Source organism: Rhamphochromis longiceps, linkage group LG6, assembly GCF_057381845.1.
Source record: "Rhamphochromis longiceps isolate RC_006_pf linkage group LG6, R_longiceps_female_GT1.1, whole genome shotgun sequence".
NCBI lineage: Eukaryota > Metazoa > Chordata > Actinopteri > Cichliformes > Cichlidae > Rhamphochromis > Rhamphochromis longiceps.
In genome coordinates, this window is record NC_140562.1 from 13,144,691 (window position 1) to 13,216,563 (window position 71,873).

Genomic DNA, 71,873 nt, shown 5'->3' on the forward strand with positions numbered 1-71,873 from the left:
GTTCAATCACAGGTTTGGCGTTTTGGTTCCCAGTCTGTGCACTTGTCCATGGGTAGGAAAGTGAAGCTAAGTCCCCAGCTTCACATTGTGTCACTCAGTTCATGGCAAGTGTGTAAACAATTTGGGTACCATGACAGAAACAGTGATCAAAGTATCTGAAAACTGATTGTTGAGCAGGACATACACAACTTTCTCACCGTCTCGCTGTCTTTGCCGAGCAGTTTCCTTCATGGTTTTCTTTGATGCTCTTTTTTAAATGAAGATAAATACACTGCATCTTAGCCTGCATCCATGGCATCTACTCAGTTCTTTCCTTAACTGTGAAAAATTGGTTTGTAAATAAATCCTATTGTGCATGATGACGCTTCTCACACTGCTGCAAAGCCAGTATTCACGGCTGAGTGAGCGCAGTGAAGATGTTTTAATGTAGCAGCCCCGAGGACAGCAAGTTAACTACTGGATTGAGATTAAGTGGATTTCATGTTGCTATGGACAATGTTATTACTGCACACCCACACCCACACGAGCCTTTAGTTATACCTACGCTATTTAGTATAGATTTATTTTGGGTTTGACCCCATTTTTAAGTGGCATTTGATACTGCAGCCAGCAATAGTGGTTTGTGGTTTGCGTGTTGGCACATATAAAAGCTTCCAAAGAGTGTTTTGTTGGAATGTCCATGTATTCGAGACAACTATGTAAATATCAGGTCTTAGTTTTCTCTGCTCTACTTGTGCTTTTGTGAAAATTGGCCAGCTGGTCAGAGTTTGACATGGTTGTTCAGCTGTGCAATGTAAAATGAGAGCTATTAGCTCATGTTGAAGTCAGGGGGGTTCACTGGAATTGCTGAGTCATTTAATTCTGTCACAGGGCGTTTTCATACTTGGCCTAAATACTCAAAATCTCCATCCAGCAGCATTTCTTTGGAAGACAAAGACAATATTAGAGGTTTTACTACATTTATTGGCCACTTACTTAAATATATGTGTTCAACTTCTCCTTAAAGCAAATCTCTATATGTAGTATCAGCCAGTCACATGGCAGCAACTCAATGCATTTAGAAATGTAGATGTGGCGTGCTGACGTTCAAACTGAGAATCAGAATGGAGAAAAAAGGTGATTTAACTGACATTGAACGTGACATGATTGTTGGTGTCCCTGGTGCTGGTCTGAGTAATTCAGAAACTGCTAATCTGCTGGGATTTTCCCACACAGCCGTCTCTGGGGTTTACAGAAAATGGTCCAAAAAGAAGAACGTATCAAGTGAGTTTCAGTTCTCTGGGTGAAATTACCTTGTTAATCCCAGAGGTCAGAAGAAAGACAGATCACCCTGTTAGCACCTTCTGTCACCACAGGACACTGAGATTACAATCCACTCAATAGAAGAATGGAAACATAGCCTGGTCTGATAAGTCTTAATTTCTGCTGCAACATTCAGACTGTAGAGTCGAAATGAAAGTATGTATCCACCCTGGGTGCAGTTCCCCCCTCCAGGGGCAAGGGTACCTAGACCCGGTTTGTAGAGTACGCTTGGGGAGTGTGATTGTGTGTACAGCGTCTCTTTATGTCTGTCTCCACGTTGGTTGAGTGTGGAGTAAGTGCATATGAGAGCATGAGGGTGGGAATGGATGTTTGTGTCTGTGTGTGTCTATATGTCAGGTTGGGTGTCAGGCGCCACCTCTCTGGGGACATCTCAGGCCCTCCAAGGTTTGGAGGCCTATCTCCCCCTACCACCACTTCCCCTGCCAGTGGCGGACTCCCTCAGACATCGGTGCGTTGGTGGTTCTTTGTGTCCGGGGATGGGGGTCCAGGTACACACCGGCTCACTCCTTGGCGGCCGCTTATCGGGGCCTGGAGCCTGGGGCTCGCTCGGGCCACTTCGGAGGTGGGGTGCCCCCGGCCTCTCGGCCTGGGGCTCGGTCACTCAGGCACGGCTGGCTGCCGGCGGAGCTCACGGGCGCGTCACTGCAACTTCCTCTGGCTTCTGCTCCGCGGCTGCTGAGTGAGCCCTCATCTGGGACTCTCCTCAGCTCTTTCTGGGACAGTGGCGCAGCTGCCCCTCTGTTGGTCTTCCTTGGTCTCTGGTGTTCTGGGGGCCTCTGGATGTCTGGAGTTTTGATCTCTCCATACCTGCTTCATGCCCTGGAGGACGGGGCTGTGGCCTCCCCACACCCTCTAGCAGATTATTACATGAAGGAACCTTTAAAAAAAAAACAAAAACAAAAACAAACGCGTCCATGCTCACAGGTGTACACACGGGTGATCACACCCACAAACTACACCCTTTTTGGCTCCTACCTCAAAGCACACTGTGTTCTGTTGATCTTATGTGCTGCACAATAATGTTTAATATTTAGTATTTACTGTCATATTCCCATATATCATTGTGATGTTGTTTATTCTATTACTCTTGTTCTCTTCTGCTTGTTTTCTTTTTTTCTTTCTCAGCAGGTGACCCAGGTGATTGATATATGCATTTTTTTTTCTCTGCCCGTTCTGTTGGTTTTTGTCTTTTGCCCTTCTCCCCCGTCCCTCTTCTCAGCTGTTTCTCTTTCCCTCTTTCTTTCTCCCCTTCTTTCCCCCAGTCAAGTCTGTCCCGTATTCAGTAAGTGAAAATAAAATGAACAATAAAAGGTGAATCAAATGGACCATTACGGCAAGGCTGGGATGGTCAATTTGGTAAAGTAAATCCGTTGGGCATCTTTCTTTGCCTTTAGACAACAATTCTGATGGCAAAAGAGCCAAACGGGACAGGCAAAAAAAAAAAAAAAAAAAAAAAAAAAAGTATGTATCCACCCTACCTTAAATCAACAGTTCGGGATTCTGGTGGTGTAATAATCATTGTTTGAAAATGTTTGAGTCATTTAGTACCAACTGAGCATTGTTTGACTGCCACAGCCTACCTGGGTATTGTTGCTGACCATGTCCATCCCTTTATGACCACAGTGCATCCATCTGGGCTGCTTTCAGCAGTAAAACACACAGTTTTGCATTATCGATGTGCAGTCAACAAGTCTGCAGCTATCATGTCAGTATGGACCAAAGTCTCTCATGAATGACCTTACTGCAGCAACCTTTCTGAATCTCTGTAAAGAATAATTAAAATAGTTCTGAAGGGAAAAGAGGGTTTAATTTGGTACAAGCAAGATGTAACTGGCAAAGAGATTGGCGAATGTAAGTGGTAATTTATAAATCATAAACCAAACAGCTGGAATCTATCACAGTTAAACTCAGCTCTTTGTTGCAGACCCAAGTTACTCTTTTTGTTAGCCAACTGCAAACTTCACATTATGTTATTAAAAAAACATCTTATATTGACATTGGCACAACAGCAAGGAGTTGTTGCATCACACCTATTTTCATACTCAGTATTCATTTTGATCCCAACTACACACCGGTAAAGTTCGGTGACTCCGTCTTGTACCAATGTCTCCAGCATTTGAACATTACAAAAAACACAATTGCATAAATTATCACACCCAGAACACTTTGATTATCATAACTTGCTGAAGCAACGGGTAGAAGTGCTGAGTGTTAATTTTGCAAAGTGTATTCAGAGAGATTGAGCATGACAGAATGAGAAAAATATGTGGACGTGGAGGAGCCTGCTCACAGAAAAGGAAGAGAAGAGTGTGGTGTGATGTAGCAAGAGAGGGCAACAGAATATAGGAAGTGCCAGGAGGATTGCCATGATTTATACATTGGGGAAACCAAATGACCTCTGGCGAAGTGGATGGCACAGCACAGAAGAGCTAACTCATCAGGGCAAAGACCTCGGAGTCTATTCAGACCTGCAGGCCAGTGGACAATCTTTCAATGATGAGGAGCAACGCTGGTTTGAGCTCGTCAAGGAGGCCCTTTACCTGGTTTTTGGGGATGTTGCTAACTCCAGGTCTGATAACAGGCACCACACCCGCAGTAGATGCGCTCGGTGTGAGGTCTCGCAGCAAGCTATCAAATACAGCGCATTTCTTGGCTTAAAAAAAAAAAACAAAACGCTATGCGTCGCCAGGTGTTTCATCGGATTCGAGGTGTTACCTCCTTTGACAGTATCACAGTATCAGCTTAAAGCACTTGTTGCAGGCTGCTGAGTTTGCATATTTTGCTGTGAAGTACAGCCTGACTTTTGACCGCTTCGCCTTGGGCATTTTTAATCTGTAGCTCTGCTCTAAAAGAACTACGTACCTGGGCCCGCCTACTATCCTCGGAAACATAAAATGATTGGCTAGAAGTGTATCACAGCTCAGGAAAAAAAAGCACCGAAATAAAGCACCAAAATGTGCGCTGCTTTTCGGTCTGGTTACTACCGTTTATGTCAGAACGCACCGGACACCGGTACCCATCCCTACATGTGTGTTTATATTTAATGTAAATATTGTTGCTAATGTCTCAAAAAGGCTCAGTACAGACAGGACACACAGTATGGTGGTATCGTAGTTGGAATGAAACGAACCCCATCTGTCCTCCTCTGACTGTTTTCGCAGGCAAAGCAAAACATAAGAGCAGCGAGATGGCCGATGTCCATAACTTAATCAACATCTCAGGCCAAGCGAGCTGGCCTGTTCTTTCAGGCTCTCTCATCTGATTTATGTCCTTCTACTTTTGAATGAATGTACTGGTTTCTTGTTCCTGTATACGGTATATGCTTAACTGTTTGATGAGCTAAGCATCAGTTCACACCTGAAAGTTCCTCAGCTTCTTTTTCTACAAATTCAGACTTTTGTTTTATGAGAATAAACATATTTTAAGAACATTAACAGACACAAGGATCTTATTTTGGGACCTCGGGGAGTTTGTGTTGTGTTATGTGGGAAAGTAGGAAAGTCTACAGGCTTTTTATGTTTTATCTGGTGTACACAGCTCACTAGATTTGGTATTTCCAAAGGTAGCAGCTGAGGAAAAAAGTCTTTGTTTTCTCAGTAGTGTGTAAAATTTGCAAACATAAACAGGAGACAGTCTTGAATTTTGATTATCTTGTCTAACTGTCCTTCTGTTAGTCTCTTTCTATGACACATCACTGTGAGTCAGCATCTCAGCGGCCTCAGCGTCTGGAGTTTGTCAGTCATGTTAGTGACATGTGTCATCACAAACATCTGATGAAAATGGGTATCAATTATGAGTCATTTTTTTATTCATCAATTAAATCTCTATTTGCCACTTGTGTGTAATGTCTCCCCCTAATGGTGGCCAGGATGGAATGATTGAAATATCATGATCTAAGAATCACGCAAACTGGTGTCATTTTTAATGCTGTACAAAAGTGAAATTAAACCTGTTTTATACATTCAAGACATCAGACATGATTGGCAGTCACCCTTTAATGCATGGGCTACAAAATAAATAAATAAAAATAAACAAAATCTGTGAAGGTCAATTATAAACATTATACATTATGGGGCAGGCAACACACCACTGATGGATTGTTCTTCGTGGCCCCCAAAGGCCTGTTTGAGCACTGTAGTTATGCTTGATAGAGCAGAACTGCTATTATAGTTTACAACCTGATAAAAGAGAAATTACACTGAAAATGGAAACTTCAAAATATTGAAATATCCCCCGAGGATCAGGGCTCATTTCTCAGATGGGCAAGAGACACAGAGGACAAGGTAGGTAGGTAGGTAGGTAGGTAGGTAGGTAGGTAGGTAAGTAGGTAGGTAGACAGACAGACAGACAGATAGACAGATAGACAGATAGATAGATAGATAGATAGATAGATAGATAGATAGATAGATAGATACCCTGCTGTGCTTACCAACAAAGATCTTTCCACCAAGTACTAAGCTGTGTTTTGCTATGGAGTCAAAATACTTATTTGAAAATCAATTTATAACTTTTATGTAATGTGTGTTTTAGGAGAGATGGTTGGTTTCTTTGGAGTGAGCACAATTACCAATAGACAGATAGATGTTAATATCTGTAATCAAATCTACCTTTTGAGAACATCGCCCTTCATCCGATTAAAAAGAAAAGATCACAGTGACTCATGAGAATCCAAGAACAGGGAGTTATGCCAAACACCTGCTCCCAGTCCCTTTGAGAATGTTGTTGTTATACATGATAAAATCAATTGAAAAGAAAAACCGTCTGTCATGTGAGAGCCCATTAAACCTTGCACCTGGGTCACTCCAAATAAAATCAACCCAATCTGAAACAAGTTGCCACCTGAGCTCCTCTAATCAGCAGAATTTTCCTTTTTTGCATGGAGTAGTTTCAGTACATTTAATGATGCCACACAATTAGGGGTGGTTTGAAATTTGGTGCATTTTAATTTACTTTGTTTTCTGAATATTTTTGAGCCGTCATCTTGTCTTAAGCTGAGGAGTTAGCCACACGACATTGTCATGTCTGCATAATCCCATGTGTTATATCACCATGTGGGACAGTTGTCTGCTCAAAACAAGGTAAACGTAAACGGCGCTTTCCTACTCTGTCTGAGCACTCAAAGCACTTTACACAACTAATTCATTCACTTCTTCAAAGCTCTATCTACCATTCACACATTGACACTACGATGCATGCATCGGAGAGCAACATGGGATTAGCATCTTTCCCAAGGATATTTGGCATACAGACTGGAGCAGACTGGGATCAAACCACGGATCTTCTGATTAGTGGCTGACCTGCTCTACCACCGAGCTACAGCCACCCCAACACAAATATCTCTTTGTACCTTATTTTAATACTGTGTTAAAATACGTAACTATTCCATCTCTGTCAAAATAACTTTCTGATAAAGTCATATTTTTAACACTTACGAATGTTGCTTATGGCAGCTCATAAAATAGTCCTGGTGTAAACCAACATCCAAAGTGTAACGTATGATATTGTATCTTGTACCTCCAAAGCATGAAGTTTTACCTCAGCAGGAGCTGCATGGAGGTAAATGTTGCTCACAGACATGTGCACTGTGTGAAGTGTGCATTATGTATTTGTCACAAATGGCTTGAAAAAAATATTAACATTTTTTGTATATGCAACTCCTACATGATTGCTATGGCTTCCCCCCACTTTTTCTCCAGAATGATCCATCGTTTAACCAAAAACTCACTTTTCTGTGTCCTAATTAAGAAGGCAACCGTAACCCACCTGCTTGTTATTGTAATTGTGTCTCTTAAGATACTTTAGACACTATGAAGTTTAGATCAGGGGTGTCACACATAAGGCGTGGAGGACATCTTTAGAAAATCTGAAAGAAGTCATAGATTTTAACTGTATTGTCACAAGTTTTAATTTTTTTCCTGACTGTTATGCTCCCAAGGTCACACCAAAGTAATCTATCTACTATAGAAATTTCTGTTTCTTACCAGTGGATCCACAGTAAAAACACTCCTATGTCCTCCCAAAAATAGCAAAAACACTGGACTTCTGTTAATTAACCAAAAAAACTTTCAGTTTTATACTTACAGAGTGGTCTTTGCAATGATCTACCAAAACATTTCTGTAATTTTAAACATTTATCTCTCACAGTTTAAGCTGAAAGAGTTGTGCTGACAGAGTTTTCTGTAGTGTAGAATAATGGCAAACTGTAGGGCACTGAAACCAGCTTAACATCCCTTAATTAGATGATCTTTTCTTTCTTTGGTTTACGTTTTACTATGTTGCAATTAGATATGCAAAGACCATATATGAACAAAAGCCAAAACTTCCAGGTCCAAAAGGTGCAGCCTTAAAACAACATTCTTTCTAATAACCAGCAGGGGGCGCCTTCTCCGCTGCAAAAACAAGTTGGAGTCTGCAGAAGTATAGGAGTCTCAGTCTCCTCCAAAGTACCCAGCTGGAGGCTAAAAGTACTAAAGGTATAAATAGACTCACGCAGCGAGTATCATGACTGTGGACTTGTCTTGTTACACATATTTTACATTCATTTTAAATCAGAGATGCAAACACAGAATATGTGAGGCTATATGTGAAGTTTATTATCTTTCAAATGAGGAAGATTCAGCTTGTAAATGATTTTTGCTGGGTACAATTTCAAAGCGTTTTTTTACTATCAGTTATTAGAGGCGTATCGTTTCAGTATTTCATTACTTTTGTTACTTTGGAAAAAAGCCTTTAACATTTCACAGTTGCATTGTTTGGATAAGAACCAGTCTCAGGTCATCTGTGAACACCTTAAGGCATTTTTTCTCTCTCTTCCGGTTTGGTGTTCTGGTGCAAGTATGACATCAGTAACTCAGGAGCTGCTGATGACCTGCTTTATCCAGTTGGTGAGCCTGGTGATGCGAGTGTAGACACCATAGTAGTCTGGACGCCCGCAGCCTCTACCCCAGCTCACCACCCCGGCCAGGAACCAGCGACCTGAAGGCTCCTGACACACCAAGGGACCGCCCGAGTCTCCCTAACAGACAAAGGTAACGTTAACGAGGCACAAATAAGACTGGGTCTTCACAGCACAGAGGCACCATAATAATTGACAGTACTTATAATTACTACAGTGACTCACTATATCATCATCATCAGGGGTTCTTAGATATGTGGCTTTTAAAACTCATTTTATAACATCGATGTGTTTTAAAAAAAACTGGGCTAAAAAGAGGAAATAACGTTATAGATTTTTTTAATATTTAAAATTTTAATCGGTTTCTCCTTTTTTGTGGCTTTGAGGACATCTTGACAGAGAGCAGGACTACACGATTCTAAGTGATACATAGAATTTTACTTTCATTGCATCATATCAACTTTAAAACACTGCAGGAACTTATTGAATTTAGATTTTTTTGTAATATTAGTTATGTTAAAGAGAGAATCCATACAAAATCAGTTTAATTTAAATCTCTGCTTTGATTTTACCTACAGTTTCTTGGCAGTTCTACACACACACTTGTGCGGTATCTCCACCCAGCAAACCAAAGCCTGGTCCTCTTTTGACTTGTTTTGTTCACTCTTCTTTTTTCAAATGTAGGTAAAGATGGTGAGATTGTGACAAAACAGTAAAAGTGCAGGCTGTAAAGGAAACAATGTGTAGAGCTGAGGGGATGAAGTGCTAAGTGTTGTGTTGGACATTCTGAGTTCCACTTGCTTTTTAATTTTTAGTCATTTGATCCATTTTTGCTGCCAAAGTTCAAAGCACATGCAGCTTGTATTTCTTTGTACCTGACAGGCATCTTTCCTTCCATTGCGGTAACCGGCACAAAGCATTCTGGGAGTAACCAGGTGTCCATAGGAACGGATGCAGGATTCCTCGCTAACCAGGCGCACATCAACTTTCTGAAGCACATTACTGGCTGTGCCTGGGAAAAGTAAGAGGACAGAGTGACAGAGGGCAAAAGAATATCCTGTCAGTCATAATGCTGTTGAGTCTTTGTGCACTGCTTAAGGCCCCAGTAACACCAGCTTAGAGACCCATTAGCAATTGTTTGGAAATGGCCAGCGATGAGGGAAAAACAAGTTTTCCCTGACTGCGAGTGCTTTTGGGAGGTTGTTGCAAAAAGGTATACATTTCTGCACTGACAACCTTCTTTTGATTGTTTTGGTTGTCATCACTCATAGTACGCCTGGAAAATGCTAACTAGCGTTCAGAGTCAAATCTGTGTCTTCTGAAACATGTTGGTTTCAACTGTAAGACACAACGTTTACCGTGAAGCCAAACATTCTCCGTTTTCACTTCCCATCGCACTTTTCAACTTTCACTGTTGACTTGTCTGCAGACAAATCAGCATACTTTCATGCAAACTGCAGCAATCTGCTAGCGAGAAAAGCAATCACAGAGAAGATTTTGGTGCAGCACCATTTGCAATAGATATCACCCAACAGCACTAATAACACTCTGCAACCTCCAGCGTCCAATAAACATTCCTAATGTGCCCTTTATGGACTGGTGTGAGGGAACCCATTGTGTGCTTGCCCATAGAAAGCTCATACAGGGGTCCTAAAGGGGCAAAGGTGCTGTGGATCCTGTGTGTGCACAGGTATTTGTCTAACATTCCCCGACACACTGTAGACTGAAGTATCCAGAGAAATTGATCCACCAACCTTCCAGCTGCTATATTACCCATGCTATCTAATGAGGCACAGCCACCCGACTTTGGGCCTACATGGGTATGTCTGCCAGCATATTACTTATATTAATGAAACACTATACAGGGTAATGAAACCACGGAACATGTTTTAGTACACTGCGAGAAATAACAGGAGACTGAGAAGCTGAGAGAAGGTGATTGATGCAGAACCTCAGAAACGCTGTTCCACGCTGCATACAGCTGGTGGCTGTAATGTACCACGGGGCACAGTTAGGCAGCCCTCTGTGATCCCTGCTACTGGTGTGAAATGTGGGGTACATCTGGGCAGACCACACTTAGCATGCTTTGTGTGGGCAGCTGCTGTTCCCCATAGTGTAGAACCCAGATGCACCCATGTTTGCTGGAAAGCCTGGTTGACGTGTCTTCACTTACTAATAATGAACAACAAAGGTCTTCCCTTACGGTAACAAGAAAACACTTTATTCCGATTATGATCATGCAAATGCATTTTAATGTATTCAAATTTACCTTCGATTTTTCTCAAAAGTTGTATTGATTCTTATGAAGCGTTGCATGCCAGTATATGTTCTCCCACACCTTTTCTCTCTTTCAGCCTTCAGTTTATTAAGTTCATCGTGATAGCAGAAACCACTTCCACCCACACCACTCCATCTCCTCCTGCCTTTTTGATTTAAATTAGGTTTTTTTTTCCATGTGTGTTTGCTCAGATATCAAAATAGCACACCCACTTGCCTCCACATCACCGTCTGCACAAAAACTCCCCATATCTCGCACGCACTGACAAAAGGATGTTTTTAAAAACCACACAGTCGTTTGGTTGTGAAAATGATGCATCACACTGAATAATACATAAGTCGGTAATCATTCTGCAACAGGAGTCAAACTTGCTTAAAAGAAAAACTAAAAAGTGAGTGAGTGCTCTTCTTTTAGAGTAAACCTTCCATTTTTAAAGCAGTAAATGTAACATCACTCTAGGACCAGTAGTGTTTATGAAACTGCTCAGTGGGATTTAAGTGTCTTTTAAGGTCTGTTGTTGTGTCTGTCCATAAAGCAGCCTGTAGCTCAATGTGATTTATGATCGTGGAGAATGAAAAATGACTGTTTTGAGAGGCAGGTAGGATAGAGGTCCCCAATCCATTTAAAATGTCAGAAGATGAATTTTAAACCTCCAAGATGTTTGATCATAGAGGAAACCAATTAAACTTTGCTCTAATAAATATGGATGGCCACTTGAGGCTGCCTCTGAAAGCAAGTCAGTTGCCACGGTCTCCTATATCAAACTGCCCAACTTTACAGCAGAAATAAACATGGGAAAAAAACTGGTCTCTGTGGCTAATACTCATTTTTTAAAGGTTTAAAGTTTGGGTTTATTACTGGCACAGCTGCTCTGAACAGCAGATGGCTAGGTCACAGACGGTTAAACCTTCTGTCAGCTCGTTCAAGTTACTGAAATGGACCTGTGTTTTGCAGTTTTATTTCAATATTTTAATGTCATTCCCAGAGAAAAAGTAGTCCAGATGGCACGATACACAAGGACAGGTCTCTAGTCCATCATAACGCCAAAACAGAGACAACCACACACTCTAAAATCTAACCTACAACAAATTCAAAATCACCAGTTAACCTAATACTCATGTTTCTGGACTGTGGGAGGAAACTGGAGTTTCTGAAAGAAGCCCGTGCAGGCAATGAGTGAACATAAAAAGCCCCAGCTCACCAGGGGAGTCTCACCAAGACCTGTCAGAGGTGCTTGCTTATAGAGGTTTGTCTGATTGTTGGGGTTTTTCTATACTATTGTAGAGTCTTTACTTTACAATATAAAGCAAATTGAGGTGATAAAGTGTAGCAGATATGGAGGCATTTTGAGAGGTCAAACCAAAAACTTGGAAATCACTGCCATAGCAGGTTTACTGGTTATTAAAAGATCTGTAATTTGCTATTCCATACTCTAGCTTCTTTGCACATCCTTCAAGCCCTCCCCTTCCCTGCTTTCAAAGCTCACCCCCCTCACGGAGTGCCCCCCAGCCAGTGACCCAGCAGAGCAGGCCTGGCTCCAGCTGGTGCGTTGGTGGGGGCAAGCAGGTGGGTCGAGCATGCCCAGCCAGCAGCGCAGCGGCGGGCCGGTCCAGCTTGAGCAGGGCCAGGTCGTAGTCGTGGGACTCATCGTCATAGTAATGATGAAGATGGATGCGTTGGACCCGCGCCACCTCCTCTGTAGGGCTGCTGCGGTTGATCAGAAGTTTGCCAAGGTAGACTGTCCACACTGAGGGGGAGTAGAGACTGCAGCAGGAACACAAAGAGGTCAAATGTGTTGTAGGGCCAATAAGAAAGCGTTTTTTTCCTGAGCTATTTAAAAAGAAAACACCCACACAGTTAGCAGTATTAACTCATGCCAAGAAATATCTGTTTATACTTTTTCAGCTTTTTTATCTTCCTCATCCACAGACTCTGAAGGCTGCTTAAGCTTTTAATCACCATGCAAGAAAATTAAGCAGAGAAAAATAGGTAATGCTCTAGAGGATGCTGCAGCTATAGTTTTGGGGATGGTCCAGATTGTGGGGTTGAAAAACACAAGTGTATACAAATCCATAAATACTCTGCCTCTGACTCAGACAGGCTGTCACAGTTAAACCCCGGTCAGCAAAGATGCAACCGAAGGACAGAAGGAGGAAGCTGCAGCAGAAATAAACTTGATTTATAAAACCACGACTAAAATGCTCCATCAAAGTCACGGCAGAGGATGATAATATTTTAATCTTTACACAACAGAGAGCCTTTGGTTGTCTTCTTATTAACATCACTTTCTAACATTTAAGTCATCACACCACTTCCTTCCTTTTTGTTTCCTGCCCTTACCGGTCGTCATAGAAACAGTGGGCAGCCGACACCACCCATTGACTGGCGATTAAAGTGCCACCACAGATGTGGTTACCCCGCACCTGCAGGCTGGCCTGCCATGGCCACTCCCCCTCTGAGGCGTCCGTTCCCCCAACGATGCGGCTGGAGAACTGCCTCAGGCCGCACTCTGGATACACACACGCAGGTATGTTTAAACACACTGATGTGCGCAGTGTGAGCTAATACTTTTCAAATAAAATGCTCGCGAGTTATTGAAACAAATTCTCTGACATAGAAGCACACAGAAGTCTCGAAATTTTAATGTGATACAATTAAAATAATGAGAATAAAGTTAGAATGTTAGAAGGTGTTAGGTGATCGAGTCTTCTTACCACAATGTTTCTCATCGGAGGCGTCAGGGCAGTCAGTGACAAAGTCACACTCAGGATTTGGTTTCTTCAGACACGTTCCGTCAGCACACACATAGGTCATATCTGTACACTGCACGCCTGGGCATGGACACAAGTATAAATTTATATTTAATGCAATTAAACAATAAAGTTTACATCATGGCCTGTGTCTGCTTCCCTCATCAGTTCAGCTTGAAGCTAAAAGGAACCAATATGCACTGTTACTGTTGAGATGTTCAGGATAAAGTCATGTGGGTCTTCCAAAAGGATGCAGGACAAGATAAAAACAGGCCACTACCTCACTGAAAACAGATATTCCTGATATGTTTTTGGCTGTCCCTGTGGCAGCAGACAGGCAGGGTTTGATTCTGCCGTGGGCGCTTTGCTGCATGCAACCCACACCTTCCTATCCCTCACCTTCATGCATCTTTCTAACTGTCACCTTCTAATTAAAAAGTCAGACACCTCAGACTGAATTGAACGACTGAATGAATCAATGATATAAAATGACGTCTGGGTGGTTACATCTTAAAGCACACTTTTTATAAGCTAAGCATTTTAAAAGGTGAATGGAGGCTTTGGTTATACAGCACACAGGAAATGTAGTGTTAGAGGCATCTGACCACATATATTCCAAAAAGGGGGATCGTAGTGATTTTTCCAACTACCTTTTGCCGACGGCTGTGGAAGTATTTTATGTGTGAAAAGAAGGACACTTGCAGCCTGTTACCTTCAGTGCAGTTCATCTCATCGGTAGCTTCAGGGCAGTCTGGGTGTTGGTCACACACTTTGTAGTAGTCCACACACTGACTGTCCTCTGGACATTTGTATTGTGCCACACATACTGAGAGACACACATGTAAACACTACATTCAGAACCGTTCACTGACAAAATATTGTAGAAAAACTCAGCCGTGTAACATGAGTTAGCCCACTGTGCTTCTTATTTACAGATTAAATGTATTTTGAGTGTGTCGCAGTACATAATTAATAGCTTGATTTAATGTATGCTGGATTATGTTTATTAGGAGAAAAGCAAAAGAGGAGTTTTATTAGAGAGTACATTTGAAAAAGTTATTAAATAAAGTGCTTTTGATGCTTTTGTATAACAGAAATATACAGTAAATATGTCTGAATTTGTGGCTAGCATATTTTACTTTCTGTAAATTAGTATAGTATTAGCATTAGTCTTTGCCATGAAGAAGTATTTGTCGCTTCCATATTTTTGGTATTATGTTTTTGCATGTTTGTCATAGTTAAATGTTAGATAACCTGAGTAAAATGCAGTTTTTAAATGACGATGATTTTATTTATTAATGGAAAACAGCCATCCAAACCTACCTGACCCTATGTGAAAAAGGGTTGGTGTTCCGATAAACCAAGCGGTCGTTCAGCCTGAGTGGTTCAGTGGTTCACCTTCAGGATCTTCGTGCAGAATCTGTGGTTCCTTCAGTTACAGCAAGTCATCGAGCAAAGCAGCCCAGACCATCACTCTACCACCAACCGCCATGTTTGACTGTTAGTATGATGATGTTTTCATGAAATGCAGTGCTAGTTTTACACCAGATGTAAACCTTGGCAAATGTCAGACGAGTCTTTGTGTTCTTTTTTTCTCCTTGATCTCTCCCATGGAGGCCATTTTTGCCCAGTTTCTTTCTCATTGTTGTTGAACTCTGACCTTAACTAAGGCAAATGAGTCCTGCAGTTCTTTAGATGTTGTTCTAGGTTCTCTTGTGGCCTCCTGGATGAGTCTTCAATGCACTTTTGGAGTAAATTTGGTAGGCCAGCCACTCCTCGAAAGGTTCACTGTTCCAAGGTTTCTCCTTTTGTGGATATGACTCTCACTGTAGTTTACTGTGAGTCCCAAAGCCTTAGAAATGGCGTTCTAACCCTTTCCAGACAGATAGATGTCACTGACTTTTTATCTCACCTTTTTTAGATGTCTTACTTCATCACACAGGGCCAGGAAGGTTTAGATAGCTTTTTCCCTTATCCCTGGTTATCTTTGTCTAATATTAAAATTCTCTTGATGATGTCTGCAGAACGTCAAGTCGTGGTTGGCGCTAAACTTTCTTTGTTTTAACGATTCTAAAACTGAAGTAATGGTGTTTAGACCTGCTTCCACTGCTGTTCCGTGTGTTGATCTGCAATCCCTGAAATCATTCTGTAAACCATCCATCCATCCATCCATTCGCTTCTGCTTATCCTTTTCAGGGTCGCGGGGGGCGCTGGAGCCTATCCCAGCTGTCATAGGGCGAAAGGCGGGGTACACCCTGGACAGGTTGCCAGTCTGTCGCAGGCAGGTAAACCAGAGTTTGTTAATCTGGGTTTTAAAATGGATCCTGAGCTTAAGCTTGAAAGCCAGATCGGGTTGGTTGTAAGGTCTAGTTTCTTTCATCTGAGGCAACTGGCCAAAATTAAGCACTTTCTTACGAGACAGCAATTTGAAACAGTAATCCACGCTTTTGTAACCGTTCAGCTGGATTACTGTAATTCTCTTTATTTTGGGGTGAGTCGATCTTCTGTTTTTCGACTGCAGCTAGTCCAGAATACTGCTGCACGGCTTTAAACTGGCACTCGTAGATACGAGCATATCACCCCAGTTTCAATGGCTGCCCGTGCATTTTAGGATCCATTTTAAGCTGCTTTTATTTGTTTTTAAATGTTGGTCCAATGCTGCCCCTGTGTACCTCTCTGAGCTTCTTCATCCATACATACCTTCCCGGTCCCTCAGGTCGGCAGACCAGCTCCTCCTGAGTGTGCCCAGGACTAATCGTAAGCTCAGAGGGGATCGGGCGTTTGCTGTGGCAGCACCAAAATTGTGGAATGAGTTGCCTTTACATGTTAGACAGGCACCTTCCTTATCTGTTTTTAAATCACGTCTTAAAACATATTTATTTTCCTTGGCTTTTAGCACAGCAGGACTTGTTGATGTCTCTTAATATATTTTCTTATTAATTATATTATTTTTAATTTTAAGATATTTTATATGTAATTTAAACTGTTTCCTCTCTGTTTTATATTTGTAGCACTTTGGTCAACATTGTTGGATGTAAAGTGCGTTATAAATAAAGATGCTATGCTAAAGATGCTATCTGAAATATTTAGGTCTTAAAAAATGTGCAAAAACAAAAAAATCAGGACGGGGATGAACATTTTTTCACAGCACTGAATCAATAGTGAACACTTGACCTTAGTCAAACCACTGAGAGCATTGTAGCTTGACAGGCTGCCAACACTCACAGGTTTTAAAATTAGAGATTCTTTCTGCCTTCCAAGTGCTTTCATGGGGTTTTTAAAGAGTAGGCCCATCAGATCAGATCAACATCACCCCTGGATTTAAAGCCAGGCAGCTTTCATTAGCAGCACTCTGATAAGCCTCACATATCTGATGTTTTTCTGGAACAGTTCTACTCTCATCCATGTCATATAAATCTGGCAGTTTTGGCTCTCCAGTGTCACAAGTGGCCTCACCAAGAGGGTGGTGGCTGATAGACAATAAATTCAACATTATTTTACTTAGAATGGGCACATTTATGTGTCACATTCAGTATTTGAGCACTTACTCTACCCTCTCAATGTGAAGGGAGAGTTATTTATGTTTGGAGTTCTGTATATACCACAGTTTCTCTCATCGAGGCCATTGGGACAGTCCTTGATTCCATCACAGATGGGCACGCAGAGACCATTCACAGTGCACAGGAACTGTCCTGGGCAAGCTATAAAACACAAATACACACAGAGCTCGAAATTATGCTGAGAAAAGGTCACAAAATGACATCCCAATATTTTCATCAACATTTCATGGCTGTCAGTTCCAGCATCCACAACTCACGATCTGACAGGTTGAAGACGCTGTATTGCAGCTGAAGGCCCGGCCCTGTGAGTGACACCTCAGATGTCATGAAGATAGTGGCTGTCGTAGAGAGCAGGAAGAGACGTTCGCTGTAGGGCTGCAGAGCCCTGGTGCCGCACAGCCTGAGAAAGGAGAGGGAGGGTGAAAGTGAAGGGACGTGTCCCTGAAGGCATCACCTCTCCACTTGTACAAGAAACTATTGATCGGTTTCTTCCTGATTAAATAAAGAAAGTAAGGGATTTGTGAGTTTATTGCCTATACTGGAATTAAAATGCTCTCAAACATAAGGGGATTTGGTTGGCTTGTGTGGTACAACACTGCCCCCTGTTGTTCAGTAGGGAACAAAATCCTCTCAGGGTCCAAATACTTTTTACTGAGGCTAAGAAGAAGCAGAACTCAGCACCTGTGCATTACACGGAAAGACAAAATCCTTTACACATGACTATTTGCTAAAAAGGGAACTATTTGAAAGCACGACCCGCTATATCAGTTATGATGAGGATTTGTGTTGTGTTGGGCTATCTCAAATGTTCTTTTTGTGTGTGTAAACATGTCTAATAAGTTCCAGAATAGGCACTAACGTTGCTTTACTGGGCTGAAAAAGGTCTTTGTGGCACAGCTTACCTGCGATTCTGGATGACCCACTGTCCCTGGGTACAGGCCTGGTTGTAGCTGGCTCTGCTTAGCTCATAGCCCTCAAATGTCAAACACAAGCCCATCCCTGCACTGGGCATCTGAAATCACACACAGGACAGTAAATGTATCAATCAAGTCATTTACTTGACAGGTTCTTTATTATAATACGAGTTACCTTTAGTGATTCAAAGTTTGACGTGGATCATTTGATGATAAATAAAATAATCAATCAATGTGTGGATCAATAAAAGATGCACGGCTGAAGGAGAGGCTTACAGTAAAGTTCCAGGTACAGTTGGTGTCAGGAGGGTAGTAGCTGGGAAAGAAGGGTGTCTTTAGTGTCCCTTGGACCCCTGATACTGCCTCCAACTGTATAGTGGAATTACAGTCTAAGAATGATGAAGACACAAAGCAAGAAAGATTGTTCAGTCCACAATATAATCATTTAATGTGAATATATACAGAAAAGAAGAGGGGGACTCATGAATATAGCAGGATCCACACAAGATTGATTTCTACCATGTCTTTCAGAACACAACTTGATTGATTCTTGGTTTTGTGAGACCAAGATAGATTGCCATAAAAATACATGAGGATATTGATATCTGCTGCCCAGAGACTAAATCCCACTCACTCTGGTCATTCCTGTAGCTCTTGCACAACTAACCGGTCAATAATTTCATTTACAGTGTGATATATCTAAATATCTACTGGACAGAATACCAAAACGTTTTCCAGATGATGTAACTTTTTGATGTGCCACCAAAGGTTGACATTGCATGTTAGGATGCTGACTTTTAGTCAAATTATTGTATGATACATTTTTTACCAGAGAGAAGTGCAAAACATTCAGGTAGGCTTACCCTGGTGTTCCCAAGCCTGCACAGACAAAGAAAAGGATTCCTTGTAATTGTATAGACCCTGTTTCCAAACCACTGTCATCCACTCTCCTGATGACAGGACACGGACCACGCGCTCATGTCTGCTGCAGCCATACACACTGGTAGGAAGGAAGGAAAGTTGCACAGAGCCCATAAATGATAGTGATAATAACGTGTTAGTATGAGTTTCTATTTTGGACATCTATAACAGGAACTATAGAGGCCTAGATATGTGTAGATCATCCTATTTTAAAGGTCAGGCCAAATATTGATTTCATTTTTGTGGTTTTTAAATATTCCTGTCACTTTACATTAATGCCTCACAGTGCTGTGTATCAGTCTAAATATACTTATATTGTTAGGAGAGACTCACGATGTGATGAGATGATTATCAGCAGGGGTGAGCGAGTTGTACACCAGCAGTCTGTCACTGCACTCTGGAAGCAGCCACTCCATATGGAGCTCAAGCTGGGAGCTTGGGGTGGTCTGGAGGTGCCACAGACAGGAGGAACGCTGCGTGTTAGGGCCAAGGAGCAGAATGGGGCTGCTGGACACCACCTTCTGATAGCGGTAGCAGTCTTGGGGCAAAAAAGGCAAGAATTAAAGTCAGAACTGAGTCTGTACTTTTGTGCACAGATGATGGGATTTGTAAATGTTAAACTTCAATGGCTTTTGCTTCTATGGTTTAACTTAAGCTGATAGGGATTGATGACATTACACTAAATATAAAGTTTTACTTTGACTTTAGATATGGAGCTATTACGTTAAAAGGAATTGTCTAAAAAGAAACAATTAAAAGATCAGACTAAACTAGAACAATGTGCCATGTAAAAGTATAACACAAGAGAAAATCAGTTTATAGAGTTTTTGGCGTCTGTGCTAATAAAGCTGTAGGTCAAATATGTTGTTAGCAAATTTAAATAATTCAGTTGTTAGTTAGTATCCAAGTTCCATTGTTTTTATCGTGTTATTATTATGCCCCTTTCAAAACATTTTAAAGTCATTTCAAAACTAAACATATAAACTACCTGTACTATGATGTAGTTAAACTCTAACCATGACCAATGAGTGCCCATCTAAGCAAGTCAAAAAATGGGTATTAAATGTTGCCAATTAAATAATGATGCGACCTAATAGAGGTGGAGTTCAAATGTCAAAATAAGGCTTTAAAATTTTTGCCTTTCACCCCAAAATCACATTTGTTCAGTGAATTATGTATACAGTATAATAAATTAAATTATACTGAGAAGCATGCTCAACATAAAATCCTGTTTACCTTTGTTCCCATGAGTTACTTTATTTCTTGTCTAATGTACAGTGGACTGTGCTACTTGTAATTAAAGTTCCGGTACATGAATTAATTAATACAAAACAAAAAATTATAAACAAACTGAAATAAAATCTGATACCAAATGAGGCTTTCAAAAGTTTTACAACTTTGGGGTCAGTTTCTGTAGGGAGCAGAACAAAAAGAAACAGAAATTAAATTAAATGTACATTAAATTTAGATTTAAATCTTCCTTTAACTGTTTTTCTGCCCATGTTCTTCCTCTCACCACTGACAGATAGTGTAGGGAGATGGAAAAGGTATCCATCAAAGCTGGCTGTCTCTTCCACCTTTGACCTGCTGTACCCCTTCAGCCCCTCCACCAGGCTCCTTCTGACCTTCTCCAGCGTGACTCCCTCAGCATGGCTGCTGGGTATATTCAGCAGTATCCAGAAGTGAGCCACAACACTTCCTTCCCTGCAGAGACAAAAAGACAACCAAGACTCGATGAAAGACCAGTCAAAAGTTTGGACACACCTTCTCATTTCATGGTTTTTCTTTATTTTCATGTCTATTCACATTGTACATTCTCACTGAAAGCATCAAAATTATGAATGAGCATATGAAATTATGTAGGAAACAAAAACGTGTGAAATAACTCAAACCGCTTTTTATATTTTAGATTGCTTTGTACACTCTTGGCATTCTCTCGATGAACTTCATGAGGTCGTCACCTGAAATAGTTTTCCAATAGTCTTATACAGTCTTATCCCCACACCATTGCGTTTGGGTTTAGTTTATGTGACTGAGGAGAACAGGCCATCTGGTGCAGCACTTCATCACTCTGCTTCTTGGTCAAATAGCCCTTACACAGCCTGGAGGTGTGTTTGGGGTCACTGTCCTGTTGAAAACGAAATTATGGTCAAAATAAAGGTAAACTGGATGGGATGTAATGTCGCTGCAGGCTGCTGTGGTCGCCATGCTGGCTCAGTGTGCCTTCAATTTTGAATAAATCCCCAACAGTGTCAGACGAAGAAGGCAAGAAATTCCACAATTGAACACTGACAAGGCACACCTGTGACATGAAAATGATTGCAGGTGACTACATCATGAAGTGCATTGAGAGAGAGCCAAGGGTTTGCAGCGCTATCAACAAAGCAAAGAGTAGCTACTTTCAGGAATCTAAAATATAAAACCTATTTAGATATATTTACCAACTTTTTTTCTACATGATTCCATATATCTTGCTTCATATATGATGTCTTCAGCATGTATCTACAAAGGTAGAAAGTAGTAAAAATAAAGAAAAACCATTAAATGAGAAGGTGTGTCCAAACTTTTGACTTCTAGTGTTTTACTGTCTTTACTGATTCAAAGTATTTGGTGCCTATGGCTTCATGTTGTCATAAGTATGCTTGTTTTTGCAGGTATTTGGTGAAATACCAAAAAGGACAGTTTCTTAAATAGTCACAGTGTTTCACTTGTTTGGGCCCAAAAGCAACTTCCCAGCTAAAATCCGCAAATTTACAGTATAAATAAAAAGAAAAAAGAAATGAAAAATAAAACAGCAACATCTGAACAAGGTGAATTTTGAACTCTACAATCAGTCTATAGTCTGTGGTTTATCATTTTAAGATTGCCATGTCGAGCTTTTTGTATACAGTCTATAGAAACACGCATGACCTGCAATACAGTTGGTACTTTTACCTCATGATCTTGGGTTGATTATAATCGATCGTGGCTCAAGAGTTGGGAGTTCGCCTTGTAACCGGAAGGTTGCCGGTTCGAGCCCCGGCTCGGACAGTCTCGGTCGTTGTGTCCTTGGGCAAGACACTTCACTTACCGCCTACTGGTGTTGGCCAGAAGGGCCGATGGCGCGATATGGCAGCCTCGCTTCTGTCAGTCTGCCCCAGGGGAGCTGTGGCTACAACTGTAGCTTGCCTCCACCAGTGTGTGAATGGGTGGATGACTGGGTGTGTAAAGCGCTTTGGGGTCCCTAGGACTAGTAAAAGCGCTATACAAATACAGACCATTTACCATAATATACCTAAAACTGTTGGTAAGATAAAGTTGATCATCTTCAGTTTTTGTCAGTTCAGAAAGCGGTAGATTCTGAACTTGTTGAAACACATCAGTATTGTAGCAGTTAGCATAAAACACTAACCACTATAAAGAAACAACTGGTGGCTGCTCCCTTATTGAAAACAGAGTAAAAGCTTACCGTATGTTAAAGCCACAAAGATATTTTTCAGAGGTTAGTTTTAAGAAAAAATGTGCAGAACAGTGTAGATTTTAAATTTTACTCAAAGCTTATCAGTAGAAAATATCCTCCTGTTGACAAAAACTTGAACTGAACTTGGAGTCATGATGGCACAATATTCACTACTTATCAACCTAGTTCAAGGCTCAATTTGTATTTTAGAATCACAGCTGGCACTTAGTCTACCACTAAACTACAGTACTGCCCCATTCCTGTTGTTATGACTCTGACTTATGACTATGTGAAGAAAAAATGTAATGTACATACCCAAAGGCAAACACAGTGGTGCAGTTGAAGTATCGAGAAAGAATCGAACCTTTCATAATATTCTCTACCTGAAAGAAAGCAAAACACTATCAGCTGTTCACATGAAATCATTCAGGTGCAGGATGGTAGTGTTCCTGTCAGTACACATGCACTATATGTACTTTATACTGCCAAACATAGCCTCCTGAATGCTAATTTAATGTATTATTTTTGCTGTGCTATGTGGTTCTTTATAGCGTAGTCAATCTGACTACAGTCTGCTCTTCTTTTGATTTGATGTACCTTTATTAGTCCCACAAGGGGAAATTTCATAAGGCTGCCGACCTATTGCACGTAATGCCGGCGCCATCTTACCCTCCGACCATACATACATGACACAAAACATCACATGGGGAAGACAGGTCAGAGAGGTATAACAATGGAAAATGCACCACATGAGGAAAGATAAGGAGAAAAAAAATAACTCCCCTCAGACTGAGCTCCAACAGGGAGATCAGTTTGAGAACAGAAAAAAAACACCTTTGCACATAAGAGCACATGAAAAAAAACAAAACTTCTGGACTTCTGTTCTGGTCTATGACTTACTAGTGTAATGTACGTTAATGATAACAACTGTTTGTGGTAATATCTCAGAATTATTATAATCTACAGCACCTAAACAAACTTGCTAAGCATTATTTGTTTCAGCCCCCTTTTTTGTTATTGTTTACTTGTTAAGATTACATTGTGAAAATTAGTGGAAAAACAGAAAGCCTTTGAAACTGACAGGATCACCTAAGTGACCTAAATTTTTAGGACATCTGCATCAGAGGAATTCGTGGTCCCTGCTCACCATACTCTCGACGCCCTTGGCTTCCTTCTTGAAAACAGGACTGTTGTGAGAGGACAGATCAGTAGAGAAGTTCCTGTTGAGGATGGATAAGTAGGCAGTGTACTGCTGCTGGACACGAGCCTCTAACACCCAAACCTTGTATTCTGTTACAGAAATGTGGACCAACACAGAAATTAAAGACATCAAAGAGTAACTGTGATGCTACATAATAATAGTATCATAACAGTGATCCAATGTTCTTCATCTGTCGTATGATAATGATCCATGGGACAGCCCATCTGTGCTAAGAATAGGCATGTGTTGGATTGTAGTGTTATTTTATGCCATGTTATACCCCGAATTAAAGATTGTGAATTATTATGTAGATTAGTTTGCATTATTCGCCTGAATTAGAAGAAGCTGATAACTATTGCATTAGTTAAACTGATTTGCATGACATTAAACTGCTGACTTGTTGTGAACGAATGACATTGTTTTATGATGCATTATACTGCTGAGTTATAAGAAATACTGTTCACAGAGAGTTATTGTCTTATTTGTCTGATTAGAAGAGAACAGAATATGCTGGAGTTTTCTGCCCCATCGCAGCAGGAGCAGATAAGCAGGGAGCCAAGGTCGTAGCTTAGGCGCTGTGTGAGAGAAAGCATGTAAATGTGTAGGCTTTTTATGATAAGGTGGAGGCACCAGGGGCTATAAAAGTTTGAGCAATGCTCCACCATTTTGAGATTTTGAGGCTGTCTGCATCAGTGTCCATCTCCCACGCGTGTGTTCATTAAAATCATCGTTTGACTCAACCCGACCGGACCAGTGTTGTTATTGTGGTTTTTTCTCTTGTTTCCATCCCCAATTTTGAACTCGTAACACATGAAAGGCAAGAAAAAAGGAAACTGGAAAATATTTTCTCACTCTGTTTCAGTATACGTGTGCGGTACCATTATAAATATAGCATCTCAGACTGACTCTGATTTGCTTTCCCTAGCTGTCTGTGAGTTTCTGCTTCTTTACCACATCCTTGTCAACCTAATTCAAGCCTTACATTTACATTTTAGAATCACAGCTGGTACCTGCTTGACCACTAAACTACAACACAGAGGACAATATCAACTCTTATTATTTTACACACTAACTCTAAGTTCCATCCATCCATTCATTCGCTTCTGCTTATCCTTTTCAGGGTCACGGGGCTATCATATCCCAGCTCTCATTGGGCGAGAGGTGGGGTACACCCTGGACAGGTCCCCCTTTGTTGCAGGGCTAACACACAGAGACAGACAGCCATCCACACCCACATTCACACCTATGGGCAATTTAGATCAGTCTATTAACCCAGAGGGAACCCACACAAACATGGGGAGAACATGCAAACTCAACACAGGCCTGATGGTGGAATTGAACTCAGGACCTTCTTGCTGTGTGGCAACCGTGCTAAGCACTGTGCCGCCTAACTCTAAGTTAGTTTGTAAAATTTCATGACTAGATGTCACTGAATTACAGCTTGTGGTCAACTGAATTCTGTTTCCCTACTCCTCCCGATAAAAATGCATGACCCTGGCTTCTGTAGTCATTGTAGGACCAACATGTTTTAGTCAGCCGAGGGAGAACTAAAATATTACATTTAGATAGTACTCCATAACGGCTGCATTGTCAATAGCGTACGTCAGTAAAATATTATTTGGTATTTAATGTTCGGCAATTGGAAGAGTTGGCCTTGGTTCAGGATGTGAATCCTGTTGGCGTGTTGCAAATTTGATCTGGCTGCAAAGCATTTAAATGTTTCTCCAGTTCCATCATATCCTGAAGTGCAAATCCTTTGCCAAAACAGCAATTCTACAGGGATCCAAACGTATGGTGTTCTGGTTTGGGTCTTTAAATTATATCCCGATAAGCAGTACAATTACGGAGCCAGCTTCTCATGCACATGATGACTACTATCCTCAAATAATCCTCATGACTTGACAATTATTTGAAACTGAGCATGTTGCAAAAGATCATAGGTAAACATGCAAACCACATTTTGTAGATGCTGTATACACGTGGCCACTCACACAGCATTGTCATTGTCAGGAGCACAACTTGAGATTAAAATATTAACAAAATGAGAGACAATGTTTTGCTCACCCAGGAAATACCAAGCCAAAATTGCTGCTGCAACTATAATGATGACAATGAGGATGATGAGGAAGGCAAGGACACACTTGCAGGACCGAGACTTCCTAGTGGGCGGAGCCACAGCTTGTGTAGCAGCTCCCACCTGAAAACAAAAGCTTAACATGATCTACAAAAAATCTGACAGAGACAGACCCAACGCTGTGGCATCCTTTGTTTTAGAGAAAAATGAAAATGTAGTGAATCATTTAGTTAACATCTAACCTGGTTTTTGAGTAAGTTATGTTTGGGAAGTAGGTATCGATTTGTTTAAAATGTTATTATATTTATTTATTGTATTTATTAGATATCTGCAAATCCCAATCAAACACAACTGATTGTTACAAAGCATACTGACACAGTTTATGGAAACATGTATGTAGAAGTGCCTGAACCTGCATCAGTCATGGCATTAAAAGCACAGAAGGAGCCTCCATTTTGAAAGGTCTTGTGCATTCTCTAAAACATGCATTTACTCTAAAAAATGTTAGATATGCAAAAATCCCTACAAAGGACATAGATCAGAGTGCATTGCTGCAGTTTTAATGTTTCAGTATTACTGACCCCATTGCTTAGAGAAGCATGTGTGATCCCCTGGTCACAGGATACGGACTTCTTTGACCCGTGGCCAAGTGCCATTGCATCACACCACATTTCTTAGTCCTTGAGAAATCATCTTGACATCCATGAGGGGTCGCTGAGTTCTGAATTTCCAACCAAAAGTCTTTTACCAGCCATCTTTGGTAATCACAAAGCTGCACATGTTGCTCTGACAGACAAAGAGCAGTCCAATTTCTGTTTGTAAGTCCAAAGGTAAAAAAAAAGACAGTCAATATTTCCCAAACCTCATTTGGCTTAAGCATGTCACTCAGAGTTAGCTGACTTACCTCTATGCATCAGCAAAGCAAGAACTGATGGTTCGATATAACTGGGAGGAGTAAAAGTGAGTCAGGTACACAACCTGATATCACAAATCATCACCAAGCAACAGCAGTGCACCCAGGCAACTGCCTGCACAGGTAGGACTGCAGGGAATAATAAGTTATTTACAGTCTCTATTCTCCAGAGTTAGTTTTCCCTGCAAACAAGAGTCTACTACACACAGAGATATGAGTGTCTTTATCTCAGGGACTAAAGAGTTTCTCACTGATTTAAATTTTGCCTCTGCAAATCAATTCATTATCAGGAGCACATTTTTTTGAAAATGTTCATGTAAAATCTTTTCTTCGGTTTACATTAAACTTTAAAAATAAAAGGCCCACAAGCTATTTACACTTGTCATTTATTTTATTGTGAAGTTCATCACAGTAAACAACATGTTTTACGACTGACTTGATGGTCTACAACATACAGGAAAACCAAGATCAAAACAATAATGTGAACTATTAGACTATTTGTCATTGACATACTTCCATTCCATTACAGACGTATACATATATTTATTTTATTAAAAGGTAAAATTATTTTTATAAAACAAATACAAGTTCTTATATAAGTCATTTATGCTATTAATGATCTGTTACATCTAGACATTTCATCTTCCAATATCCTGGTTATGGTTAATATGTGATTATCATGATAACAACATTAGTTCACAAACTCACCTATCTGGAACTTACATTCCTTTACCAACATTTGTTTCAGTACAATAAGCTACATGCCATTTAGATGATCTCACTAAAACCACAATATAAACGCAAACACTTTTATTATTACAACCACATTATTATTAATTTGAGTTTAGTTTCTCATTAGATAATACATTTGGTTTTTAACAGTAACAGTTTAAGTGCAAAGTTCAGATATATGAAAAATGATTTTGTTTAAATATTAAAGATAAAGGAAAATACATTTATAAATATCACCACCAGCGCTGCTGAACAACGTGAAGTGTATAAAGTTTTATGTGATGTTACATTTTCCTGAGAACTTATCCGGTTGTTCAGTCTGACCTCACTAGCCTGTCTGGGTCTAAACTCCGCTGCAGCTCCATGTATCAAATGATCACTGTGGCATTACTGAGAGTTGAAAAACTGTCTGAAGTCTTTCATCTTTAATAAAATGATCAGCGTTCTGCTCTACCAGGTGTAACAATTGAGTTTAACATCCAGGCATCCATGAAAACGGAATTTATGACATTTAACAGAGTTAGAAGTTAGCAGGAAGTTAGCTCGCTAGCTTCTATCTAAATACAATATAGCATGTCCTGACTGCGGGGTTTTGGAAACAAATTAAAACGTACAGCTCTGTTATCACTTCCAGCATAAATGAAGACAGAAAACTAAACAGCAGGGACGTTTGTAGGGTTACTGAAGTTTGGCTAGCTGGTATATAATGATGTGCTACGTGACCGCTAGTGACACTGCTATGTTAGCATAATATAAACAAGCTAACTTTTTTTCCACTCGATAAAAGTTAACGTGAGTGTTCTCGGTGGTCAGGAACAAATGTAATCGCAGGGCAGGATGCTGTAAAAGGACCAAACTTCAGCCAGGAGAACAACTGAGATAATCCATCCACAATACGAGGTTAGTCATTCATATACTGCTGCATGGGCTGGGCTGTAGTTACATCCTAAGGTTTTAAAAACTGAGCTTAAATAAATGATTAACGGTAATAAAAGCCAAGGGAGGTCAACAGTGATCACTGGAGCTTTTTGAGATTAAATAGAAGAAAATACAAAACATTAAACATGTTAACAACACAAAAGCCATATTAAACGCAGACTACTTTAGGCCCGGAAGTAGGATTCATCACGTCATCACTTAACGACCGGATTGGGTGTGATACATGCAGTGTTGCCAACGCCTCAGTAAGGAAAATCGCTATTGGTTGTCCTAAAAGTCGCTAGAAGTCAAATGACATCATCGCCTAATTTGCATAATTGGTCATGCTAATCTAATTGTAACCTATGTTGTTGGAGAGAGAAATAACATTGTGGAAGAAACATAAAGTGAGTAAAAAACATCCTAAATGCATTTAGAGTTTATTTAGAACTACAAATTAACTTTTAGCAATTATTGTTTTTTTTAATGTCACAGTTCCAACCCTGCTCCTTTACCCGGGCTTGGACCGGCAAAAGTGACCCGAAATTGGCACTCTGGTGGAGTTACTTTGTGTGTGTGTGTTTATAAGTAGTTTTAAACCTTGTGATCCACAAAACAGCATAAGAGTAAAAGAGTAAAAGAAGAACTGACTGCGTTACAGCACCCGCTGCTTGTTGAGAGTAAAAGCGATACGCGCTTTCACGTCTTTTTTTAGCAACTTTTTTTAGAAAAAAAGTCGCTAAGGGGTCTGAGAACTCGCTAAATATAGCGACAAAGTCGCTAAGTTGGCAACACTGGATACATGTGCTACATGCTATTTTGTCCTGGTAGTTGAGCCTGCTGTCTGTTCTCAGCCCTCCTCCTGTTTCACTGGCATATATCCATCACCAGAGGGCTCCACCGACCTGCCTGTTGACATCAGAGCAAACCCCTGTGTCATGTGACCTGGCTGGAGCTGCAAAGCTGGACTCAGTCGTGGCCCAGGCAAGTTCAGGAGCAGTTGAGGAAAAGAGAGCAGGGAGCATGGTAAAGCACTGGAAGGATGAGGTGGAAACAGGAAGCGTGTAGATTCAGTGGACTTATCAACATCCTCCATGCCCTCACCCTGACTCAGCTGCTCCTCTCCCCCACTGCTAACACCTGAATCCAAGCTGGGAAGCTCCGGGCTGTCAGCCTGCTGTTTCTCCACTCGCTCATAATCAGAACAAACCTGGATAGACTTGCCAAACACACCTCCGCTGCTTCCAAACAGCCTCTGAAAATCTGCCTTTTGTTCATTCCCTCCCTCCTTCTCTTCCTCAGCCTCAGGTTCTTCATCATGGCTATCAGTCATATTGATGCTATCTGCCTCCATGCTCTCTTCACTGACCTCTTCACAACTGCACATGCCTGAATCTAGACTCTGGAGCCTAAATCGATCATTGTCGAGCCTCTCAGTTTTCTCGTAGTCTGAAATCACCTGTACTGGCTCACTGTTACTGCTGCCTTTGAGCAGCAACATTAACGTCTCCTTTTCTTTCTCTCTCGCTTCATCACTTTCCTGTTCTGCGCTTTTTCCTTCACCCCGAGTACCAACAGGACCATAAGGCGTGTCAACCGCACAGGGCTTCAGATTCCCAGCAGTGAGTGAGGAAATAGGAGGAGGGCTACAAAGCTCAGAGTAACTTGGGTTAGTGAAGCTGGAGCTGGTGGAGTCATAGCTGCCTTTGTTCAACACCATCTTCTCATCTGGCTTGTAGGCCACAGCAGCATCCACAGGTGAGGTTAATTCTACAGTGATAATTTCCACTGGTTTCAAGAAGGAGTGAAAGTATTCACTGGAGAACCCACTCTGGAGGAGAGAAAGTCACAGAACAGAAGAGATTAGAAAGATTTGAAATATATAAAATTATCAATCTGCACTTTAATGGGATTAAATAGGAAAGCATCAGGTGTTTCGGGTGCTTCACTCAAACTTTAGTGAATTTGAGTTGTTTGGATCATAAAGGTCATAAGTCTGTGGCTGGATTAGTGAGTCACTTTGTCTGTCTGGTTCCACCTCCCACAGAGTTCACAGCTATCTGCAATGCTCTGTCTTCTTATGGTACATGTTGTGTCCGTCTGCTTTTTAAGCTACATTAGCTTATTTTGTTTTGCTTTTAGACTCCTTAAACTTTCTGTAGCTCCCTGCTACTTTGCAGAGGTTTTTTTTTTTAATGAATATGTTTAGACATGAAAATTAGACCCTGATGCAGTCCACCTCTGTGGTTATACAGTGAGCCTTGTTCCCAGCAGGCAACAGTTAACAGAGAAAATACTGTGAGGTGACTGTTGTTGTTAAATGGTGCTGCATGAATAAAACTGTACTGAACGAAAATTAAATCATTGTATAATAGACTTCCCATGAACTTATCCAGCATTTTATTTTAACACTGTGATGAAGCACTCTACTCTTAACCCTACACTAAAGAAGAGTCACTATTGCACTAAAACTATTGGCTAAAACACAGCTTTGAATATATGATAATAATTTGATTTCCTGCAAACAAATTCACCACAGTATTTCATAAATGTTATGTTTACTGCCCTGAAGTACACTTACCTGGATTTCTCGCAGGAAGGATTTTCCTGGGTCTGGTATGGGTGGACCTTTGATTTTCTTTATTATGTAAACCCTAAAAAATTAAAGATCAATCAGAGTTGTAAGAAAATAACTCAAAATAGAAGAAATGATAATAATATTTTTTGCCATAGAAACTTGTGTCTGTGCTCACGTACCGGGTGGTTTTGTGAGTGCTTAAGAGCAGGCCTGCCAGCAACACCACCACACCGACTATCGTTACAGGAACAACAAACGTATTACCTGAAAAATACGGGACAGATCAGGTCACAGTGGCTCAGAAACATGAGAAAACTGGGTCATACAGCCAAGTCCATGAGACACAGACAAGTTTGCTTCTGCAGCCGATACAGTGAATTTAAATAGAAATCAAGATGTGAGTGTGATTTATTATTCAAGAGACTAAGGATGAATTTTGCATGAAGTGCATGGATTATAAAAATACAGACATTTTCAGTTATGCCCTTCATTTAATTATTATTACTAATCCTTGAGTGCAAATCTTTTGTATGTGACTGTCTGAAGTCAGAAACCTTCAAAATGCCATTTCTTCCCTTTACTGCAGCCTCCTTCAGTTGCTGTTTGCTTCTGGGTCTTTCTTCTGTCTGTCTTCACTAAGTGAAAGTACGCCATGTTGGGCTGGGGTCATGTGACCAATTTGTCCTTTTATGAACATCTCTGTTCCTTTTGCTGCATGTTTTGGGTCATTACAGGCCCATCCTGTGAGTTTGTAATATTTGACTGAATCAGAAAAGAAAGTATTGTTGTTGCTGTAGCTGCTCTGTAAGCATTCACCAGTAAAGACCAGCTAACTATTTCCATCAGCAGCCATGCATGCCAGTGCCATGAAGCTGTTGATGTGACAACCCTCTAAGTGTTGTAGGACCTCTATGATAAGTCTCTTTTGGTTTTTAGCCCATTCAAGGCCTTGCACTGGTTCCCCATATGGACTGCATATTTTATGTTCCCATGAAAAACTACCGAATGGAAACTAAACACTTTCATCAACTCAAGGAAACAGTCCAGATGTGGACATTGATACTTTTGAATCTGAGAATTAATGTAGTTGTGATATTGGTAGTATGTGTTATTGTTGTCTGCCGTTTATCTTCTTCTTTGGTGGCTAACGAGTGTTTGTTGCAGACAGACCACTCCTAGATCAGTCCTATTGACTTTGAATGGAGAGCCAGCCCTCTCTCTCACCTCTCCCTTAGTGGCTGAGTGGCAGTTACCACTCCTTCACTTTTCCCTTGTATGTTGAAGGTTGTGAGTTATATTACAGCATTGGACATTTTTCACAATGGCTTCTTCCCCTCTATGCTGTGTATTACACACCAACACGCTTCAAACTTTAAACATTTTCCCATATACATAATTATTCCATACTGCAGTAATCATGCTCAGCATGAATGAATTGGAAAGATTTTGATATTGGTATGTTATGTTAAACAAAACATGTTGAGATAAATGTACCTGATGGTGGTTTTATTTTCTCTACTGGTAACTCCCATGATGCAGTGGGGCTCCAGTCACTCCAGGCTCCCTCGCGGTGCTGAAAAATAGACTGCACACGAACTCGTGCCTCGTGCCTCTCACCTTGTATCAGCAAATCTCGCTCCAGCTCTGCCTTGCACTCCTGCTCACACTGAATGCCAACTTTTTTGTGCACAGCAGGATCCTGACACACAGAAACCAGTGTGGGGTTGAGAACGAATCTTGTTTCACATGTGAACTTTCATGATCTCAACTTTATACTTAAACTTGTTCACATTGTGTCATAAAATCTAAACTTACTCTCCATGACTGATCCTGCTTCTTCCACTCGACTTCACTTCTATATGAACTGATCCATTCATGTTTGTGGACTTGGGACAACCAGGAAACAGACGTGAAGTTGACCTTTGGCTCTGCAGGAGGATTCACCTTTACTGCAAGATCACACACACAGTTGTTTTAGGTCACCATGAATAGCTCGCACTGTAAATCACAAAGAGCCAGTATTTATACTGTAGATTACACTCACTGTGACAGGATGGCTTGAAAGAAGTGATTAAACTCTGCTTCATTTGGTTGCAGCTCAGATTAAGGGACAACTCATGGAAAGACAGAAACTGGAAAAAAAATGTTTGAAAAATATTTAATGTTAGAAGGGGGCTTAATAAAAGCTTGATTTTGTTAAATGACAGATAACTAACTATTTGGAAGAATGCAATGACTTTAGAATATTAGCTCTTCTTTCTAATTAAATTAAACTACAAACTGAGATATAGGATATATGATTGTATATCTTGGGCTTGAAAACAATTAGATTTTTTCACACACTCACAGTGTATTCCATTTCAAAGATCAGGGAGCACTTCTTTACTGCTGGTCTGGAGACGTCAACAGACCATAGGTCACAGGAAGCGCTGTAAGAACTGAAAAAACAAAAAAACAGTATTAATCTCTTTTTGGTGCACATGATGACAGGTGTGATTTATGTATTGTGAGTATTTATGTGTTGAGGATTTCTCTTTGTGACTGAGGTCCTTACATGTAGTGAGATTTATATTGAGCATGTATGGTGCATTCAGTGTCATCAGACACGTATTTGCTGTTCCACAAACATGTGATGTTTCTATTGTAGTCAGTGTAGCAAGTGAGATCTGTGAGAATTAAAACAGGAGAGATTAAATGAAAATGAGTAAATATGTCAAACAACAGATCTTAAAATCAGTTAAACATGAATAAAGAGGAATAAAGACTAACTCTCTGGAAGCCTGGGACACTCATCACTTCTGCAGAGCAACAGCAGAGGCAGCAGAATAAACAGGGAAAGGCTTTTCTTATTTCTCTCCATTAAGTCGACAGTTTTCTTTCTTAGAGGCTGCTGGGATGGTGACTGTGACTGTGACTGGAAGACTTGAAGGACTGTAGTTGCTTTAGGTATTGACTGACTGCTTCCTGATTCTTCTCATCCTGCAAAGGATGCAAATAAAATGTTACCATGTTAGCAACATGATTAGAGACGACACAGTTTTATTTCTCCAAACAGTCAATACATATACAACACAAAGTGCTGTTCAGCAACTGTTATTGTGGTTTGGAGACATCTACATAAAATGAAATTGAATTGAAATCATAATTTACATGAAGCACTTCAAAAATTAATGTTTTCATTGCTGTTGCATTTGTGGTCTTTTCTTTCAGACATGCATCTCTACCACAGCCTCACAAACTGTTGGCTGCTCGGTTTGTGTTCACTTGGTTTGATCTGCTCCACCATGTCAAATCAAATAAAACTGATACATAAATAACAACAACCTGATCTCCTGGATGTTTTCTTACACAAAAGAAATTGGCACTGAATCTTAAACTGAACAACATTTAGTAAAACATTTTTAATATTGTAATTGTAATAATACATTTCTCTTATAAAAATAATAATATCTGTCCATTAAAGGACTTCAGTCAGTGACACTTACCTGCTGGCTGAGCTGCAACTGATCTGCTTCCAACTGCTGACTTAATTTCACCTGATATCCTGTCAAAGAGCATCACATGAGGGTGTTACTTTGTTTACGTATCAAATGTAACCAACTAAACTGACAAGACAAAAAAGGCAGGTGAATTCTGTGAGGTCACTGCCAGAACTACAGCCACAAATCTAGATCATCTCTCGATCACAACCCACAGAGCTCTTCTGACGAACATTTGAGCTTCTGAGTGTTTCACTTGAAGCCTTGTAACCCTTTAGTTTCATCTAATCTGATTCTTCAACTTATAAACGGTTGTATATAACAGTACCTGCAGTGCACCTGTCTGTATAACTCTGAGCTGATAACTTCAAGCATGCAGCATCAGGTGGAAACTGGCTGTTCTGGGTTGTTGCTTCATTTTTTGAATCTTCCTTGACTTTAGTACAGCCTGTCAGTTCCCCCACCCTGTTGTATTTTTGGCCACACACACACACACACACACACACACACACACACACACACACACACACACACACACACACACACACACACACACACACACACACACACACAGCACTATTTATAAGTATTAGTAGTAGCTCCCTTTGCATGTGGACCACACTGACATTTAAACTGTGTTTGTGTGGATTTGTGCTTTTCGTGGTTTTGCAGCCAAGAGCAAGCTAACCAGCAAACACCCACATCCTCACCTAATGTCTTCACATTATGCATTAACTGACTTTAAGCATTTTATCTTTGCAAGAACACATTTCAAACAAACTTTTCTTTTCATAGTGCTCAATACAAACATATTAAGTTTAAACAGCATAGTACTGAAGTTGGTTTAGATTCTCATTCACATAATAAATATCACGTCACATTAGATACTCCAGCTTTGCCCCAAACATAGAGCCAGACTCATAAAGAAGATCTTCAGATCACATCTTCTATAGAACAAAAACTGTGGATCTTTCTGAGAACTCAAATGTTCCATTAATCTGACAGGTTCACTTCCTGCTCAAAGCTTTTCAAGTTGATATAAAAGGTGTGAAAGAGGAAATCATGCTGACTGATCCTCTTAAAATGAGCTTTCAGAGCTTTCAGTTGTGTGCTGCAACTCACAAAAATGTTTCAAAGCAGTTTATGGTTTCTGTAACAGGTGGTCCAAATGCATGAAGGAAATAGCACTTCCTTCCTGATCTACTGTTATAAATATCAAAGAAGAAGCTGAACTTTACTCTGCCAAATCTACCCAATGGTTGAAACATGTCATATAGTGTTTGATGTGAAGCAGCTCTTTGTTTATTCCTGTACTGAAATCCTCTGCATTTAAACCTTTCAGACAGATTCCAGTTGTTTCATAGAACTTAAACACAAAAAGTTCATCATGGGGTTTCACGAGGTTCTGTGCTGACACTCATCTTTATTCATGCTTAACTTCAACAATATCACTAAAGTACTGCATGCATTTTCATTGCTGTGATGTCAGAGCCCAGCTATATTTATCTATGAGGCCAGACAAAATGTTCATTTAGTCCAATTTAAGCATGTCTTAAAGTCATAATTGTCTAAATAATTCAGACAATACTGAGCTAAATATAATATAAATAATATAAATCTAGATTTATATAGCTCTAAATTTAGTATAACCTCTGCCTCAAGTACTCTCATTGTGATTACCCCCAGACAATCGTATTTATTTTTAATTCCAACATATCCTCAGATCAAGTCTTTGGCACTGCCTTCTTTCAGCTAGATCTTCCATGATGCACTTCACCTTCCTTCCGCTCTCCTTTCTTTCTCCTCCCATGCATTTCTGTGATCCCATCTGTGATCATTGTGTGGCTTCGCTTTCCTGTAGTCTGGCTTCTTCCTCACTCTGTACCTGTTTGTAAGTGTCTCCAGCTCCAGAAACATGTTTCTGATTACTGTCACACCAACCTTCCCACTGTTTGTGGTTTCTCACTGCGTGTCTTTTCATTCTTTAGTCTACATCAGATGATTGATGCAGATGAGTTGGCCAGGTAAGTGTGTGACCTGTAAAGTGCCTGCAGATTACTAATAACATGGTGCATTAAATATAAATGCAAGAAAACGACAGCTGAAGCAAATTTCATTAGCCCAGCAGCGTCATGATGATTGACCATGACATTTAAAAAAAAGTATCTTTGTGTTCTAACTCGTTCTTATCATTTTCACAGAGCTGTGAAGCGTATGTTCTCTTTATTTATATCGTCTTCTGACTTTTGGACTTCCCCTAACGCATTACAAGAAAAAAGTGAGAAAGATGACCCTCTTATCGCTTTCTTTTTGCCTCACTGAGTCAGAAGCACGATAACCATAAATACACACTAAAGGCTCAAACCACATCCTAACCCTCGTCTCTTCACAGAAAACAATTTTCTTTCCACTGATAAAAAAAACAAACACAAAACGTCATTCACTACCCAGAAAGTCTGCTTTCTCTTCCTTCCTTCCTTATTAGGTGTTTTTTCTTTACATGAGTGGTTGAAAGGCATCTGAGGCCACAGCTTCAAACAGGTGGTAAAGGATCTAGAGAGAGTTAGTGAATCAGTAAGTGCAAATGATTAGTAAGGAGGAAATGGCTGATCACATTGTTAAACACAATCCTGGACAATGAGAGGATGTCTGAGGTAATTTTCAAGTATGACAGTGTTGTCTAAAGCTTAACAACTACAGAATGATAAAGCCGAGGATCCATACCATGAAGTTATAGGAAAGAGCTTATCAGTGAGGAGCAGTGAGTCTCCTGCTGAAAAACAGCTCTACTGGTGTCAGATAGAGGACTGCAAGTCAGTAGAAGCAAAACAGAATAAATGCATGTGAATGAGAGAGAGACATGTGCAAGGAGTGGAGATAGTGAAGGTGGATGAGTTTAAATAATTGGGATCAGGCAGGGTGGAGACAAGTGTCAGAAGGGATTTGTGACAGACATATAGCTAGAGTGAAAGGCAAGGTTTACAAGTTGGTAGTTGGTATGTATGGTTTATGTGTGTATGTGTGTTTGGAGATGGTAGCACTAACAAGTAGCAGAATTGAAGATCTTAAGGTTTCAATGTGAGTGACCAGAAGAATGAGACTAGACATGAGAACATCAGAGGGACAGCTCAGCTTAAGCAGTTTGGAGACAACGTTAGTGAGGTTAGGCTGAGATGGTTTGCATACGTGCAGAGGAGGGATATTTGAGAGTGGATGTTGAAGATGGAGCTGCAAGGCAGAAAAACAAGAAGACAGGAAGAAAAGAGTCCTAACATCCAGACAGTCTGGGTGCTCGGGGCAGGGTGAAATGGAGGCCAATGATCTACTGTAATGATTTCTTAAACAAGCAGCTGAAAGAAGGAGAAGACGACTCTAGGAGAAACCAAGATGGACTTGTACCAGAAGGATGACGAGACAAACGTATGCAGAAGGGAAGATACAGCTCATGAGGTCAGGGCCACTGTGAAGATGCCACTGCTGATAGATATAGCAAGGACAAATTCTGAAGTGTACAGGTTTATACTCTCAGCTCAGAATCAGCCAAATGCTGCAGAATTGGCTGGCCAGCACTTCATAATGCAAATAGATAATGGATGTAAAAGCATAACAACCCAAGAGTTTCTCAAATAAAGAAAGGATATTCTCCAAGGACTGCATACAGCATGCTTTTAAGTTACTGAAGATAAAACTGAAGACAAAGAGACCCACAAACAGTAAAGACCTAGCAGAGCATCTCAGTGGAGGACACACAGCATTGGGTGATGTATAGAAATGTCTTTAATATCAGATAATAAACAGATACAAAACTTTTGCTTTGAATTTTGAAATAAAGCTGAAAGTCTGCACTCCAAGCACAAATTGATTGTCTGATGTGCAGAGGTGAAATTACAAGCAATACTTTTGATAATAATGAGCTGTAATTCATTATTATCAAGTTGTCTTAACAACTTCCTAAAACACCAACAGTGAAGGAGAGAGCATATTTTTCCCATATTGGTTCTTTTATTGCCTCCCTGTTAAATCTAGAACAGGGGTATTAAACTAAAATTTGAGGAGGTCCAGTTGGAGAAAATCTTCTCAAGCAGAGGTCCGGGACATCATAATGTCTAACTTACGTTATGATTGTGATAGAGAAGCAACCTTTTTTTTTTTTTTTAATTTATATCTGAACGTATGAACAATAGACTGTCAAATCAATGAAAATACAAGTTAAAACATTTCAACAAAATTTATTGTTAACACTGAAACACACAGTAGGCCTACATTAGAAATAGGGCTGCTGTTTAAAATGAATTAGAGAAAATAAATAAAATGGCTAAATTGTGCATCTTAAAACAAAGTGCTTAATTTCAGAAAAAAAAAGTTTCCCTTTTTCTTTACATTTTACATCTCGACTAAACAGTCTCAATACATTTTCAACAGATAACATCAAAACATTTTAACAATTTTACAGTTTCTCTTTCTTTCACCCCCTTATATTCCACGTCCCAACTTTCTGTTGTTCAGTGAGAGAACTGAGCTTTAGTTCGCTCTACTAGGATTTTAAATCTGGGCTGGAATGGTGTCAGGGCCATTCTCATACACATGTGTAAGTGCTCATTGGTGATCCTGGAACGATATTTAGTTTTTATTATGTTCATTGTGGAGAAAGCTGCCTCACAGCTGTATGTGGAGCCAAACATGGTCAAGATGTACAGGGCTACTTTCCTCAGATTTGGGAAAGCTGTCTCAGAGACCAATTGGGGCCAGAAAGTGGCAGGTTCAGTTCTTCCAAACTGCTCTTTCAGGGCCACATCTGCTTGGAGATCAATTAGTTGCATTTGAAGAGGCCCAGCATTTGCCCACTTGAAGTGCTGTGTGACTTCCTTTGAGAACCCTCTGACATCAGTGATGGCAAATGGGTTCTTTATGAACATGGTGAGCTGCTGTCCAAAGCTGAAGCTATCAAAACGTTTGCTGAAGTTTTCAATCAGCTTATCAACAAAGTCAACAAAAGAGGACACATCTCTCTGTCCCTGAACCTGTTCCTTCACTGTTGGGAAGTGTGCATAGTCTCCTTGCAGGTCTTCTTTGAACACTTCAAGTTTCCTCTGAAAGCAGCGGACAGCTGTCATCAGTTCACAAATTGAATTGTCCTTGCCCTGCAGCTTCAAATTCAGTTCATTCAGGTGTGAAGTGATATCAACCAAAAAGGCCACAATATCCATGTTTTTCCCATCATTTAAAAAGAGAGAAAAGTTTGTTGCTTTTTGACTTTCCAGCTCTTCCAAGAAAGCTGCTACTTCACTTCTGATGGACCAAAATCGCTCCAATGCCCTGCCTTTGCTAAGCCATCTCACATTGTTGTGAAGCAGAAGATCATCAGCGTGTGCATCAACTTCTCTGAGAAATTCCCTGAGCATGCGATGCTGACAAGAAGAAGATGCCCTGAGAAAATTTATCATTTTCATCATTGTTTTCATCACCTCAGCATACTCGTCTGACAGGGTGGAGCATAACACTGACTGATGAATAATGCAATGATAAGAGATTAGCTCGGGATTGTCCTCTTTCATTCTTGCTACAGCTCCTTTCTCTCTCCCCATCATAGCAGGGGCTCCATCTGTGGTTATTGAAACCACTTGGTTTGGCTCTATTCCTCGCTTTGTTAACATTTCCTTAATGGCCAGGTAAATATCCTCTCCTCTTGTAGTGCTGTGAAGGGAAGTTACACCTAGCAGGTCTTCACAGAACTCTTTCTTATCATTGTTGAAGAACCTTACATAAACTAACAGCTGAGCATTGTCAGACACATCAGTGGACTCATCTACAGCCAAGCCTACACGTGGTGTCTTATGAATAGCTTCTTCCAGCTGGGATAGCACATCCTGAGCTAATAATTCACTTCTCTTTGTGGCTGTTGATGCTGACATAGGTATTTGCTTTATTTTGTCATGAAGCTCTTCTTTTTGTTTACCCTCAAGTAATGTTTCTGCTACTGAACTCATGCACTCTTTGACAACACCTGCATCTGCAAAGGGCTTTTTGTGTTGACCTAAAATCCAAGCAACTCTGAGGGAACATTCATGAGCACGTTGTTGGGCGGTGAAAGAACTGGTTAAGATCCTTGTGGACTGATCATATTGGGCTCTGAGACTGCTAATTTTCTGGGACCTGAGTTCAGACTTGGGTGGGTATGATTGTTCAAAAGCTTTGTGCTTTGTCTCATAGTGGCGTTTGACATTGCCACTTTTAATCAGTGCCACGGTTTCTGAACATATGAGACACACTGGTTTGCTGCTTGCGGCCGGAAGAATGAACATATATGCGTCAGTCCATTCAGTCTTGAAAGTTCTATTTTCGGTGTCTACTTTTCTCTTTTTTGAAAGCGCCATAGTTGTTTTACCTCTTGTGACTCCCGCTCACGTCTTGTCTCACTGTATCGTTAATCGTCTCGCTTGTCATTCACCTCTCACCATGTCTTTCCTCTGTCTGTCTGTGTCTGCACTCAGAGTTGCGATCGCCTTGAATGCGCAGATGTGATTGGCTAAGTAGTGTCACGTGGGTGGCTTAACTCGCACACAATTGGTTTGTATGTTCCCTGGTCTAATACAATGTAAGGTTACCGCTTAAAATTGAATCGCCCCGTCAAAATTAAATATAATTTAATATTTTGTTAACTATAGGTCCGGGTCCATATAGGATGGCGACTGGGTCCGGACTCGGACCCCGGTCCGCCTGTTAGTGACCCCTGATCTAGAATATAATTTAAAATTATTCTCCTCACATACAAAGTCATTAATAATCAGGCCCCAGCTTATCTTTAAGACCTCTGTTTCATCCCAATAGAGCAGTTTGCTCTTAGACTGCCTGCCTATTAAACTAAAATATAATAAAATAAAAATAAGTGACATTAATAACCTACCAGTCCGGGTGTGTTCAGTGTTCTGTCATTTCCATGTCTGTAAGATAATTCAGGCTTTACCTTTGCCCTATATAACACTTCTTTATATCTATCATCTAGTGTGACTTATGAAAGAGAGTTCAAAGAAAAGAAGAAGCTACGCACATTGGGGTTTTTTTTTTGGTTTTTTTTACTGATGACAGTAACTTAGTGATATGGTTGGTCACATGTTTTGACATTTCATATCTGAGAATGCAACAGCCACTATGAGTATGTGAGTTTTTCAATCCCCTTTGTACTCTTTATCAAGTTACTTAACATGTAAGCCACCAACGGCAGGTAGAACAGCACCTTGTAGACTTGTTAAAGTGAAACTCTTTATGTGTTAAAAATGTTTCATGGTTACTATGACTGTGAAATAAGTGAAGTGAAAGTAGTATGATTTCAAAACTAAACAGTTTAAACAGCCACACAAACCTTAATTTTATGTCTTTGTTTTTTCTTGACTTTTTAAACTTAAATAATAAGTTCTGTTTTATTAAGGCGATTTTTAAAGAGTCCTTGGGAAATATGTCTTCTTGCTGGGAGAACCTTGAGATCTCTTTCCTCTGTATAGTACAGGGTTCATTACTAATTTCTACTAAAAATTACTATTGGATTAGATACTTATTTGCAACAGTGTCAGTACCAACACACCTGCTGACACACAACTTTACACAGCAGTGCTACAGGCAGGCAGACATCGCCTCCCCTCACTAATAGCTGAAGTAGAGGATGTTTACACTGAACAACACTTTGGGAGGAGTGATGCAACAACTACTTTTACAAGTGTTAACCTGGCTGGCACATACGTTACTGTCAGTTGCTTTATTATTAGCAATTAGCAGGGGCGATCGTGGCTCAAGAGTCGGCAGTTCGTCTTGTCATCAGAAGGTTGCCGTTCGAGCACCGGCTCCGACAGTCTCGGTCGTTGTGTCCTTGAGCAAGACACTTCACCCGTTGCCTACTGGTGGTGGTCAGAGGGCCCGGTGGCGCCAGTGTCCGGCAGCCTCGCCTCTGTCAGTGTGCCCCAGGGCAGCTGTGGCTACAATGTAGCTTGCCATCACCAGTGTGTGAATGACTGAATGTAGTGTAAAGCGCTTTGGGGTCCTTAGGGACTAAGTAAGGCACTATACAAATACAGGCCATTTACCATTTTACCCAGTGGGTCACCAGGAAAGTTTAGAGGGTTGCGTAAGGGGGTGCATCTGGGAGTATATCTTTGCCAAATCAAGCACAAGAATCCATCCACTGAGGAAACCCTGTGGAAATAAGGGCAGCACCGTAAAATAACATTATGTGAAGGCACATTGGCCATCTGTTCAGCCATTATTAAGGTAGTGGCTAGTGGCTTTAGCTAATAATAGTAATAAGGATAATGTGGGAACTAAGCACCAAATACAATCTTGCCCATATTTTGCCTTTGATGTCAAGTATCAAAGATTTTCTTGGTTGACTTGGATGATTTTTATTGACTTTGACATTCATGTCATGACGTGACAGTATCATGGTTTCTCACAAGATGTCATGATTACATTGCTGAAGAGCTGTCTACTATAGTGAATTCGATACAGTCACCAGCTGCTAGGGAAGAATGTGTAATCCCCACAGGGCTGGACTGGTAATCTGTCATACCGTCATACCATCATTTTCCTAGTGGGGTGACGGGTCAATTGAAGGGCCCTACAAGTTCTAATTCTTGTTAACAGAACTGAATGTTGCAGTTGCTTTTCACACTGTTGATGGCGACTGTATGCTGTTTTCTTTGTACCAGGAAGGCACTGTTAAGTACAAGTTTTAGTTGATGTTGTATAAAAAAATGATGAAGAATGATTTTGTTTTATAAGAGAAAAGCTCTTTTTATTGTTGTTGTTGGTTAGGAGAAAAATAAATAAATAATACTGCCACTTTATGATCACAGGTTTGGTTTCAGCTAGAACTTTTAAAGAAAGACTTTATCGATGTTGTGTTGGAAAAATATATATTAGTCTTTTGTTAAGTGTTATGTTTGGAAAAAAAAGGAAAATACTCCCAAGCTGGTGAACTGAATGTTGCAGTTGCTTTTCACACTGTTGATGACGACTGTGTGCTGTTTTCTTTGTACCAGTTGCCAGAATAAAGAGGGAGCCCAGAGTAAGGGCAAGTCCAGCGTCACAGTGCCGTCCTTTCTACATGGACATACTGTATCACACCACATGCACCATAGACTCACAGAACAGCAACAGCTACACTTGCTTCTGCATTTGCTGCTGTGAATGAGGGATAATGAAAGAACCTGGCATCTTGGTGCAAGAAGGGACGAGATGAGATGAGATTAGATTAGATGACACTTCATTAATCCCTCGGGTGGGTTTCTCTAGGAAATTCAGTTTCCAGTAGCATAGCACCGACAGAAGTTGCATGTTACAGAGTTGGAATACCAAATAAAAGGGAATGAGAGTAACAGCAAATGTGTCCTCCTTTTCCCCACACTGAAAAAAAGGGATTGGCCAACTCTTGTATTTACGTAAGCATCTTGCGTGTATTTAACACAAGTGCCTCGTGCTTTAAAGTTAAGTGTAACTACATAGTGTAGAAACTACATGATATGCAGAGAGGCTAGATTAAATTGTTCATATCATGTTGAAGTGAAGTAAGTCAATAATATATCAATGTTAAATCCCGTGACACTGCACGGGTTTCAGACTCGCGCTCTTTAGATCGTGGTTTCAGGAAGGCATCCATCTCAGTCAAGTCGAGCAGCCACCTCTACTGTTTTTTAGTATACCAAAAAAAGTAAATTGGTGGTTGTTACTTTAAAAAAGTCTAACTTGTAATTTGAACACAATAATTTCATGTTTCTATGAACGTAATTAAATCATGAAGAATCTGTACGAAATTCAACAACTTAATTTGTTCTTGTTGAGACGACCTGATACAATCTAGTAAGAGTGGTTAGTTGCTGAACTCATGAAATTCACAAGATCGCACAAGATTTCAAACTGCAGGAAAATCACTGGCGTTATAAGAGGCAGACAACTGCACGCACCACGTGCATGCTATTGCTATTTATTGTGTATTATTACAAAAACAAAAAAATTCTGCATCAAATACAGGAAATCATAGCTTGCCTACATTTCCTAGATTGTTGGCATGGTGGTTAGTGCTGTTGCTTCACAGTAAGAAGGTCCTGTGTTCAAATCCACATTCTGGCTAGTTTGCAGGTTTCTCTCTGGGTATTCTGGTTTCCTCCCGCAGTTAAAAGTCATGCAGTTGTTAGGGTTAACTGCTGATTCTAAATTACCTGTGAATGTAAATGGTTGTTTGTTTCTATGTGATAGACTGGTGAGCTGTCCAGGGTGTACCCTGCACCGTAATCTATCACTTCAGGATTATTTCCCAGCCCTCCTGCAACCAGGATAAAGATAGAAGGATGGTAGTTGTTGAAGACCCATTCAATTTTTATGGTAACCAGACTCTAGACTTTGTTGAACATTATGTAATATGAAGACAACATGTAGTATTTAAGTGACCAAGTAGTATTGGGGTAAAAGTTATTGAATAGTGTTAAAATAAAATGACAAAATTGTGAAGGATTAAAATATTCCAAGAGCTCAACTTACTTCATCTGAACATGTTCCAATCGCATTTTATGAACACAAAATGCACAGGTTTACTGACTATGAAAAAGTTGTGTTGATTTAACTCAGTTGTTTAAGTTTCTGCCAAAGCAAAACATTTGTGTGCAACCAATGTCCACTACTGAATCAAGTAAATCCAACATGGCCTTTTGTTCAGTGCAGATTTGAAGGATTGGTCGGATGTATCCTGTCAATTGGACAACTTAAAAATGTTCTTGTTTGGCTTTTTTCAGTGTTTTATTTGTTCGTGAGTAAATCAGTTTGGCTGACATTAAAGTGATAGTTTTCACACAGTTGAATCAACATCAAACAGAAAACTGATTAAACAGAAATGTGAGATGGTTTGAGAATTTAGGCCAATGTCCTGTTATGTTTTACATAGCAAGAAACAAACGGTTGAGTTTATTAAACTCCAGCGAGACAGCTGGTAATGCAAAACTGAAGGCTAGACCATCCAGTTTCACAACAGCTCACTTCCGGTCTACCCGCCCTGCGGAGAATCCGGCCCACGCAGGCCGCGAAGGCCGGGTCCTCAGGAGGATGCAGCCTATGAATTTGGACACGACCGGTTACTCATATTTTGTATCTTAAATACGTAACGTATGTGTATTCCGTTACTCCCCAACACTGTCTGCCTGCATGGTTTTGGCTCCCACATACAACGAGCCATTAATAATTGAGATTATCTCATGGGCCAGATATAATTGTATAAAACACCCCTGGTTTTGACCCTGTTTCTACCCAATAAGCCATTACACAGACCCACTGTATGCTTCACATATGTCTCAGTTTATCTATGTGCAATTACCTAGAGGGTCAGAGAGTATCTCCTCTTCCTTGAAACTTGTTTCACTCTGTCTTCATCGCTGCGCTCTGGACACTTGTTGCTCACCCCATCGTGTGAATGCTCTCAGTTAGGTGCTTTTGACTAGAATTCATAGGATAGACACACAGGATTAATACATTATTGACTGTATAAATAGTAGAGACCATAATAGATATGTTCTCAAAATCTTTAATAAATTGCCTCCCTCACTGCTAAAAGCTCTAACTTTCAGGAATGGAGAATTATATTTTGGTGCAGTTCTGGACCCATGAACAGTGATGGATAGCTTTCCTCACTGTCTCTTGGGCAGTGCTGCACTGATCCCTTCCTCAGAGCTATCACAATGCAAACACAACGAGTTATTCAAAGTCATGAGTTTTTTTGATGTGTTTTCAATATTTCCTTTAACTAAGGGAGAGTCAGGTCACATTTTATCTTGAATGAGTGAATTGGTCACAAGCTCCATGACTTCAAATGCACAGTTTGCTTCACTCAGAGTCCTACTGGCTTGTTTTCCTACTCTGACCACAGATCTTGAAATCTTACCGTCACTTCTTGAATCCTGTTTGCTGCTGTAGGAAAGACATTTTGCGGAGCTGTCAGCTGACTTGACGATGTTCTGTCCACTCTTGTACTCACCCTCCTAATTTCATCCTGTAGAGCTCCACTACTTCTCTGGAGATGTATCTTTCAGCTAAACACTTCACTCTTGACAGTGCTACCTATTGTTGGATCCACAGTTTAACATTTTCCAAAAATAATGCATTGAAGCATCCTGTACTTTATCATCAGTAAAATTTTCCATGGATTCTGTGAATCGTTTGATTAATCATTGGGGTGCAGTGACAATTCCACCTGCAGATTTTGGCTTCAACACACATCTTTGAGTTGGTGTCAGTGGAAAATCCACAATCTTTCAGATTTTTCCATAGTACTGGCACGTCAGAAACCAGCTGATGATGTCACCGTATTTACGTCCTGTTTTGGGAGTGTTGTGGGAGTTGGTGTCTTATTAAACATGGAAGGAATTGTTTAAAACTACTGCTGTGAATAAAATATTTAATCTCAAGTATGTTTGTTGAAAGGGTTCGTATACATTTCACATTTTCTTCTCCAAGAAAAAATGAAATCTTTCATCACTTCTTCTCAAACAGACGTCAGAGCGACGGAACCGCGTACCGACATGACTGCCGCAAAAAAACAGCGGCAGCAGTGACGCTGGTCAATCCTCGGATCCCCAAGATTCATCATATGTGCATATGTGCCAGTGTCAGCGTGGAGCCTTGTCCCCTCGCCCCCACAACCCTAAACGACAGGGACAAGGAAGAGGCGGGTCTCCCGACATCGATCAGAGTGGGCATGGCCACCCTTTCTAAACCCAGAGAAAACACAGGAAGAACTTTGTGTTAAAGATGTTGAGTATGTATATTTATTTAAAAAAATAGTAAAATTCTTAAAAACAAAAAACAAATGCAAGCTCTTATATAGATCAGTAATGTTATGAAGTAAACTTTATGTTAGCTGCCGTTCAAATGTAAGTTAGAAATGTTAATATTTATTTGACACGGGACAGATGATGGCGACAGACACAGCTCTGTTATTATTCTGCTGTTGTCCTTGGGGCTGGCACAATATCAAATTTTTCACAAGACATATCTATACCAGTCTATATCTAGGCATTTGATTTTCAAATATCCTGATTATAGTTAATATGTGATTATCATGATACCCTCTAAATGACATCAGTTCACACACTATACAGATAACACAACTATCTCAGCTATCTGGAACTTACATTCCTTCACCAACATTTGTTTCAGTACAATAAGCTACATGCCATTTAGATGATCTCTAAAAACACAATAAAAATGCAAAAACTTTTATTATTATAACCACATTATTATTAATTTCAGTTTAGTTTTTCATTAGATAATGCATTTCTTTTTTAACAGTAGAAATATCTGATGTAACAATTCACTTTTAAAAGCAAGGTTATAGTGCACAGTTCTGATATATGAAACATAATTTTGCATAACTATGAAAATAAAAGAAAATACTTTTAACGTTGCTGAAAAACGTGAAGTGGATAAAGAATTATGTGATGTTACATTTTCCTGAGAACTGACTGACTGTGATGACTCCTCCATGTGCTACATGCTATGTTGTCCTGCTAGTTGAGCCTGCTGTCTGTTCTCAGCCCTCCTCCTGTTTCACTGGCATATATCCATCACCAGAGGGCTCCACCGACCTGCCTGTTGACATCAGAGCAAACCCCTGTGTCATGTGACCTGGCTGGAGCTGCAAAGCTGGACTCAGTCGTGGCCCAGGCAAGTTCAGAGGCAGTTGTGGAAAAGAGAGCAGGGAGCATGGTAAAGCACTGGAAGGATGAGGCAGAAACAGGAAGCGTGTAGATTCAGTGGACTTATCAACATCCTCCATGCCCTCACCCTGACTCAGCTGCTCCTCTCCCCCACTGCTAACACCCGAATCCAAGCTGGGAAGCTCTGGGCTGTCAGCCTGCTGTTTCTCCACTCGCTCATAATCAGAACAAACCTGGATAGACTTGCCAAACACACCTCCGCTGCTTCCAAACAGCCTCTGAAAATCTGCCTTTTGTTCATTCCCTCCCTCCTTCTCTTCCTCAGCCTCAGGTTCTTCATCATGGCTATCAGTCATATTGATGCTATCTGCCTCCATGCTCTCTTCACTGACCTCTGCACAACTGCACATGCCTGAATCTAGACTCTGGAGCCTAAATCGATCATTGTCGAGCCTCTCAGTTTTCTCGTAGTCTGAAATCACCTGCACTGGCTCACTGTTACTGCTGCCTTTGAGCAGCAACATTAACGTCTCCTTTTCTCTCTCTCTCGCTTCATCACTTTCCTGTTCTGCGCTTTTTCCTTCACCCCGAGTACCAACAGGACCATAAGGCGTGTCAACCGCACAGGGCTTCAGATTCCCAGCAGTGAGTGAGGAAATAGGAGGAGGGCTACAAAGCTCAGAGTAACTTGGGTTAGTGAAGCTGGAGCTGGTGGAGTCATAGCTGCCTTTGTTCAACACCATCTTCTCATCTGGCTTGTAGGCCACAGCAGCATCCACAGGTGAGATTAATTCTACAGTGATCATTTCCACTGATTTCAAGAAGGAGTGAAAGTATTCACTGGAGAACCCACTCTGGAGGAGAGAAAGTCACAGAACAGAAGAGATTAGAAAGATTTGAAATATATAAAATTATCAATCTGCACTTTAATGGGATTAAATAGGAAAGCATCAGGTGTTTGGGGTGCTTCACTCAAACTTTAGTGAATTTGAGTTGTTTGGATCATAAAGGTCATAAGTCTGTGGCTGGATTAGTGAGTCACTTTGTCTGTCTGGTTCCACCTCCCACAGAGTTCACAGCTATCTGCAATGCTCTGTCTTCTTATGGTACATGTTGTGTCCGTCTGCTTTTTAACTTGCACTGAGCTTATTTTGTTTATTTGCTTTTGGACTCCTTAAACTTTCTGTAGCTCCCTGCTACTTTGCAGAGGTTTTTTTTTTAATGAATATGTTTAGACATGAAAATTAGACCCTGATGCAGTCCACCTCTGTGGTTATACAGTGAGCCTTGTTCCCAGCAGGCAACAGGTTAACAGAGAAAATACTGTGAGGTGACTGTTGTTGTTAAATGGTGCTGCATGAATAAAACTGTACTGAACGAAAATTAAATCATTGTATAATAGACTTCCCATGAACTTATCCAGCATTTTATTTTAACACTGTGATGAAGCACTCTACTCTTAACCCTACACTAAAGAAGAGTCACTATTGCACTAAAACTATTGGCTAAAACACAGCTTTGAATATATGATAATAATTTGATTTCCTGCAAACAAATTCACCACAGTATTTCATAAATACTATGTTTACTGCCCTGAAGTGGCCACAGTATTATCTAATGCATGGAATAATAACATGTAATAATAACTTGTTATAACAGAGGAAATATCTGCGGTTTGTACCTGGATTTCTCGCAGGAAGGATTTTCCTGGGTCTGGTATGGGTGGACCTTTGATTTTCTTTACTATGTAAACCCTAAAAAATTAAAGATCAATCAGAGTTGTAAGAAAATAACTCAAAATAGAAGAAATGATAATAATATTATTTGCCATAGAAACTTGTGCCTGTGCTCACGTACCGGGTGGTTTTGTGAGTGCTTAAGAGCAGGCCTGCCAGCAACACCACCACACCGACTATCGTTACGGGAACAACAAACGTATTACCTGAAAAATACGGGACAGATCAGGTCACAGTGGCTCAGAAACATGAGAAAACTGGGTCATACAGCCAAGTCCATGAGACACAGACAAGTTTGCTTCTGCAGCCGATACAGTGAATTTAAATAGAAGTCAAGATGTGAGTGTGATTTATTATTCAAGAGACTAAGGATGAATTTTGCATGAAGTGCATGGAATATAAAAATACAGACATTTTCAGTTATGCCCTTCATTTAATTATTATTACTAATCCTTGAGTGCAAATCTTTTGTATGTGACTGTCTGAAGTCAGAAACCTTCAAAATGCCATTTCTTCCCTTTACTGCAGCCTCCTTCAGTTGCTGTTTGCTTCTGGGTCTTTCTTCTGTCTGTCTTCACTAAGTGAAAGTACGCCATGTTGGGCTGGGGTCATGTGACCGATTTGTTTAGCTGCTGAGTTGTTGATGTGACAACCCTCTAAGTCAGCGGTTTCCAACCCCCGGGCCTCGGACCGGTACCGGTCCGTGAGTCGTTTGGTAGCGGGCTGCGAGAGTTGAGGCTCAGGTGTGAAATGTATAGTTTTCATGGTTTTTATCAGTTTTCAGCGTTATTTTGTTATCGTTTTTATCGTTAACTCGGTTTTCCTGGGTCTTTTCACTTGTGTTATGAATAAATCATCTTTTTTTTCGGTACTGGTACCAGAGGTGTGGACTCGAGTCACATGACTTGGACTCGAGTCAGACTCGAGTCATTAATTTTATGACTTTAGACTTGACTTGAAAAAATGTTCTAAGACTTGTGACTTGACTTGGACTTTTACACCAATGACTTGGGACTTGAATTGGACTTGAACCGGTTTACTTGAAAAGACTTGATATTTTACCCCAAATATAAAATTTAACATGCATATTATATAGAGATTGAAAATGTGACGTCATTCACGGGTAGAACCGCAAAGGATTCTGGGAACTCGTGGCAAGCGGTACTAGCGCACGCAGGCTTTCAATTGAAATCAGTCACACAGCGATAAAAAGAAACACAAAAATGGCAAGAAGCTGTTGTATTATTAACTGCAATAGCCGGTCGCATGACAGCCACGGGAAGCCGACGGGTAAAGAGATCGGTTGTTATCGGATTACGTCGTTGAAGAGAAATTGTTCGAGCCATGTTTCCGAAGTAACAAAGACGCGACTGGATTGCAGCCATTCAAAGATCAAATATAACGTCCCAGAACACTCCAGCTCACAGGTTAGTCTGCTCCAAGCATTTACACAAAGGTCAGTCTGCTGTTGTAGTTAATGCGTCATTTTTCATAACATAATTAGTGATATAGGTTACAAGCAAGTCTGGCGCTGAACAGAAATTGTCGCGCTATGCTCCTTTATTTATTGTGCATAAATAGTGAATTGTCCTGACACAATATTGTGTTTCGCTTCTGTTATTATGGTACATTGACAAAAACATATACTTTTATTCACAGAATAAAACAGTTGTTTTGTATCACTAATTGCCCAGTACGATTACAGCATACAATATTATTGTCACTGCTACATTTCTGTAAGGCGTACCAGAAATTATTTCCACTACTAATTAATTACCGTTAAGCTCAAAGGTTATATTAATAAACGGTTAACGAATGTGTATTTATGAAGACGATTTGTGAGACTGGTAAACTTATGATACGTACGATGGTCTTTACTTTCTACACGGTGCATTTCAAGGTCCTGCACCCATCCGTCGGTAAACTGTACCTGGGCTTGTTGCAGTGACCGGAAGTTACTAAACTTCACGAGTGTATGCACTCACAAGAACCGTATAATTATAAATATGCATATAAATATGCTACGATGAGATAGCTGACTTCATCTAACTAGCAAATGTTGTCCAGGCTACGTTGGTGATGCAGTTTTTTTAATGTATATGATATTTTTGTCATGCGATTTTAAAGCCGGTGTTGTGCCAAAAAGTGATTTCCAGTGTTTCTGTGTATTTTTTATGTGTAATATCTTTACGTATGTTCGTAAATAGACTTCGGTGAACAGGGGATACAAAGGGGTTACATAAAAAATTAAAAAATTATCTGTTTTTTAAGTATCTTTACAACTTGTACTTACATTATAACCAATCCGGTCCTTTATCCCCACTTAAAATATTTTTACAGAACTATTGTAATATTTGCTGCCATTTCTGCTGTCCTGTTGGGCAACTTACTCTTACAAAATACATTTTTAATGTTAATGAGATTTTTTTTACTGCATAAATAAAGGTTATATAAAAGTCGCTGCCAAAAACTGATTGCGGCTTGTATCTTGTTACACGAATGTTGTTTGTGGCTCAAGATGACTTTATGTCATCCATAAGGGATGCATTTGACATATGTTTAACATATTATAGCCCAACAAGTTACTTATAGCACTTTAAATATGAGCAATCGCTTTTTGGCAAATACCGGAAATCAGTTTTTGGCAGACAATCACTTTTTGGCACAACACCGGTCCTACAACCGCATCCAAGAATAACATGCAGCTTATCTCAGAACTGTCGGTGAAAATTATTCTTGGAGCTAGGTTTAATTGAGCTGCATTTTAAAGAGGTGCAATTTCACAATTTGTGTATATTTTCTAAGTTAACTATTTTGTCATGTGTTGAGAAAAACACAGATTTAAAAATTACATGGTCTAATATTTACATTTAGCATAACTGCAACATACTTTTTTCTTTTCTTTTTTTTTTAAAGACTCGAAAGGACTTGAAATTCAAAATTTCAGACTTGTGACTTGACTCGGACTTTTACACCAGTGACTTGAGACTCGACTCTGACTTGCCTGACATTACTTGAGACTTGACTTGAGACTTGAGGATAAAGACTTGAGACTTACTTGAGACTTGCAAAACAATGACTTGGTCCCACCTCTGACTGGTACTAGTTTTATTTTGTTGCATTTATCCGCGACACCTTAAAGGCCGGTCCGTGAAAATATTGTCGGGCATAAACCGGTCCGTGGCGCAAAAAAGGTTGGAGACCGCTGCTCTAATTGTTGTAGGACCTCTATGATAAGTCTCTTTTGTTTTTTAGCCCATTCAAGGCCTTGCACTGGTTCCCCATATGGACTGCATATTTTATGTTCCCATGAAAAACTACCAAATGGAAACTAAACACTTTCATCAACTCAAGGAAACAGTCCAGATGTGGACATTGATGCTTTTGAATCTGAGAATTAATGCAGTTGTAACTGGTTGATATTTTATTGGTAGTATGTGTTATTGTTGTCTGCCATTTTTCTTCTTCTTTGGTGGCTAACAAGTCTCACTCTGATTGTTGTAGACAGATCACTCTTACCTCATAACAACCGGCTACTATTTCTTTGTTTATGAAATATTTCACTTTTTCTGGTGACAAAGTCCTATTGACCTTGAATGGAGAGCCAGCCCTCTCTCTCACCTCTCCCTTGTATGTTGAAGGTTGCAAGTTAAATTACAGTGTAAACGTACACGACACACACAGTAAATGTGCTCACTATTATTGCTTTTTATTGACTATTGTGTGCTCAACGCAAACAGTCTGTTCCAGTTCATTTCTCCTTCCTCCCCACTCAAATCTGCCTTCACTATATAGAGCAGGGGTGGGCAACTACAGGCCTCGACTGCCGGTGTCCTGCAGGTTTTAGATATCACCCTGTGTCAACACACCTGAATCTAATAATTAGTTCATTCCCAGGCCTCTGGAGAAGTTCAAGACATGTTGAGGAGGTAATTTAGCCATTTGAATCAGCTGTGTCTAAAACCTGCAGGACACCGGCACTTGATATAGAGAAACAAAAAGAGACACCGTCATCAGTCAATCGGCACCATCTGTGGCTCACCTGCATCCCAGTACTGCCCCCTGAGCTCACTGCACCACGTCTACCCTGCAGCTGAGCCAGGGACCAAACTCCTGCCACATACAGCATTGGACATTTTTCACAATGGCTTCTTCCCCTCTATGCTGTGTATTATACACCAACACACTTCAAATATTTTCCCATATACATAATTATTCCATACTGCAGTAATCATGCTCAGCATATGGTAAATGGCCTGCATTTGTATAGCGCTTTTCTAGTCCCTAAGGACCCCAAAGCGCTTCACACTACATTCAGTCATTCACACACTGGTGATGGCAGCTACATTGTAGCCACAGCCACCCTGGGGCGCACTGACAGAGGCGAGGCTGCTGGACACTGGCGCCACCGGGCCCTCTGACCACCACCAGTAGGCAAACATGGGGTTAGTATCTTGCCCAAGGATATTTGGCATGCAGCCAGGATGCAGCCTGGGATCAAACCACCGACCTTCTGATTAGTGGCTGACCTGCTCTGCCACCTGAGCTACAGCCACCCAGCATAAATGAATTGGAAAGATTTTGACATTGGTATGTTATGTTAAACAAAACATGTTGAGATAAATGTACCTGGTGGTGGTTTTATTTTCCCTACTGGTGACTCCCATGATGCAGTGGGGCTCCAGTCACTCCAGGCTCCCTCGCGGTGCCGAAAAATAGACCGCACACGAACTCGTGCCTTGTACCTCTCACCTTGTATCAGCAAATCTGGCTCCAGCTCTGCCTTGCACTCCTGCTCACACTGAATGCCACTTTTATTGTGCACAGCGGGATCCTGACACACAGAAACCAGTGTGGGGTTGAGAACGAATCTTGTTTCACATGTGAACTTTCACGATCTCAACTTTATACTTAAACGTGTTCACATTGTGTCATAAAATCTAAACTTACACTCCATGACTGATCCTGCTTCTTCCACTGCAATTCACTTCTGTATAACCTGATTACATGTTTGTGGACTTGGGACAACCAGGAAACAGACGTGAAGTTGACTTTTGGCTCTGCAGGAGGATTCACCTTTACTGCAAGATCACACACACAGTTGTTTTAGGTCACCATGAATAGCTCGCACTGTAAATCACAAAGAGCCAGTATTTATACTGTAGATTACACTCACTGTGACAGGATGGCTTGAAGGAAGTGTTTACACTCTTCATTTGGTTGCAGCTCAGATTAAGGGACAACTCATGGAAAGACTGAAACTGGAAAAAAAATGTTTGAAAAATATTTACTGTTAGAAAACATTGAGTGAGAACAATATAGAAGTCTTTTGTTTGGCAAACTTCAAATTTGATTTAAAGTAAAACAATTGGAGTCACAAATATCCAATCAGATAATAGACTTGGTAAAAACAAAGAGCAGCATAAAGAGAGAAGAGATGAAGCTTCTTTTAGACAGAGGATGACCTGAGTACATCAAGCAGAAGATCTAGTAAAAATAGTTAATGAGATTACTGGGTACATTTGAAAGGAGTGTTATACATTTTTTGAGCTTTCTTGCTGAGAATGACATTACTGATACTGCTCCATGTCTGTACAGAAGCCATAAAAACTTCACCTTAGTTTCAAATACACAACAGGGAAAAGTAAACCAACCTCTTAGCAGCTGCGCTTATAGTACGAATTTAAACATGCAAGCTGATTTCCCTCTCATCATATGCACAGGATTTTCAGAAAACATAATCTCTGACATTGACCGGATAAAAAAACTATTTGGAAGGAGTCAGTGACTGCCCCGAGGCTTTCCGTAGAATATTAGATCTCACTTCTAATTAAAATACAAACTGAGATATAGGATATATGATTTTATCTCGGGGGCTCAGAAATAATTTGATTTCTTTACACACTCACAGTGCTTTTCTTTTCAAAGATCAGGGAGCACTTCTTTAGCGCTGGTCTGGAGACGTCAACAGACTTTAGGTCACAGGAAGCGCTGTAAGAACTGAGAAGAGGAATATTAATTTGATTTTCCTGCAGATGGCGTTACTGATGACATCTATGATTTCTGTTATGTGAGTTTTATGTGTTGAGCTTTTCTCTTTGTGACTGAGGTCCTTACATGTAGCGAGATTCATAGTGAGCATGTATGGTGCATGCAGTGTCATCAGACACGTATCTGCTGTTCCACAAACATGTGATGTTTCTATTGTAGTCAGTGTAGCAAGTGAGATCTGTGAGAATTAAAACAGGAGAGATTAAATGAAAATGAGTAAATATGTTAAACAACAGATCTTAAAATCAGTTAAACATGAATAAAGAGGAATAAAGACTAACTCTCTGGAAGCCTGGGACACTCATCACTTGTGCAGAGCAGCAGCAGAGGCAGCAGAATAAACAGGGAAAGGCTTTTCTTATTTCTCTCCATTAAGTCGACAGTTTTCTTTCTTAGAGGCTGCTGGGATGGTGACTGTGACTGTGACTGGAAGACTTGAAGGACTGTAGTTGCTTTAGGTATTGACTGACTGCCTTCTGATTCTTCTCATCCTGCAAAGGATGCAAATAAAATGTTACCATGTTAGCAACATGATTAGAGACGACACAGTTTTATTTCTCCAAACAGTCAGACATCAACCCACATAGAAGAAAAACAGCTGGCTACAGATAAACACAATATAAACAGAGGAAGGAACAACAGACACACAAGTGTTTCAGATCCTGCCTCAGTTTGTAAAACTAAAAGCAGTGATGATGTAATCCAGACTCCTACTGTGTATACTAAGGAGCACTTAAACTTACTGTGTTTTAATTTACTTTCATCCATTTTCTTCTACTTATCCGATCTAGCATCGCAGCGATGAAAGCTAGAGTCTATCTCAGCTGGCACGGGTCGAGGGGTAAGGTGCACCCTGGACAAGTCACTTTACTATATAATACAAAGTGCTGTTCAGCAACTGTTATTGTGGTTTGGAGACATCTACATAAAATGAAATTGAATTGAAATCATAATTTACATGAAGCGCTTCAAAAATTAATGTTTCCATTGCTGTTGCATTTGTGAGCTTTTCTTTCAGACATGCATCTCTACCACAGCCTCACAAACTGTTGGCTGCTCAGTTTGTGTTCACTTGGTTTGATCTGCTCCACCATGTCAAATCAAATAAAACTGATACATAAATAACAACAACCTGATCTCCTGGATGTTTTCTTACACAAAAGAAATTGGCACTGAATCTTAAACTGAACAACATTTAGTAAAACATTTTTAATATTGTAATTGTAATAATACATTTCTCTTATAAAAATAATAATAGCTGTACATTAAAGCACACACGCTGTCCATTAAAGGACTTCAGTCAGTGACACTTACCTGCTGGCTGAGCTGCAACTGATCTGCTTCCAACTGCTGACTTAATTTCACCTGATATCCTGTCAAAGAGCATCACATGAGGGTGTTACTTTGTTTACGTATCAAATGTAACCAACTAAACTGACAAGACAAAAAAAGTGTGAAAAGTCTTTTGATCACAACCCACAGAGCTCTTCTGACGAACATTTGAGCTTCTGAGTGTTTCACTTGAAGCCTTGTAACCCTTTAGTTTAATCTAATCTGATTCTTCAACTTATAAACGGTTGTATATAACAGTACCTGCAGTGCACCTGTCTGTATAACTCTGAGCTGATAACTTCAAGCATGCAGCATCAGGTGGAAACTGGCTGTTCTGGGTTGTTGCTTCAGTTTTTCATCTTCCTTGACTTTAGTACAGCCTGTCAGTTCCCCCACCCTGTTGTATTTTTGACCACACACACACACACACACACACACACACACACACACACACACACACACACACACACTGCACTTCTTATTAGTAGTAGCTCCCTTTGCATGTGGACCACACTGACATTTAAACTGTGTGTTTGTGTGGATTTGTGCTTTTTGTGGTTTTGCAGCCAAGAGCAAGCTGCCCCACAAACACCCACATCCTCACCTAATGTCTTCACATTATGCATTAACTGACTTTAAGCATTTTATCTTTGCAAGAACACTTTTCAAACAAACGTTTCTTTTCATAGTGCTCAATACAAACATATTAAGTTTAAACAGCATGGTTTAGATTCTCATTCACATAATAAATATCACGTCACATTAGATACTCCAGCTCTGCTGGGGACTCAAAGGAATCTGTGCAGCTATCTGTCTCTGCTGGGGGGTCCGAGGGGCCCGTCCAGCCATCTGTCTCCGCTGGAAGGTCTTAGGGGTCAGGCGCGGCCTGTTGGTCCTGCTCGTTTTTGTCCACATCCAGCACGGCCTGCTCATCCAGGTCCACCACCACACCATTGCCGGCCACTTTCTAGGCCGTCAGTTAAGGGTCTTTGCCATGACGGACGGCCTCCAGACCTACTCAGTCACTGCTGACATCTTCCACGCGGCCAGCCCCGTGAACTGCACTGTTTTGGACCCCTGTACAGTCAGCCTCCAGATGGCCCCCCTAAGCTGTTTTGTGAACTGTTTCCTGGGCTTCAGTGCCTTTGGACTTTTTGCTTTGAACTATTTTGTGAGCTCCGGTGTTTCTGGTGGCCTTTTTGTTTTGGATTTGGATTTCATTAGCCCAGCAGTGTCTTAGTAAGTCATGCTAATAGACCATTACTTTTATTTTAATGGATCTTTATGTTCTAACTCATTCTCTTCATTTTGAAAGAGGTGTGAAGCATATGTTCTCTTTATTTATGTTAAGTTTTCTGACTTTTGGACTTCCCCTTACTAAGAGGTGACACTCTCTTATTGCTTTCTTTTTGCCTCAGAAGCAAGAAAACCACAAATACACACTAAAAGCTCAAACCACATCCAAACCCTCTTCTCTTCAGAGAAATCAAAATTTTTTCCACTAATGCAAAAAAAAAAGAAAGTCATTCACTACCCAGAAAGTCTGTTTTCCTTCCTTCCTTTCTTATTCTGTTTTTTCTTTACATGAGTGGTTGAGGGGCATCTGGGGCCACAGCTTCAAACAGGTGGTAAAGGATCTATTATCAGCCATACTAGCATTCAATACAAAAACTAATTCTGGGATGCATTACAAAAATTACTGATAATATTACATAATAATCACTTTGAGTACTCGCCAGAAACTGCATTAGGTAGCTATTCACTGGAACTCTTCAAATGATGAAAGACGCTGATGCAAGTGAAGGAGGCCATCATTAAGATGTCAAAGCAAAATGAATCAATCAGAGAGAGATAGGAAAAGCTGAAAAGCAGGAGTACCCAAATCAAGTAGTAGATATATAAGTAGTTATAGTAGTAGTGGTCGATTCTTTAAAAAAAGAAAAAAGGAATGCAGAAAAACTAAACTAAAGTGCAACATTTAAAGAGGTACCACTGTCAAAGACATTCAATAGATGCCTTCATGAATGTAAATGCAGAGTTCATGTGGGTAGTCACCTTCCTTAACTCAAACGTTAGGGAAGGTGGTAGGGAAGCAGACTCAGCAGACATTTCAGGTTTCCAGAGGTGAGCAATTTATTTACAGTGAACCCCATCCTACATGAAACTTAACAAAACCTGTCATGTGTGACATCATCAGCACTTTAAAACGAGGAAATGCTAGGCGGGTCTTTCCCCAAACCTGACTTACATGAAGACTGAAACGAAAGAACAAAGTAAGTATGAACAAACAACTTAATCTGTAACATAATAAAATGTAAAGAAACATGTATCTGACTATTTGCCTTAATTTGCAGAATGCTTGATTTGCCGGCAACAGAATGCTTACACAAACAAACCCGGGATAGTTAGTGCAGCAATGTTACTTTGACAAATAGCAAATCATAGCAAATAAATACACAGACAGAATAATGTGCATAATGTGCAAAAAAAAGGTCAACACATCTGGGACAAATGGAGAGCATTACAACTGCTCATCCACTTTGTCACAGCTTACAACAAGATGCAAACAGCTGGTTACACTCAGGAATAAGAAGGCCAGATCAGAATTTGCCATAAAACAAAAAATGCGGCCTTGACTTTGAGCACAGTTTGGATAAAGACCCATCAGGTCACCGCTGTGTTCAAGTTAGAGTAATTTCTGACCAGCACACAAGGTGAAGTAGCTCATTAAGATGAGAGAGAGAGGAGGACGGATGGAGGAGAGTTAGTGAATCAGTAAGTGCAGATGATTAGTACTACAGACTACAGAAGGATAAAGCTGATGATCCATACCATGAAGTTATGGGAAAGCTTATCAGTGAGGAGCAGTGTGGCCTCCTGCTGAAAAACAGCTCTACAGATGTCAGACAGAGGACTGCAAGTCAGTAGAAGCAAAACAGAATAAATGCATGTGAATGAGAGAGAGACATGTGCAAGGAGTGGAGATAGTGAAGGTGGATGAGACAACGTTAGTGAGGTTAGGCTGAGATGGTTTGCATACGTGCAGAGGAGGGATATTTGAGAGTGGATGTTGAAGATGGAGCTGCAAGGCAGAAAAACAAGAAGACAGGAAGAAAAGAGTCCTAACATCCAGACAGTCTGGGTGCTCGGGGCAGGGTGAAATGGAGGCCAATGATCTACTGTAATGATTTCTTAAACAAGCAGCTGAAAGAAGGAGAAGACGACTCTAGGAGAAACCAAGATGGACTTGTACCAGAAGGATGACGAGACAAACGTATGCAGAAGGGAAGATACAGCTCATGAGGTCAGGGCCACTGTGAAGATGCCACTGCTGATAGATATAGCAAGGACAAATTCTGAAGTGTACAGGTTTATACTCTCAGCTCAGAATCAGCCAAATGCTGCAGAATTGGCTGGCCAGCACTTCATAATGCAAATAGATAATGGATGTAAAAGCATAACAACCCAAGAGTTTCTCAAATAAAGAAAGGATATTCTCCAAGGACTGCATACAGCATGCTTTTAAGTTACTGAAGATAAAACTGAAGACAAAGAGACCCACAAACAGTAAAGACCTAGCAGAGCATCTCAGTGGAGGACACACAGCATTGGGTGATGTATAGAAATGTCTTTAATATCAGATAATAAACAGATACAAAACTTTTGCTTTGAATTTTGAAATAAAGCTGAAAGTCTGCACTCCAAGCACATATTGATTGTCTGATTTAAAATCCTCTATGGTGATGTGCAGAGGTGAAATTACAATCAATACTTTTAATAATAATTACTTATAATTCATTATTATCAGGTTGTCTTAACAACTTCCTAAAAAGCCTTCAGTGGATACAAAATCCTGCAACGGGAACACCAACAGTGAAGGAGAGAGCATATTTTTTCCACATTGCTTCTCTTCATTGCCTCCCTGTTAAATCTAGAATATAATTTAAAATTATTCTCCTCATGTATAAGGTCATTAAGAATCAAGCTCCAGCTTATCTTAAAGACCTCTGTTTCATCCCAATAGAGCACTTTGCTCTTAGACTGCCTCTCTATTAAACTAAAATGTAATAAAATAAAAATTAAATATCAGTAAGAACCTACCAGTCCGGGTGTGTTCAGCGTTCTGTCATTTCCATGTCGTAAGGTAATTCAGGCTTTACCATTGCCCTATGTAGCACATCTTTATGTCTGTCATATCTAGTGTGACGTATGGAAGAGAGTTCAAAGAAAAGAACACAGAAGCAACACAATGTGGATGCTTTTACTGATGGTAGAAACTGGGTGTAGCAGGAATGAGGCATAATGCGACCATGATTCTGCATACTGGAACATTTTATTTTATTTCACTCGATGGCTACTGACACACTTACACGGCTGCTGCTCCCCAGCTGCCAGCCACACATATCCACAACAACAACGACATGACAGAACCCAGTTCAGTCTTTTAACCCGGCGAGGCATGATTGCAGATGCCCTGCGGGTGCTTTTGCCTACCCTACAGCCACGCTCCGCCACACTTGGCGAAATGATTGGTCACATATTTTGACATGTCATATTAGGAACTGTAAAACACCACAATAGCCACTATGAGTATGTAAGTTTTTCAATTCCCTTTGTACTCTTTATCAAGTTACTTAACATGCCAGCCACCAACGGCAGGTAGAACAGCACCTTGTAGACTTGTAAAAGTGAAACTCTTTATGTGGTAAAATTGTTTCACTACGACTGTGAAAGAAGTGAAGTGAAAGTAGTATGATTTCAAAACTAGCGCTTAAACACTTAAAACAGCCACATAAACCTTAATTTCATGTCTTTGTTTTTTCTTGACTTTTCAAACTTAAATAATAAGTTCTGTTTTATTAAGGCTATTTTTAAAGAGTCCGTGGGAAATATGTCTTCTTGCTGGGAGAACCTTGAGATCTCTTTCCTCATTCATTACTAATTTCTACTAAAAATTACTATTGGATTAGATACTTATTTGCAACCTGGCTGGCACATACGTTACTGTCAGTTGCTTAATTATTAGCAATTACCCAGTGGGCCACCAGGAAACTTTAGAGGGTTGCGTAAGGAAGTGCATCTGGGATTATATCTTAGCCAACTCAAGCGCAAGAATCCATCCACCGAGGAAACCCTGTGGAAATAGGGACAGCAGCGTAAAATATCATTATGTGGGCCCTTCAAGCACTGATAGCAATCCACTCGTACATTTTCATTACTTATGTTGTATTGTCCAACCAACTATTGTGCGCTCATGCACCTTGTAGAACAAAGTGTATTGTATAAGAAATGGTGAAAATGTGGAGCAAAAAATCATTAGCTGTCAAGGCTTCTGCTGCTGAACCATCACCAGTAATACCAGCAACAACTAATAACAAGGCTTTGCAGTCACAGGAGGCTGGTGTTGCTAGGACCAGCTGTGAAGAAGTGCACGAAGAGGGACTGAAGTCCTCAGGAGAGAGTGAAGAAGAGAAACAGGAAGGTGACATTAACGTGGTGAGAAAATAGATGGAGGGACATAAGCAAGGATTCAAGTAAAATGAATGGCTACTTTGATCATGAGCCACTCATGGAACACACCCTCCGGTCCCCTTTCTTAAAGATGGGGACCACCACCCCGGTCTGCCAGTCCACAGGTACTGCCCCTGATCTCCACGCAACATTGCAGAGGCGTGTCAACCAGGACAGCCCTACAACGTCCAGAGCTTTCAGGAACTCGGGGCGGACCTCATCAACACCAGGGGCTCTGCCACCAAGGAGTTGTTTAACTGCCTCAGTGACCTCGCCCCCGGAAATTGGCGGGTCATTCCCCTCATCCCCAGACTCTGCTTCCTCCTCGGAAGACGTGTCAGTGGGATTAAGGAGGTCCTCGAAGTATTCCTTCCACCGCCTGACAATTTTCTCAGTCGACGTCAGCAGCGCTCCGCCAGCACTATACACAGTGCAGGTAGAGCACCGCTTTCCCCTCCTGAGACGTCTGACGGTTTGCCAGAATCTCTTCGAGGCAGTCCGAAAGTCTTTTTCCATGGCCTCTCCGAACTCCTCCCACACCCGAGTTTTTGCTTCAGCCACTGCCCGAGCCGCATTCCGCTTGGCCTGTCGATACCTGTCGGCTGCCTCCGGAGTCCCACAGGCTAACCAAGCCCGATAGGACTCCTTCTTCAGCCTGGTGGCTCCCTTCACCTCTGGTGTCCACCATTTGGTTCGGGGATTACCACCACGGCAGGCACCCACCACCTTGTGGCCGCAGCTCAATGCAGCAGCTTCGGCAATGGAGACGCTGAACATGGTCCATTCGGACTCAATGTCCCCAGTCTCCCTCGGAATGCTGTTGAAGCTCTGCCGGAGGTGTGCGTTGAAGATCTCGCGGACTGGGGCCTCTGCTAGACGTTCCCAGCACACCCTCACTACGCGTTTAGGTGCACCAGGTCTGTCCAGCGTCCTCCCCCGCCACCTGATCCAACTCACCACCAGGTGGTGATCAGTTGACAGCTCAGCCCCTCTCTTTACCCGAGTGTCCAGAACATATGGTCGCAGGTCTGCTGATACGATTACAAAATCGATCATCGACCTACGGCCTAGAGCGTCCTGGTGCCACGTGCACTTATGGACACTCTTATGTTCGAACAGGGTGTTCGTTATGGCCAAACTGTGGTTAGCACAGAAGTCCAATAACAGAGCACCACTCGGGTTCAGATCAGGGAGGCCGTTCCTCCCAATCACGCCCCTCCAGGTCTCGCTGTCGTTACCCATGTGAGCATTGAAGTCTCCCAGCAGGACAACAGAGTCTCCAGGTGGAGCACCCTCCAGCACCCCCCCCCCCCAGGGACTCTAAGAAGGCTGGGTACTCTGAACTGCCACTCGGCGCATAAGCGCAGATGACAGTCAGGACCCGTTCCCCGACCCTAAGGCGCAGGGAACAAACCCTCTCGTCCACCGGGAAAAACCCCAACGTACTGGCAGCAAGCCGAGGGGATATTAGAATACCCACCCCAGCCCGCTGCCTCTCACCAGGGGCAACTCCAGACTGAGACAGAGTCCAGCCCCTCTCCAGGAGACTGGTTCCAGAGCCCAAGCCATGTGTAGAGGTGAGCCCGACTATATCTAGCCGGTACCTCTCAACCTCACGCACTAACTCAGGCTCCTTCCCCACCAGAGAGGTGACATTCCATGTCCCTATTGCCAGTCTTGGCAGCCGGGGGTCAGTCCGCCAGGGCCTCCGCTCCTGGCCGCCACCCGGCACACAATGCACCGGACCCCTATGGCGCCTCCTGCGGGTGGTGGGCCTGCGGGAGGATGGGCCCATGTCTCCTCTTCGGGCTGTGCCCGGCCGGACCCCATGGACTAAGGCCCGGCCACCAGACGCTCGCCCTCGGGCACCCTCCCCGGGCCTGGCTCCAGGGCGGGGCCCTGGTAACCCTATCCCGGGCAGGGTAAACTGTTCCCTCGGTGTCCTTTTCATAAGGGTCTTATGAATTAGTCATTGTCAGTTGTTGATTTGTCCTGTTCTCATTGTATGACGAATTATGATGGGGCTGGCACAATATCAAATTTTTCACAAGACATATATGTGATTATCATGATACCCTCTAAATAACATCAGTTCACACACTATACAGATAACACAACTATCTCAGCTATCTGGAACTTACATTCCTTTACCAACATTTGTTTCAGTACAATAAGCTACATGCCATTTAGATGATCTCTAAAAACACAATAAAAATGCAAACACTTTTATTATTATAACCACATTATTATTAATTTCGGTTTAGTTTTTCATTAGATAATGCATTTCTTTTTTAACAGTAGAAATATCTGATGTAACAATTCACTTTTAAAAGCAAGGTTATAGTGCACAGTTCTGATATATGAAACATAATTTTGCATAACTATGAAAATAAAAGAAAATGCATTTAAAATATAAAATACATTGAATATTACCACCACCATTACTAAACAGCGTGAAGTGGATAAAGATTTATGTGATGTTACATTTTCCTGAGAACTGACAGACTGTGATGACTCCTCCATGTGCTACATGCTATTTTGTCCTGGTAGTTGAGCCTGCTGTCTGTTCTCAGCCGTCCTCCTGTTTCACTGGCATATATCCATCACCAGAGGGCTCCACCGACCTGCCTGTTGACATCAGAGTAAACCCCTGTGTCATGTGACCTGGCTGGAGCTGCAAAGCTGGACTCAGTCGTGGCCCAGGCAAGTTCAGAGGCAGTTGAGGAAAAGAGAGCAGGGAGCATGGTAAAGCACAAAATAAAAAAAGCATAAATAAATAAAATAAAAATAAATAAATAAATAAATAAAAGCATAAAATAAAATTGAATTGAAATCATAATTTACATGAAGCGCTTCAAAAATTAATGTTTCCATTGGTGTTGCATTTGTGGTCTTTTCTTTCAGACATGCGTCTCTACCACAGCCTCACAAACTGTTGGCTGCTCGGTTTGTGTTCACTTGGTTTGATCTGCTCCACCATGTCAAATCAAATAAAACTGATACATAAATAACAACAACCTGATCTCCTGGATGTTTTCTTACACAAAAGAAATTGGCACTGAATCTTAAACTGAACAACATTCAGTAAAACATTTTTAATATTGTAATTGTAATAATACAATTGTCTTATAAAAATAATAATAGCTGTACATTAAAGCACACACGCTGTCCATTAAAGGACTTCAGTCAGTGACACTTACCTGCTGGCTGAGCTGCAACTGATCTGCTTCCAACTGCTGACTTAATTTCACCTGATATCCTGTCAAAGAGCATCACATGAGGGTGTTACTTTGTTTACGTATCAAATGTAACCAACTAAACTGACAAGACAAAAAAGGCAGGTGAAAAGTCTTTTGATCACAACCCACAGAGCTCTTCTGACGAACATTTGAGCTTCTGAGTGTTTCACTTGAAGCCTTGTAACCCTTTAGTTTCATCTAATCTGATTCTTCAACTTATAAACGATTGTATATAACAGTACCTGCAGTGCACCTGTCTGTATAACTCTGAGCTGATAACTTCAAGCATGCAGCATCAGGTGGAAACTGGCTGTTCTGGGTTGTTGCTTCATTTTTTGAATCTTCCTTGACTTTAGTACAGCCTGTCAGTTCCCCCACCCTGTTGTATTTCTGACCACACACACACACACACACACACACACACACACACACACACATTGCACTATTTCTAAGTATTAGCAGGAGCTCCCTTTGCGTGGTGATTCTGTGAAAAACAAGATGAAAAAGAAACTGTGTTTGTGTGATTTTGTCCTTTTCGTGGTTTTGCAGCCAAGAGCAAGCTAACCAGCAAACACCCACATCCTCACCTAATGTGTTCACATTATGCATTAACTGACTTTAAGCATTTTATCTTTGCAAGAACACATTTCAAACAAACTTTTCTTTTCATAGTGTTCAATACAAACATATTATGTTTAAACAGCATAGTACTGAAGTTGGTTTAGATTCTCATTCACATAATAAATATCATATCACATTAGATACTCCAGCTTTGCCCCAAACATAGAGCCAGACTCATAAAGAAGATCTTCAGATCACATCTTCTATAGAACAAAAACTGTGGATCTTTCTGAGAACTCAAATGTTCTAAAAGCTTTTCAAGTTGATATAAAAGATGTGATGGGGGACATTATGCTTATTGATCCTCTTAAAATGAGCTTGCAGAGCTTTCAGTTGTGTGCTGCAGCTCACAAAAATGGTTCAAAGCAGGCAGTTGTTTATGGTTTCTGTAACAGGTGCACTTCCTTACTGATCTACTGTTATAAATATCAAAGTTTCATGCAAACTGGGAGGCTCTGTAGTGAGCGCTCATGGGTGCTCAAGGTGACAACGTGGCATTCAGTACTTTAACAAGATAAAAGCTCTGAAACTGTACAGAATAAAAAAAATACAAGAGATAAACAAATGGAAGAGACCCAATCAAGTCAGCGAGTCTCAACATGAAGGAAGAAACTTATTGTGGTACATTATGTTGTGAGTCTGCTTTGTTATCTGGTTGTTATCTGGTCTATGCACATTGCAATTGTTCTGACCACATAAACCTACCTGACAGCATTAATGCACTGTTGCTCCTCAGTGTTGGTATAGAAGCTGAACTTTTACTCTGCCAAATCTTCCCAATGGTTGAAACATGTCACATAGTGTTTGATGTGAAGCAGCTCTTTGTTTATTCCTGTACTGAAATCCTCTGCATTCAAACCTTTCAGACAGATTCCAGTTGTTTCATAGAACTTAAACACAAAAAGTTCATCATGGGGTTTCACAAGGTTCTGTGCTGACACTCTTATGGCATCGGTTTATGGATCCACAACAGTGAAAGTCAGTGATCACATATCCTCTGGTGTTGGGTCGCAAATTTTGAAGCCAATATGATAACCTCCCACCAACGCTGTGGAGGCCAAACTTTTCACATTCAATTAAAATCAAATCACTCATAATAATTCTCTGGAAAATGCATAGAATTCTTAGAACAGGGTTTATTAAACATTGTCATATGAACAGCAGAACAGTATATTTAAAAGCAGAAATATCACATAGAAAGCAAGCAAACAAAAAGCGAAGCAACCCCGGAGTGCAGAGCCTTAAAGCACAAACAGAAAACGCACACAAAGACAGACAGGAAAGAAGCAGCAGGAAAAAAAGAGAGAGCCCCAGTGCATATCAGAGTCATCTTATACAGGGACAGTGATCCCCCCTCCTGTCGTTGGGTATCCTTTCATCCATTGTGTTTTCTTTTCATCTTCCACTTATGATATACACGACCCTACACCATAACTTGCAAACCAGTCTCTCATCCATCATTGCACTGGGTCCCTTTGACAGTTTCATGGCCAAAGTGAGTCTGAAAGTCTGCAGAAATGCAGTTAATCAGTTAATCCATTCAACAATATTGTTGGGCCTGCATGCCAGACGTAAACCGCTATCCATGCTGAGTGGGGGTTTACTTGTTCGCCTTCTGGTGTTTGAGGCGAGAACTAGAATCCCTGGTACATGCCCTGTAAAGGCCAGGTTTTTTGTCTTACATAGATATTAAAAGGGCTGTACACTTCGGCTTTACAATCATTCATGCTTTTGTGTTCCAGCCATTTAAGGGGCTGTATGCTTTTATCTTACAGCCCCAGAAAGGGCTGCAGGCCTTTGCTTTACAGCCATCTTTTGTACAGCCATTGAAAGGCCAAATCCTGTTAAACACCGCTGCATGCTTCTGCTGCACAGTTAAATGCAGCTGCATGCTGAGAAGGGTCCTATGCACATCCTTTAGAAGTGCCAAGCTGAATTAACCCTTTGTTGGACTAGTCACAGTTGGCCATTGATATTAATCAACATGTGCTCATACAACAAGTGCCACAACTTTTTCAATAATATAGTGGGAGATATATATGACCTAAATATATGGGTCATGTGATTTGAACATACAGGAAATGTTTAACAAAGTGCCTCCACTCTATAAACACTTCGCTGTAAATATGCATAGTCTATATGAGTATATATGATTACACACAATTTATGAAAGCAACTATGATTACATGTCTAGTGTATACAGGTATATATGTCATAATAAAATCCACAACACTGAGTCTGAGCACTGGTGTACCCCAGGGCTGTGCTGAGTCCACTTCTCTACTCTTTTTATAGGTATGATTGCAGGCCTGTCCATCCAAGCAACAATTTTGTGAAATATGCTGACCCACACACACGGACCATTACCTCCTCTTTGACTCCCACCACCCTCTGCAACACAAACTTGGAGTAATCAGGACCCGGGCAGAGAATGTTCCCTCTAAGCCTGAAGGGAAAAAGAAGGAACACACACATGTAAAGGAAGCACTTAAAACATGCAGTTATCCTAGATGGGCTTTCATCAAGTCAGCAAAGAGGCACAGAAAAGAAGATCAGACACCCACTAGGGAGGATAAGAAAGACAAACACAACAACATTGTCATCCCCTATGTAGCCGGTGTATCAGAAAAACTCAGGAGAATCTTCTCCAAGCACGACATCCCAGTGTGCTTCAGAGCCAGCAACACACTCAGACAGAAACCGGTTCATCCCAAAGACAAAACTTCTAAACACAAACTTAACTATGTGGTGTATGCTGTACAGTGCAGCGAGGAATGCCCAGACCTCTACATCAGAGAGCCCAAACAGCCACTTCATAAGCGCATGGCACAACATAGAAGAGCCACCTCCACAGGACAAGACTCAGCAGTCCATCTGCATCTAAAGGACAAAGGTCACTCTTTCGAGGATCCCAATGTACATATTTTGGGAGGACAGATGGTTTGAAAAGAGGAGTAAAAGAAGCCATTTATGTCCACTGTGAGCGACCATCTTTGAACAAAAGCGGGGGTTTACGACACCAACTGTCTGCCATCTACAGTGGGGCAAAAAAGTATTTAGTCAGCCACCGATTGTGCAAGTTCCCCCACCTAAAATGATGACAGAGGTCAGTAATTTGCACCAGAGGTACACTTCAACTGTGAGAGACAGAATGTGAAAAAATAATCCATGAATCCACATGGTAGGATTTGTAAAGAATTTATTCGTAAATTAGGGTGGAAAATAAGTATTTGGTCAATAACAAAAATACAACTCAATACTTTGCAACATAACCTTTGTTGGCAATAACAGAGGTCAAACGTTTACTATAGGTCTTTACCAGGTTTGCACACACAGTAGCTGGTATTTTGGCCCATTCCTCCATGCAGATCTTCTCGAGAGCAGTGATGCTTTGGGGCTGTCGCCGAGCAACACGGACTTTCAACTCCCGCCACAGATTTTCTATGGGGTTGAGGTCTGGAGACTGGCTAGGCCACTCCAGGACTTTCAAATGCTTCTTACGGAGCCACTCCTTTGTTGCCCGGGCGGTGTGTTTTGGATCATTGTCATGTTGGAAGACCCAGCCTCGTTTCATCTTCAAAGTTCTCACTGATGGAAGGAGGTTTTGGCTCAAAATCTCACGATACATGGCCCCATTCATTCTGTCCTTAACACGGATCAGTCGTCCTGTCCCCTTGGCAGAAAAACAGCCCCATAGCATGATGTTTCCACCCCCATGCTTCACAGTAGGTATGGTGTTCTTGGGATGCAACTCAGTATTCTTCTTCCTCCAAACACGACGAGTTGAGTTTATACCAAAAAGTTCTACTTTGGTTTCATCTGACCACATGACATTCTCCCAATCCTCTGCTGTATCATCCATGTGCTCTCTGGCAAACTTCAGACGGGCCTGGACATGCACTGGCTTCAGCAGCGGAACACGTCTGGCACTGCGGGATTTGATTCCCTGCCGTTGTAGTGTGTTACTGATGGTGACCTTTGTTACTTTGGTCCCAGCTCTCTGCAGGTCATTCACCAGGTCCCCCCGTGTGGTTCTGGGATCTTTGCTCACCGTTCTCATGATCATTTTGACCCCACGGGATGAGATCTTGCGTGGAGCCCCAGATTGAGGGAGATTATCAGTGGTCTTGTATGTCTTCCATTTTCTGATGATTGCTCCCACAGTTGATTTTTTCACACCAAGCTGCTTGCCTATTGTAGATTCAATCTTCCCAGTCTGGTGCAGGTCTACAATACTTTTCCTGGTGTCCTTCGAAAGCTCTTTGGTCTTGGCCATGGCGGAGTTTGGAGTCTGACTGTTTGAGGCTGTGGACAGGTGTCTTTTATACAGATGATGAGTTCAAACAGGTGCCATTCATACAGGTAACGAGTGGGGGACAGAAAAGCTTCTTACAGAAGACGTTACAGGTCTGTGAGAGCCAGAGATTTTCCTTGTTTGAGGTGACCAAATACTTATTTTCCACCCTAATTTACAAATAAATTCTTTACAAATCCTACCATGTGGATTCATGGATTTTTTTTTTCACATTCTGTCTCTCACAGTTGAAGTGTACCTCTGGTGCAAAATACTGACCTCTGTCATCATTTTAAGTGGGGGAACTTGCACAATCGGTGGCTGACTAAATACTTTTTTGCCCCACTGTATAATCCAGGTTTGAGATCCCTTCCCAGATGCCATAACGCCCACTCACATCCTGGGCCATCTGACCTCAGGAAATCACACGATAGGGTGGGGCCAGGTTTCACAATGAGCTCACCTGAAACCTTGGCTGATTGTGACCTACACCCATTTTCACACCATGGCTCATGTGATTAGAGGATCTTTAGGGGGTCTTTAGTTCAGGACAAGAAAAATGTAAGAAAGATGACACTCTCTTCTCACTTTCTTTTTGCCTCTCTCCGAGTCAGAAGCAAGAAAACCACAAATACACGCTAAAAGTTCAAACCACATCCTATCCCTATTCTCTTCACAGAAAACAAATTTCTTTCCACTGATAAAAAAATAAACAAAAAAACCATCATTCACAGGTCCGCAGCTCAGACCGTAGTAAGTTTTTGGCTACGGGTTCCGTGTCGGGCTCGTAGCCAAAAACTGGGTCAACTTTGCTAGCGAGAGACAGAGAGAGGCGTTGAAAGGCTGCTCCAAAGCAACTTATTGTTTCGGAGGAAAACACGAACACAGTGTACAGTCAAGTGTTAATAGCTTACTTACAACTGGGCTCGTCAGGCACTCTTTTTGGCTGTAGTGGTTATTATTATATTTACATGCTTCCAGCTCCCGTTTCTGGTTGGTGACAACCAGTGTTGGTCAAGCTACTTGAAAAAAGTAATCGGTAACTAATTATTGATTAATTCCCCAAAAAAGTAATCCTGTTACTTTACTGATTACTTATTTTCAAAAGTAATTAGTTACTTAGTCACTTTTTAAAAACATGATTTAAAACCTGAATAGGTAATAAAGCAATAGGTCTTTCAGCCCAATTCTACTTTTTCTGCATAATCCATCATATAAAATGTAACCAAATGAAAAAGTCTGTTTTAAAAACTTTTTATTAGTTTTAATATTTTAACCGTATGCATCAAGGAAAAATTTAATTATATGCAATATTCTCTGACTGGAAGAAATAAGTTTAACATTTAAACCTATTTCCTGAATATTCCAGCATATAAAATAAAATTGTTTTTTGTGTTTACACTCACACTTTCAAATAGATGCAAGT

At 40.9% G+C, this 71,873-nt stretch overlaps 4 protein-coding genes across 4 annotated transcripts; all 4 read right to left on the reverse strand.

Moving 5' to 3' along the window:
• Positions 1 to 7,900: 7,900 nt before the first annotated feature.
• Positions 7,901 to 26,152, reverse strand: tmprss6 (transmembrane serine protease 6). The gene is made up of 18 exons (XM_085409266.1): positions 25,937 to 26,152; positions 25,346 to 25,478; positions 23,228 to 23,370; positions 22,396 to 22,463; positions 20,158 to 20,345; positions 20,011 to 20,052; positions 18,975 to 19,179; positions 18,584 to 18,720; positions 17,997 to 18,109; positions 17,709 to 17,818; positions 17,064 to 17,206; positions 16,849 to 16,947; positions 13,959 to 14,072; positions 13,211 to 13,327; positions 12,837 to 13,005; positions 11,983 to 12,260; positions 9,094 to 9,230; positions 7,901 to 8,338 (listed from the first exon to the last, which is right to left on the reverse strand). The coding sequence occupies exons 1-18, from the start codon at positions 26,024 to 26,026 to the stop codon at positions 8,174 to 8,176; spliced, it is 2,451 nt and encodes an 816-aa protein (XP_085265392.1). The 5' UTR covers positions 26,027 to 26,152; the 3' UTR covers positions 7,901 to 8,173.
• Positions 26,153 to 28,761: 2,609 nt separating this feature from the next.
• On the reverse strand, positions 28,762 to 33,465 carry LOC146667600 (uncharacterized). Its single transcript, XM_085408484.1, has 9 exons — positions 33,266 to 33,465; positions 33,051 to 33,162; positions 32,844 to 32,934; positions 32,541 to 32,628; positions 32,312 to 32,445; positions 31,991 to 32,195; positions 30,676 to 30,760; positions 30,500 to 30,572; positions 28,762 to 29,749 (listed from the first exon to the last, which is right to left on the reverse strand). Exons 1-9 carry the CDS (start codon positions 33,354 to 33,356, stop codon positions 28,769 to 28,771), a joined length of 1,860 nt encoding a protein of 619 aa, XP_085264610.1. The 5' UTR covers positions 33,357 to 33,465; the 3' UTR covers positions 28,762 to 28,768.
• A 5,012-nt stretch (positions 33,466 to 38,477) lies between these two features.
• Positions 38,478 to 39,182, reverse strand: LOC146667601 (general transcription factor II-I repeat domain-containing protein 2A-like). Its single transcript, XM_085408787.1, has one exon. It carries the CDS (start codon positions 39,180 to 39,182, stop codon positions 38,478 to 38,480), a length of 705 nt encoding a protein of 234 aa, XP_085264913.1.
• Positions 39,183 to 47,464: 8,282 nt separating this feature from the next.
• LOC146667602 (uncharacterized) lies at positions 47,465 to 55,922 on the reverse strand. The gene is made up of 11 exons (XM_085408485.1): positions 55,732 to 55,922; positions 55,517 to 55,628; positions 55,309 to 55,399; positions 54,576 to 54,660; positions 54,350 to 54,480; positions 54,029 to 54,233; positions 53,138 to 53,140; positions 49,521 to 49,605; positions 49,345 to 49,417; positions 48,835 to 48,842; positions 47,465 to 48,515 (listed from the first exon to the last, which is right to left on the reverse strand). Exons 1-11 carry the CDS (start codon positions 55,820 to 55,822, stop codon positions 47,537 to 47,539), a joined length of 1,863 nt encoding a protein of 620 aa, XP_085264611.1. The 5' UTR covers positions 55,823 to 55,922; the 3' UTR covers positions 47,465 to 47,536.
• Between the last annotated feature and the right edge of the window lie 15,951 nt (positions 55,923 to 71,873).

Excerpts from the sequence above, each read along its gene's own strand:
- tmprss6 (XM_085409266.1), bottom strand. The coding sequence starts at position 26,026 with ATGTGGTGTGATGCAATGGCACTTGGCCACGGGTCAAAGAAGTCCGTA. Across the intron at positions 17,819-17,996 it reads ACTGTACCTGGAACTTTACT|ATGCCCAGTGCAGGGATGGG; the intron begins GTAAGCCTCTCC and ends GTGTGATTTCAG. Across the intron at positions 14,073-16,848 it reads CCTCGATGAGAGAAACTGTG|TATGTGTGGCACAATACAAA; the intron begins GTATATACAGAA and ends TGTGTCTCTCAG.
- LOC146667600 (XM_085408484.1), bottom strand. The coding sequence starts at position 33,356 with ATGGAGAGAAATAAGAAAAGCCTTTCCCTGTTTATTCTGCTGCCTCTG. Across the intron at positions 32,446-32,540 it reads TTTCAAGCCATCCTGTCACA|TAAAGGTGAATCCTCCTGCA; the intron begins GTGAGTGTAATC and ends GTGATCTTGCAG. Across the intron at positions 29,750-30,499 it reads CCTTCCTGCGAGAAATCCAG|AGTGGGTTCTCCAGTGAATA; the intron begins GTAAGTGTACTT and ends TCTCTCCTCCAG.
- LOC146667601 (XM_085408787.1), bottom strand. The coding sequence starts at position 39,182 with ATGGATATTGTGGCCTTTTTGGTTGATATCACTTCACACCTGAATGAA.
- LOC146667602 (XM_085408485.1), bottom strand. The coding sequence starts at position 55,822 with ATGGAGAGAAATAAGAAAAGCCTTTCCCTGTTTATTCTGCTGCCTCTG. Across the intron at positions 55,400-55,516 it reads CACTATGAATCTCGCTACAT|TTCTTACAGCGCTTCCTGTG; the intron begins GTAAGGACCTCA and ends TCCTCTTCTCAG. Across the intron at positions 54,661-55,308 it reads TCTTTGAAAAGAAAAGCACT|TTTCAGTCTTTCCATGAGTT; the intron begins GTGAGTGTGTAA and ends TTTTTTTTCCAG.